General features: G+C 46.0%; 1 protein-coding gene and 1 long non-coding RNA gene across 2 annotated transcripts; one reads left to right on the top strand and one right to left on the bottom strand.

Moving 5' to 3' along the window:
* Positions 1–5,075: 5,075 nt before the first annotated feature.
* CHAC1 (ChaC glutathione specific gamma-glutamylcyclotransferase 1) lies at positions 5,076–8,405 on the bottom strand. Its single transcript, XM_039533412.1, has 3 exons — positions 8,082–8,405; positions 7,470–7,505; positions 5,076–6,594 (listed from the first exon to the last, which is right to left on the bottom strand). Exons 1-3 carry the CDS (start codon positions 8,283–8,285, stop codon positions 6,190–6,192), a joined length of 645 nt encoding a protein of 214 aa, XP_039389346.1. The 5' UTR covers positions 8,286–8,405; the 3' UTR covers positions 5,076–6,189.
* Positions 8,406–8,493: 88 nt separating this feature from the next.
* On the top strand, positions 8,494–40,145 carry LOC120404312. Its single transcript, XR_005597937.1, has 6 exons — positions 8,494–8,731; positions 19,401–19,481; positions 20,559–20,660; positions 36,359–36,555; positions 38,511–38,607; positions 40,022–40,145. It is a non-coding gene; the product is annotated as an uncharacterized LOC120404312 (long non-coding RNA).
* The last annotated feature ends 25,258 nt before the right edge of the window (positions 40,146–65,403 follow it).

The raw sequence follows: 65,403 nt of genomic DNA, 5'->3' as shown, positions 1-65,403 counted from the left end.
AATGATGGGCTTGAAGTTTGCTGGCATAGACCAGCTCTCGGTTTTTAGGTGTCATTCATCTGGAAATTAGATGATAGTCTAAGGTTGAAGAACCAGATTTTTTTTCTCTCTTTTGTCTCCTCTTAACCCTTTTCCTGTCCGAATCTGTTTCCCCCTTCATACTCTGGCCTCGTGGGAGCAGTACCATAGATGTGTGTATGGTGATTTATGTGTGAAGATGAAGAGGCAGATTAACTGGTTTCCTGAACCTTTATACGGATATAACTAACTATAAGTGGATATAAAATGCTTCTGTTCTGTTGTGGTGCAAGGCAACAGTGAATCAGGACCAAGTTCCCTCCAGTGAAGAGTTTATCATCTCATCAAAGTATGCTGAAAGGAGGATGGATCACGCAGGGATTAAAATCATACGAATTGTGCTGTATTAGTTAGACTTGACAAACACTTTGTAGAGTTTAATTTGTTTCTAACATAGATAGGAGAGGATTGTTAAGCAGTGGGAGGCAATCCACTAGAAGTGAGTTTGTAGGAGGGGGCTTGAAGGAGAGGAGAAAAGAGTCTAAGGATAACAGAGGAAGGAAGCTGTTCTAGGTATAATCATGCCTAGCTCTTGTATGGCACTTTTCAAAGCAGGTAAGTATTATCGCAGATGGAGAAACTGAGTCACAGAGGAGTGGCGTGAGGAGGCAGCCTATGGTAAAGAGGGAGGAAATGGCTAAGCAGATATTGCACAAATGGCACAGTCCCCTGTCTGACTCCAGCTAGCTATTTTCAGTTTGGTTCTTGAGATACAAACCACCCCAGCTGCCCTTTTTGGATACTGGGCATGTCACATTAGCCGGGGGATGTAGTGAGTGTTACAGGCCTCAGGCTCTCTTTACTCACAAAGTGGCACAGGTCAAAACTGGGACGCTGACCTTTTTTGATTAAGAAAATGACTAAATTGTGACGTCCTGTCAGAATCTTGTTAAACAGGAAAGCCCTACGGAAGTTCCCCTTCTTCCGGAACTTTTCATCACTCTGTCTGACATCGATAAGATACAGTAACAGACCGATGATGGGAGCTGTACAGCCTTCTCCACCCCACAGCTAGGATTGGAGGAAAACTACTTTTCCTTAAATTCTCCAGCCTCACCATAAACAGCTCATTGAAAAGTAAAGATTGTAGCTTGATGAACCTTCCTTAATTCCTCCCCTCTTTGAACGATAACAGCAGAAGGAGTATTACCCTCCAGAGTCTGTTGCCCTTGAACATCCACTGTCCATTTCCTAGCAACTAGACCAGGGGTAGGCAACCTATGGCACAAGTGCCAAAGGCGGCACACGAGCTGATTTTCAGCGGCACTCACACTGCCTGGGTCCTGGCCACCGGTTCGGGGGGCTCTGCATTTTAATTTAATTTTAAATGAAGCTTCTTAAACATTTTTAAAACCTTATTTACTTTACATACAACAATAGTTTAGTTATATATTATAGACTTATAGAAAGAGACCTTCTAAAAACGTTAATGTATGACTGGCACGCAAAACCTTAAATTAGAGTGAATAAATGAAGACTCGGCACACCACTCTGAAAGGTTGCCGACCCCTGAACTAGACTGTGGTCTACAGTCCCAGTTCTGGTTTGACTGGATGGAGACAAACTGTCCTCTCCCTTCTCCTTGCTCTACAATCATTAAATAGCAACACTGGTTGCCTATTGCATAGTCACTATCTCTGTCAGCCATAGCGTGTATAGTATCTTTACAGCCTTCAGTAGTTTGGCAGGGCTTAAGGCTATTTATGCTCTGTTTAGGAATAATTCACCTTGTCATCCTTTTTCCTTTGTGTTTTATTGCTAAAGGTGTTTCCTTGAAAACAAGGATGTGATTCTTAATACTTGCACTGCTTTCTGCGAAGGGACATTGGCAAGCTGGAAGGGTTTGACAGCTGGGAAAGAAACAGGAGCTTGCAGGTCAGTTTTGCAGCATGAGGAGTACTTAGTGTAGGAATGGTGGCAGGGGTCAGCAGCAGGAAGGGGCTCTGGTTGCTTGTGGGTGGAATTAGCAACTGGGAAGTTGAGTGAAGCTTAGGGGCTATGATACAAGATTAGACACTGGTTGGTACCTGAGGAGATATCCCATTTACACACATGAATGCTTATCTGCTGTGCTCAGACATGAGTGAGTATGATGTAGATCCTCAAAGATATTTAGGTGCCTAACTCTCCCTGATTTTGAAAAGATTGGTAATACAAGAGAGAACTTTTTGCCATTAGGCTGTATGTTTGAATCCAGCCCAGCAGTTCCCTAATGTTGTTCCTAAGAACTGTTTAAGGGGGCCTCATATTTGTCAGTGGACAAGTGTCCACACCAATGTTGGCATTATCAGCAGAGGAGCCAAGAGCTGAATGGCTGTGGAGCCTGATCTGTTTCCTTCTGATGAAAGATGGTTCTAATGCAGAACAGGCAGAAGAATTTATTTATGTATTGAAGAAGAAAACAGATGATGTAGTCATGTCATATATGATGAAACTTTCCTTTCCAGTAACAACTATGGAGGCTTTGAAACAGCAGCTTCTAAAATCAGACATTTTTAAATCAGCATGTCTGGATAACTTGCATGCAAGAGTTTAAAAACAAAAAACCAACCACCTGGCTGAGGAGCTCTCTCGACCAGTTATGTTGATTTTCAATCCGTGCTGGAACAGTGTGGAAGTTCCAGAAAGCTAATGTTGTGCCAGTACTCTAAAGGAGGAAAGAGGATGACCTGAGTAATTACAGTCCAGTCAGACTAGCATTGATCCTGGGGAAGACAATGGAATGCCTAATACAGGACTCAGTTTAATGAAGAATGTTAATTAATGCACATCAGCATGGTTTATGGAAAATAACCAACTTCATATTTTTTTGAGACTACACATTTGACTGAGAAAGGTGATAGTGTTGATGTGCTGTACTTAGACTTCTGTAAGGCATTTGACTTGGTACCACCTGACATTTTGATTTACAAAACTAGAATGATACAAAATTAATGTGGCACACACAATAAATGGTTTTAAACTGAGCTACCTGATTGGTCTCAAAACATAATTGTAAATGGGGAATCACTGAGCAGGCATGCTTCCAGTGCAGCCCTGCAGGTCTATGCCATCTAACATTTTTATCAATGACCAGGAAGAAAACAAGATCACCACTGATAAAGTTTGCAGATTACATAAAGATTTTGGGAGTGATAAATAATGAAGAGGGCAGATGATACCACTACAGAGCAATCCGGATCACTTAGTAAACTGGACACTAACAACTGCTATGCATTTTAATATGACCCACTATGAAGTTATGCATCTAGGAACATAGAATGCAGGCCATGCTTACAGACTAGGGTGGGGTATGGTGAGGGACTAACCTGGAAAGCAGTGACTCTGGTTTCATGGTAGATAATCAGTTGAACATGAGCTCCTACTGTGATGCTATAGCCAAAAGGGCTAATGTGATCCTTGAATGCCCAACAGGAATCTTGAGTAAGAGTAGAGAAGTGATTTTACCTCTGTTGCACTGATATGACTGCTGCTGGAATGATGTATCCAGTTCTGGTGCCCACAATCCAAGAATATTGTTGATAAATTGGAGAGGGCTCAGAAGTGCCAAGAGAATGATTAAAGGGATTGGAAGATGTGCCTTATAGCAATAAACAGATTGAACTCCTTGAGTCTGTTTTAACAAAGAAAAGATTAAGGGACTCTGGCCTGAGTGTGGCTGTCTACACAGCAATTTTATATCCTCATAGCCTCAATGCTGCGTCCCAGGCTGATGTGGGCCAGCTGCATGGATTTTGTTGCAATGAAGACATAACCACAGTGTCATGGCTAAATTACAAGGTGCAACAGATTGTTCACCATGAATAGCTAATGCATATTTCAAGAGACCCTGAATGTCAAGAGGCCAATTAACAGCCTTCCAGTCAGGGGTTAGTGTGTTATAGATTGCTATAAGCAGCCACACTGTCTCTTCTCAGTGTCTTTGGACAGCTCTGGAATCAGGGCAATTTATGATGATTATACATTAAATTGTTTCCAATGCTTCTATCTTCCCTCTGTGCCTGTATTTCTCCCTGGTACAAGCAAAACATTTTAGCTAGTAACATCTCTTGTTCAGCTGCTTCTTGGAAATGGTAGGGCAGCCTGTTTCTCCTTTCTGGGCATCCTCCCCAAGCTGGAGCTGCATTTCTGTGCCTGCCCTTTATCCTCAGGAGCTCTGCTTTGGAGTTCACAGCAACCAGCCCTTAAGATCAGCAGACTAGAGGTGGATGGGGAGAGAGAGTTATCTCCTTTTCCTTTGACAGGTGTGGTTCTTGTGCTAGTATTGCAGGGGGAAGCCACATCAGTACTACCAGACTGCACTTATTGCTTACACCATAGAGGATGGCAAGCACACTTTGAGATGAGACTTAAAAAAAAAAAAATAGGGATGGGAGTAGTAGGTGGTAGCCACCAGCTCTTAAATTAAGGTCTTGTCTACATTACTGGCTGGATCAAGGGGCAGCGATCAATCCAGCATGGGTCAATTTATTGTGTCTAGACTAGATGCGATAAATCGACTGCCAAGCACTCTCCCCATCTCTGGTACTCCACCAGGGTGAGAGCCACAGTCAACAAAGGAGCATTAGCTGTTGACTTACCGCAGTGTCTTCAGCGCGGTAAGTAGATTTAAGTACATCTACTTCAGCTAGACTATTCACATAGCTGAAGTTGCTTAACTTAGATCAATTCCCCCTAGGGTGACCAGTCCTGATATTTGGAGCTTTTTCTTATATAGGTTCCTATTACCCCCCCCCACACACACACACACCTCCTGTCCTGATTTTTCATACTTGCTATCTGGTCACCCTAAATTCCACACCTGCCCCATGTAGACTAGGCCTAAGTAAGGGGAGAACAGTGGAATTAGTGTGTGGGGCAGTGGGGGACTAGTGTTAGACTAATTGTTTTAGTGTAGTCACTCGCATGCAGGATATTCTCTTGGCGTGTGCCATTAGCTTTTAATCCTCCCCCACCCCCAAATGCATAAGCTTTGCTGCTTAAAAGAATCCATCAGGTTTGTTTTTCATTTTAGTGTCAGTTGGTTTATTACTGGGCACAATACAATTTCACTTTCTCATACACACAAGCCACAGTAACATGTCAGACAAACATTTCCTCTCCCCTATCATGGTTAAACTGTTTAAAAAACAAGACTAGTCCATGTTGTCAGAGCCTGTTCCTGAGAGGGATTCTACTACCATACCTTGCAATAGCAGCAGCTCTGTCACAAACACTATTTAACAGCAGGGAACTTGCTGGGTGAAGCTGATGAGTTTAGTGTTTACAGCTTCATCAGCTTCCTTCTCCCCACTCAACACTGTCCGGACAGCTTTTTCTCCATGTGTAAACTCAAGGTCTGGTAAGGGGCTCACACCTGCGTGCCACACCCTGCACTGCAGGGTATGAGCTGTTCTACTAGCAGACAGACATTTCCCCCTCTTAAGGAAATATGTATTACTACACATTACAATAAATACATCTTCAAGTTGCAAAAGTAAGTGCATTGGTTCTGTCCCTTTGAGACATATATAAGGAGGTAGGGCTCATAAGAACTTACAGGCAAATTAATTTTATATTGCACAGGAGACCCGGCATTATACTTTAAAATCCGGTCACTGTACTGGAGGTGGGAGAGGGAAGAAAGAGGAGGTCTCATTTGATACTAAGCATGCTCTTGTCCCCACCACTGTACAAGTGGCTTTGCCAGTCTGAGGTAGAGTGACCATTATATTGTGAAACACTGCAGTCAAGTCCAGCTCAACTGGTGTCCAAAATAAAAGTACACTGAAGAGGACAGCATCCTCTGTCTCTCTAAAAGAAGAGGAGTGAACACCATACTGTTCACATTTGACTGCCACAGAACCAAGCCTGACAGTGAAAACTCAGTCATGATCCTCACACCCAGCTCGGAGACCAGAAATGGCCACCATGGTTTCCACAGGTGGTGAGTGTGGTACCTCAAGTATGCTTGTAGCAGCTTCCCCGCCCCCAACTACTTGCTCACTGTCATGCTTATGTCTCTCCCACTCCAGTGTATTTTTTCCTTGCTTTCCTTCCCCCTCATGTCTTTGTTTGATATTTTCAAATGAAGACATCTCCCCTTTCAACCCTCTGAGATAGGAGTCTCATTCACACCTCCACTAAAGGCTCCTCAGCCTGGCATAGACAGGGCAGGATGGAAACAAGGGCCTCCTCAATGGAAAACAAGTGTTCGTCCTCCACCTGGGGACAAAAGTAGCGCATGAAGTCTGCCAGTCGCAGCAGATACTCTATGTTGTGTCCAGACCGACCACTTGAGACAATGATCTGGGCTGCAATGTCCTCTTCAGATGCTGGGCCAAGGTAGGTGGGGTTCTGGGGTGTAGCAATGTAAACTAGGGCCAGGATGGGTTCATCAGCCTCTTTATCCTGGGGGTGGAACTTCACTAGTTTGGTGTCATAGCCCCCCAGGACTGCTTCTCGCATGTTCAAGTACTGGAGCGATGCAGCAATCTGCTCTCCACAAACTTCATAGGCAACACCCCATGTGCATGCCTGAAATTACAAGTGAAGGTTATTTGCTAATGCAGATACAATGCAACAAATGCACCAGCATTTCCTATACAAAACCTTTTGTTTCAGGATGCATGGTCACCCTGTCTAGTTAAACAATGGGAACAAGGCCTGAAAAGACAATCAGGCATCTGAGAAGGGACGGCACAACTGATCCAAGGAAAGGGATGGAGGAAGATATGGTCTCCCTCTTCTGTTCTCCAAGGCAGCAAAGAATAGTTGCCTCTGTCTTTCAAAGTCACAAAGTGCAAAATTCAGCTCTTGGTGTATGCCATTGAAAGAAGAAAAACTGGCCCCAGAACACTTCTAGCAGCCTGGTATTCTTTGACAGGGCAAAAAGGCTCTCTACTGACTAGTTTATTCTGGAGGGGCAAGTCTAGTGTCCACTTTCATCTTGCAGGACAAGGGACCAAATTAATCCCTGGTGAAAAGCATCAAAGTGAGTGTGAGTGTATTGGTGATTAATCTGGCACAGCATGTCCCATTTCATTTAATTTGCCAGGTCTCTAGTTTTAACTCTGGCCTTCTTTGGCTGAATGGTCTAAAGCAGTGTCTGCAATTCCATCACTTCCAGCTGAGTCTGCTGACTAAAAAAATAACTCCAGCAAGGCCATCATGTTGATTTATACTAACCCACAAAACTGTATCCTACACTTGTTTTACCATTATTATGGGATACAGTTGCCAAGGGGTTACCACTGCCATGTAGTTAATGATGGAGATGTTGATTAGCTACTGAAATAGTCTAGTATCATTACTGTGGGAGTAATCCAACTAAAGCCACACAATAAACCTGAATAGCAGCAGCTATAGGTTTAATATATTCGTTAAAAGAGATGCTAGATGTAGATACTTACATCATAATCCTCCTGGAGCGTAACCACACGACCAGGCTACAGAGGGAGAGAAACATTTTAGAAACTAGACCAAGTACCAAGTTACCAGTACAGGCAAGCTAGGATGATACAGCCCTGCTGACACCCGCCGCAGCTCCAGGTACCACCATTACACTGCAAGTCACTGCAGGCCTATGAGACACCAGCAGCTGCAGGGCACCCAGCATCATAATGATGGCACCAGCTTCAGACAGGGTATGGGTTGTGCCAGGAGGCACAGCAGGGGGGGAAGGAGGCAGATTTTTTCCCCTAAGGTTATTAGATCTGGAGCTGAATTTACAAACAGCTGAATCCTGAGAAAGTCTGGGCAGGTGCCTTTATCAGTAAAAAGGGCCACGTACCACTTCCAGCAGAGGTATCTAGCCCACCCGGGCACTGACTGCTCCAAGGGCAGGTAGATGCCAAGGGGTGGCTTTGATTAGCCACTTCCGGACACCCCCATGCCCATGGCAAGGCGCCGGAGATTCACCCTCCGGGTTACCCACCTTCACCCCCCCACACACACCCGGGCCCGCACTCCCTCCTCGTGCCCCCCTCCCGCCCCCCAGCAGCCGGGGTCCGATCCCCTTTTACCATCTTCTCGTTGCCGCGGTGGAAGGTGTCTCCCTGCCAGAAGCGGCGGCTGTAGCCGCGGATGAAGCCCACCTGCCGGGAGCTGAACTCGAAGTCGGGTCTCCACACCAGGGAGCCGTAGCCGAAGATCCAGAGGGGCGTTTTCTGCTCCCCAGCATCCTCCTCCTGCGCCTGGCGCTCCGCGGGCGGCGGGTCCCGCTTCATCGCCCCGCTGCACCGGGCCCAGGGGGCGGGGGCCGCTGGCGGCGAGGCGGGTGCAGCGGCGCTGCAGGAGGCTCCCGAGGCTGCTGCGCGGGGGCAGCCCCAGCGCGGGGGCGGGGGCGGGGCGGCGGGGACTGGGCTACCGGGTACTGAGCGAAACGCCAGCAGCCCCAGCGCTTTAAACCCCAGCCCGGCGCAAGCTCCGCCCACCTGTCACAGTGCGGTGCGCTAGGAAGGGGCTCGTTGTCGTCGCCTCCAATCAGCGGCCCCGGCTCCGGTCCTCCGCCTCCATGCGGAACTGTGATTGGGAGGCAGAGCCTTCAGTCTCGGCAGAGCTCGCTCGCTGATTGGTCGAATGCTGACTGCTGTATCAATCCGGGATGATGCAACGGAACGGGGATCTTTCGCCGGGCCGTGCGTAGAGGAAAGCCGGCGGCGGATTGCATCAGGTAGCCAGGCCATGGCGAGAGGCGGGGGCGGGACGGATGTAGGGCAGTAGGAAAAAGGCGGGCTCGGGGAACGCTCATAGCTTGGAATGGTCCAAGCCTCAGAGCCAGTTCACTGCCTGTCTCTGGCCTTCACTCTCTAAAATGGGCACAACCATACTCCCCTGTGCCACAACCTACGCTAAATAGTGAGGTTACACTGATGGGGGAGATGTTGTAAGTATCTAGATCGTAGTAGGGGGAAGGGATAGACTACAGTAAAGATCTGGGGTTAAGACATAAAGAAGCAGGTTATCCAAATAAGTGGCTCAAACTTCCAAACTGTTAAATCATTTCATTACATCGTTTTATTACTGACACCTCCTCCTCTCCTATTGTTTGTCACCAACTTGATATGTTTTATCTCTGCCTAAACTGTACAGTTTCTAGGGCAAGGACTACATGTTTTATACAGCTCTTCTGGCACAGTGGAGCCCTGTTTCTGACTGGGGCTACAGGAAGATAAATGAATAACTGTCTGGGAGAGAAGTATCAGGGAGTAGCCGTGTTAGCCTGTGTCCACAAAAACAACAAGGAGTCCGGTGGCACCTTAAAGACTAACAGATTTATTTGGGCATAAGCTTTTGCGGTTAAAAAACCTGACTTCTTCAGATGCATGGAGTGAAAGTTACAGATGCAGGCATTATATAATGACACATGAAGAGACGGGAGTACCTCACAAGTGGAGAACCAGTGTTGACAGGGCCAATATACATGGCAGAGTGGCACTGCTGGTACATGATGGCATATATAACATTAGAAGACGTGCAGGTGAATGAGCCCTTGATAGTGTGGCTGATGTGGTTGGGTCCTCTGATGGTGTCGCTAGAGTAGATATGGGGACAGAGTAGGCAATGAGGTTTGATACAGGGATTGTCCAGGTAGTTTCCAGGAAGTGGATCTCTTGTGCGGAGATAGCTGGGAGTGCTGGTAGCGTCTGAGGAGAGAACCTCAGCCTGGACCAGTCCACACAAGAGATCCACTTCCTGGACCCTACAGTGCAAATAAGTGATGGTCACAAACACCGCCCTATACTGGAAACCTACTGACCGCTATACTTACCTACATGCCTCCAGCTTCCATCCAGGACACATCACACAATCCATTGTCTACAGCCAAGCCCTAAGATACAACTGAATTTGCTCCAATCCCTCAGACAGAGACAACACCTACAAGATCTTTATCAAGCATTCTTAAAACTACAATACCCACCTGGGGATGTGAGGAAACAGATTGACAGAGCGAGACAGTTACCCAGAAATCACCTACTACAGGACAGGCCCAACAAGGAAAACAACAGAACACCATTGGCCATCACGTACAGCCCCCAGCTAAAACTTCTCCAGCGCATTATCAACGATCTACAGCCTATCCTGGAAAACAATCCCTCACTCTCACAGACCTTGGGAGGCAGGCCAGTCCTCGCTTACAGACAATCCCCCAACCTGAAGCAAATATTCACTGGCAACTGCACACCACACCACAGAAACACCAACCCAGGAACCAATCCCTGTAGCAAACCTTGTTGCCTACTCTGTCCCTATATCTACCCTGGCAACACCATCGGAGGACCCAACCACATCAGCTACACCATCAAGGGCTCATTCACCTGCACGTCAACTAATGTTATATGTGCCAGCAATGCCACTCTGCCATGTACATTGGCCAAACTGGACAGTCCCTACGTAAAAGAATAAATGGACACAAATCGGATATCAGGAATGGTAACATACAAAAGCCAGTAGGTGAACACTTCGACCTCCCTGGACATTCTGTAACAGATTTAAAAGTCACTATTCTTGAACAAAAAAACTTCAGAAACAGACTTCAAAGAGAAACAGCAGAACTAAAATTCATTTGCAAATTTAACACCATTAATTTGGGCTTGCATAGGGACTGGGAGTGGCTGGCTCGTTACAAAAGCAGCTTTGCCTCTCCTGGAATTGACACCTCCTCATCTATTATTGGGAGTGGACTACATCCACCCTGATCTAATTGGCCCTGTCAACACTGGTTCTCTACTTGTGAGGTACTCCCTCCTCTTCATGTGTCAGTATAATAATGCCTGCATCTGTAACTTTCACTCCATGCATCTGAAGAAGTGAGATTTTTTACCCACAAAAGCTTATGCCCAAATAAATCTGTTAGTCTTTAAGGTGCCACTGGACTCCTTGCTGTTTTTACTGGGAGAGAAGGGCTAGGATGGAAGCAGTACTGGTTTAATGGAATAGGATGAGGGTAATAGTGGAGGGAGTGGCTAGGCTGGCGGAAGTGCTGGGCATAGGGGAATGAATGAGAGAGTGCCAGATGAATTAAATAATAATCAATGTTATTACAGTAGCATCTAGAGAGCACAACTGAGATTAAGATAGGATATTGTTAGATTAATGGGATAGGAATAGTCAGTATTGGATTAATTATATAGGAATAGTGTCCTAAGGGAATTGTTTGAAGTGCCAGGGTTTGCAACATTTTAAACTGAACTAGACCAAGCACAGGAACACACCCTGATGGAACAACCCTGCAATGATCTAAAAGCAATTTACATACTCTGTGTCTCTGATATCCAGCCACCTTGAATAAGCATATTAGCTGGATGATTCTGATAAACTGATCAGAAGTAAAATAATTAAAAATGCTGACAATGAAATTATCATGTTGATCTATAGGCCAGATTTCCCCGTGATGCTCTGGTAGTCATGCTAAGAAGAGAAAATGCTAGCCTGCTAGGAATACATATTTTCAGTGATGTACTGTATTAACAAACAAATACATATACTTATGTTAACAACATTTTGATTGACTTACCAAAAAGATACAAGTTAATAACAAATGTCCGTATATGAAAAAGAGGAAGGAATAAGACTGAAATTGTAAATGGGACTGGCAATAGGAAGGTCAATTTGTAAATCAAATTCAAAACTAGGATTAGACAAATTGTGCAAGCTAAACTGTCGTGTCTTCAGCCTGCAGGAATGGGTTTTCACAGATTGTGGTGATTCTCTCTTTCTGTTATGTGCTGTCTAATTAACTAATTATATTAATAAATCTAATCAAGCTTACTTATGCTCTTTAATTACTGAATAAATTCTAACCTTATTAAAACTGGTTGATTACAATTTAGCAACATTCAGTAGCTGAGGTATTAACAATCTATTTTTAAATGAATGGGAGCTCTTCAGATTGCTCTTAGAACTACTGAGGTTATGCCATAGATGAATGTGTTTCATTCTATAGCTACAGCCTCATGTAAATAGAAGATCACTTCAAATTCAGAAAGTTTCTGTGTAATCATATGACTTTGACATTTATCTAAAAGAAAGCACTAATTTTAGTGATATTAGTAGAGCCACTAAAGAAAATCTAGCTTTTTTCATCAGTAAATCTCACAACACCTTACAGAGGTGGTAAGCCTAATTATTCTCATTTTACAGACAGGAAAACTGCAGTACAGAGTAGTGATATGAATTGACTAAGGTTACCAAGCAGGCCAGTAGCCAAGTCAGGAATAGAACCCTGATCTTTCAAGTCCCTGTCCAGAGTTCTGTCTACTACAGGGACTTGTCTGGTGCCATGGTGCATTCTGATTTAATTTAAACCCTGGTCCAAAATACCATTTATTTTTCTCAATGATTTGTTTAGGAACGTTCATCATATTGTGACAATGCCATAGAATGTGTAACATTGCCTTAATGCCCATGCAAAATTCTTCAGACCTCCAGCAGGCACCTTCTTCACAGCTGTGTCGTGGTGAGTGCATGGCCCTCAGGTGAGTTCTGTGAGCAAAAGAGTTGCCCAAAGAATTTGTGATTGAGAATTTTGGTTCATCATTCTTCCACAAAACAAACAGTGACTTTTTCCCCACTTAGCTTTAAGGACGTGGAGTGACAACCTGGCAGAGGTCAACTCTCAGAAGGTGGGGCCTGTGTCACCTGTTTGCAAAATTAGATGTGGTGCCCATTCAGATAGTTGCAGATGAGCAAGGGATATGCAGGCAGGGGCTTTAATGTTTTGCTGTATGCTGTGTATAAATGGAAGGAATTTCTGCTACTGAGCAGGCTGTAGAAGAGATTGACTTTGCAGTGACACTGGTTTAAGCGACATCAGTGCTCCCCGAGAGAGCAAATCATCTTCTCAACTCCTGCCTGCATTGGGGCCTCAGTGAAATAGTCTTCTCACAATTGTCAGGTTTGTGTTGCCCCCATAATGGAGATTCTAGTATTAGTCAGGGATTGGAAAACCTAATTCACCCTATTGCAGCAATCTGAGTGCTTATACTGATGTTCTCCTCTTACGCTTACAGAAGCTGAGGGCCTGCAGTACAGCAGACCTATCCATCTGAGGACGTCTAGGCCTACCCTGTATGCTTTAAGCCCTGAGATAAATATCTCTATTCTAGCCTACTGAACATGTTCTTCACATCTGGAAAAGTGGAGATGGCAGTGTAATTGGAAAGTCCACTCTCCTAATCCTGAGCTGTACAGAGCACTGGCCATTCCAATGGGAGCTACAGGTGCTGATCAGGCCCAAAATGTGGGAAGGATCTCTTAATGGGAGCTGTATTTCTCACCAAGAAAAGAACAAGTAGAAGAGACAGACTAGTGTGAGCATGCATTTCTCTGTCCATATGCAGATGTTTTGCCATATTGGCAATATTTTGAGTTCCATGGTAAGTACAGATTGACAATTGGCAAAGTCTCAGTGGGCCCGAGTTGGGAGGAGATTGAAGAAATCAAGGTTTTGCTGTGATCTGCAGCAAGAACATGCTCCTTCTCTGTGCAGACAAAGTACTATTGGGGGGATTCCGCATCTGATGTTTCACAACAGCAGATGATCATTGTTGGCCAGATTGAGAGCCCCTTACTTGCAATGATAAGCAGTTGCTCACATGAGGAATCCTATTGTAACAATTTGTATAGGTAGCTGCTCATCAGTATACAGGGTTTACATTCTGGCCCTGTGCATTTCCCAACAGAGGTTGTGAGATGACAAGAGTCTATTGTCTTATTAAAGTGGAAGCAAGAAATGAACATTGGAATGTGGAGGGCAGGAGGCTGGAGCTGTCACTTAGCTCTCCTTGTTCTCCAGCCTGGTCACACACATGCAAGACTCTAACCCAGCAATGGATGATTAATTGCCGGACATAGCGAAGTCTAGGTGCTTAGTTAGAAGGGCTACAAACTGGAGAACAGGTTAGTTTTGCAGACAAGTCTTCCATTGTCCAGGGCCGGCTCCAGCTTTTTGCCGCCCCAAGCGGCGAAGAAAATTTTTTTTAATAACGAACAAACAAAAGATGATTGAGCAGCTGCTGAAGTGCCGACAACGAGTGAAGAGAGGGAGAGTGAAGGACCCACCACCGAACTGCCGCCAAAGACCCGGACGTGCCGCCCCAGCAACGGCGGAGTGCCACCCCTTTCTATTGGCCGCCCCAGGGACCTGCTTCCTTCGCTGGTGCCTGGAGCTGGCCCTGCCATTGTTAGACTATCTGGCACCAAAGTGCCCTTGCAGTTCTCGTCTCCATGCTGATGGGTGTATGAGTGTGGCAATGGAGGCACAAGAGAAAAAATGTTAATTTATTTGCAAAGTCTCCTGTCCCAGATTTTACCTGCCACAGTCTGTTTAACTTCAGCTGAGATCATTAACTGGCTGTGTTTAATCATTAAGCAGTTAATATTAACCTCTAAGTGAAGCAAAAGCCTCCAATATCAGCTGAGGTCAGGAGTAATGATCTTAAGTGAAGTAGAGGGAGTGTTAAAATCCAGTTTGGTGCTTGGAAACTATTATAAATTAGGGCATTACATAGGCCAACTGTACCAATACAGGCAAGTCATGCCTCAGTTTCCCATACAGGCCCCAGGGCTGATGAAGTTGCTCATCTTCGCCACCAGGGTTCAGACCAACAGTCACCGCCTCCCCACCTTGGAAAGGAATATTGTCCCTCCCAGAGTTCTTTGAAGCCCTGGCATAATTTTAATACAAGTAACAACATTCACCAGCCCACAAAGTAAGACAGGTTAAAATGAAGCAGATCTCCATCCCCACTCTAGGCTGCCTACCCAAGAGTCAGCCTCAGCACCTATTTCATTTCTCAGTTCCTTTTCCCCTTTCCAGGGCCCCACCCTTCAGGCCACGTACATCACTGTTAACAGGCCCTCTTCTTCAAGCCATGTACACCTATTCCAGTGGCTCCACACCTCGGCCACCTTCATGCTTGTTGCAACTTTTCTCCCCCACAGCCCTCAACTCAGGGCTTCTGCAGGCTGGCTCCCTGCAGTGTGCCACTCCCCAGACCCCCTTCACCAACACCTACAAATCTTACCTCTGCTGAGCATTGTCTCATGGAAACCTCTCTCCAGAATCAGTCTTCCTTTACTGGGCTCAGCCTATCCTGACTGAGCTGGGTCTTCCACTTTGCTTACCGGCCTCTGTCTGAGCTGTCAACACAGCATGTTCCCCAACTCTGGCTAGTTCTTAGCCAATGCAGAGAGTGTGCTGTGGGTATCTGCACCAGCAATTCTCAAGACTGCTCTCTCAAGTCTCACACAGCTCCCTGCCACTCCTTCCTACCACCCCCCCCAACACACACACACTTTTTTTTCTGGTGGAGCAGATTTGACTGGATAGTCTATTGTCACCACCAATTATACCTCTTAACTACATAGCAGTTTATATTCTCTCATTGTGCTTGGAGGAGAGATATGTGTGCAGGAATAAATCAAATGGGTGCCGAGGAGCCAATCTGGAAAAAGACTAGGAGATCTGGCCTCTTCTCTGTGCATGTGTAAATGGCAATGGCTATTAGTATTAGTGATACTAATGCTTATATGTTCCTACTGCAGGGAGAGCAGACCTCCAAGCTAAAGCACATGGATGTTATAGATGCCAAGATAAACAGACAGGTGCAAAGGGGAGATATGGGGACAATGATGTCATGAAGTGTTGAGGAGATGGATGCACATACAGGGATAAAGCAGAAGGGGATAAAGGAGATGGAAAACTGTAGAAATCTGGCAGTTTATTATTGCCAGTCAGACAGCTAATGGAAAGGAATGTCATTGATATGTTAACAGTGGAAGAATTAAAACACATCCAATCCCAGGCTCGCTGACATTTAAAAAGGAGAAAAAGACAATTGTAGATTTAGGTTTTGCAGCCTGAAACTGGTTTTCTCAGGCTATAGAGAAATAAAGACCTGGTTTATATTTAGCAGTAAACACATTGCTCCCTCCGGGCAAACATTCTGTGTGTTAGTCTCAGATGACTGATGCATAAGTACCAACACTGGCTAGGATTCAGTGCAGCTGTGAATCACTGCAGAGCAAGAGAACCACAAACAGGTCTGGTATGATGCACAGGAACAGACTGTAACAGAAATAGTTATCTTCAGCTCGAATTTCAGGTCTGTAAAAACACATCTCGACAAGCCATGGATGTGCATGGATTGGAAGATGTGTTCTTGTTATTAAGAAAGGGACTGTACTGTTCAGAAATCGCTGACAGTGAGATAGCACAGGGAGTCCTAGGACAGGAGGAACATTGGCCCATTTCCATCCACCCTGCTTGGCATTGCTTTCCCTTCTCTGCAGGGAAGAGAGGAGAGAATTTCAACACACATTTACTTCTCTCCCCTCCGGCTTCAGTGGCTACGCTCGGTTTGGAAGTGACTCACAGATTCATACAAATGTAGGGCTGGAAGGGACCTTGAGAGGTTCCACCAGTGCTTCATGCACTGGGCCAGAGCTGCAAGTGATATAAATTGGCATCGCTCTGTTGATTATGGTGGAGCTACATTGATTTCCACCAGCCAAGGAGCTGGCTCACTGTCTCTAGTGAGACTGATTTAATGCAATTCTTACGGCAGCAACAAATGCTCTTCAGACCTGAATATGGACAGGACAAAGACAAATTGCTATAAACCATCTGCATTTGGTTAGCTTAACAAACCAAGCGGGAAAGATATTGCCACAGCTTCTGAATAAAGGATTGGATGATATAAGATGAAGTGGGGTAGGGTGGGGCACAGCGGCTACATCCAAAGAGATTAGACGTGCATTGGGAATTTTGACTCAGGTGTACAGTCAAATACATTTGAATCAATGTTACTCTGTCCTGAGGGCGGGGAACAATAAAAAGAAAGGGCAAAGGTTCACTGATGACGTCCCAGTGTCTTTTTCTAAACCAACTGTAGCGACTGTAGTGCTAGTGTAACGTGCTGATTGACAGCTCTGGTGACCAATGCCCTAAGCAGTGAGGCAGGCTTCCCATGCTGTCCTGGGACTGTGGTTCCATCTTAATGATGCCTTGTGTGCTGTCGGCACTCTACAAATAATGAATAATTAATAACTTGGGGGATCCACCCGTAAGAGTGAGAGGGGAGTTTAGACTGCTGGCGCAGCCAACCCGGAGTCTGTTCACGGATACTGGTACCAGTTAGTGCCAGCTGAGTGTGTAGTTTTTGTGATATTGCGTGTCAATCCAAGACGTGACCTGAGACCAACTCTTGCACATAGATCATGTGACTTGCCTTCAGCTAGTAATTAATTTTAATCACTTCTAACCTAACCTGAAACTGACTGGTGATCTAATAATGAAAAACTCCATGTAATCTATTAGCAATCCCTTGTATGAAAGAGTCTCTGACATCTCAGTGTTTTATCTGGAAATCATCTAAAGAAACCAGTTCTCTTGGAGGTTGTTCACTTCTATACAAAAAAATGTCCCAATTGTTGTATGTTTTCCACAATTTTCTCCCCCCCCCCCCACACCCAGGAATCAATGCAGTTTCAGCACCGCTTCTATAGGCCATGGACTACTTGGACATGCCAGTGTTGCTCTGGTCACGTAGTGATAGTTACTCTGTCCTGAACTGTTATTTCTCAGTCAGCCAGACCACATCTGTGTCCTAGTGCTTACTGTATCCGACTGATCATCTCTTCCAGGCACTGACCCTGTCCTGGCACTCTCAGAGGCCTTATCTGTATGGGTTTGAGCAGTTCTTATCTGTATGGATTTGAGATCACAGGTTCTGTGAATGAAAAGGGGAACGTGTGCTTTATATTTTTTCACTCTACAGTTCCTGAGTGTAATTTCTTCATTATGAACTGAAGAACTGGTTGATTTTGAAGTGATTTGTCTTAGTTAAAGAAGGCCACATGTTGACTTATTAGAACGCTCCATTCCAGTAGCATCACTAAAACAAACTGGCCTGTATGGGCAATTAGGATAATAGGCCAGATCCTCAGCTGGTGTAAAGTGTCCTAGCTCCATTGACTTCAATGAAGATAAGTCAATTTACACCAGCTGAGGATCTGGTGCAACATGTCCACAATTACTTCTGCTCTTAGAGCCACAGAACATTTCTCATGACAGATATTAGATCTTCTAAGCCAAGGGATCTCAAACTTCATTGTATTGCAACCCCATTCTGACAATAAAAGTTACTACACGACCCCAGGACGGGGGACCGAAGCCTGAGCCAAAGCCTGAGCCCAACTCAATGCGGGGTGGGAGGGGATGTGTGGAAAAGCTGAAGCCCAAGGGCTTCAGCCCCAGACAGGGGGCCTGTAACCTGAGTTCCAACATGAAGGGCTGAAACCCTCAGGCTTCGGCCTTGGGCGGTGGGGCTCAGGCTTCGGCCCTAGGCCCCAGCAAGTCTAAGCTAGCCCTGGCGACCCCATTAAAATGGGTCATGACACTCTTTGGGGTCCTGACCCACAGTTTGAGAACTGCTGTTCTAAGCCATAAAGATATAGACTTAATTTCTACTGAGATTGAGACATACTGTCAGCGATCGGGAGGACATTAGAGTCAACCTAGTGGGCACAAGCTTAGACTACAGGAGCTTTTTATTAACGGTACAAATTGCAAAGCTCCATTAGAGAGAAAGAGAGTCAAGAGAATGTGAACTCTGTAATAAAAGAGAGAACTGAAATACTTCCTAAATCCACTGTCTACGACAAAGAAAACCAAAACTGATTTAGTAAGAGCCAGCATCTTCAAACATCATTATGGATGTGTCACAGGGTGAGATGGGCTTTTATAGCACTCATGTCCTAGCTTTGACCTATGCTTAGCAGTCCCCTCCGAGACCATGTGACTGTGAACCAGGAGCAAGGCCTTTGAAGGAAGCAAGTTAAAAGTCAGGTCCTACCTCTCAGTAATGAAGATAGCTCAAAGGGGATCTCCAGCCACCAGGTGTAAGGAAGTGTTGACTGATTTTTAATCTGGCCAAGAAATCAGCCTAGATTCTCCTCCGTATCCCACATCTGTCATCGGGTTGTTAGCCCCCAAGAAAACTTACAAGGTTAAGATAAACAGAAAATAACAGTTTTATCTATAACACAACAGTTAAAACTGTAATAAAGGGATAAATACTAAGGACTTCCTCTAACTATAGAGGCCAAAATATAAACCCAGTTGCGGCTGTAACAACCAGGGGCTTAAAGTCTTGACCCAAAACTATATAGAGGACAGGTGATCGGAGCCTAGATGTCTCTTTACCATGTCTTGCAGCTTGGTTACAGACGCCCACCGACACGATAGGACAGAGCACTAAACGCAGGCAGTGACAGCAGGCTCCTGAGGCTGGGACCTCCAGACAGGTAAGTTGACAACTCTGTTCTTCTCTTCATAGACCTTCCATCCTGTGCCGTCGTGTGTCCATGAGTGAACTGGAACCAAAGGGCAGCAGATGGATGGGTATCCTCGGATACAGGTATGTACTCTACCCCAGCAACCCTTACTGTGGTACCTGTCTGCCTCTCAGATGGGCAGCCCTGTGGGACTAGAGGCTGGACTTTTATACTGCCTTGTTCCTAGGCAGATTATTAGTCACATGACCTGCCTATTTTCTGCCTTTAGCAAAAAGGGCGCCAAAGGCTGGGGAAGAAGGGCACCAAACACGGATTCCCGACAACTACTAAGGGAAATCCAAGATGGCTATGTGGGGATAACGTAAAAATGGAAAAATAAAGAAAGTTCCCCTACAGAAGCACTGGCAATGAGCTTGAGCAAGTCCTGGGGAGGGTCAGCAACAGAGTCCCTGAGCGACAGCAACAGCAGACTGGGGAAGTTCTCTGGGTGTTGGGGTGGTTCCTTGTGGGGAATGAGCTGGGGATGGAGCCCATGAGTGGCTTGGCTAAAGAGACCTGAGGAAGGTCAAGGAGGAGATGAGCAACACAAGCAGTAGCCAAGGGGAAAGTGAAGCTGGAGTATTTGAGTAACGGGGACAGTTGCTTCCTGAGCCCAGCGTGGAGGGAGGGACTCAGCTCCCCCATACCGAGGGTCAATGTTGGGATATTGAAAATCTTTTTCCTGAGTGTCTGGCTCGAGAGTCTTGCCCGCATGCTTGGGGTTCAGCTGATCGCCATATTTGGGGTCGGGAAGGAATTTTCCTCCAGGGTAGATTGGCAGTGGCCCTGGAGGTTTTTCGCCTTCCTCCGCAGCATGGGGCAGGGGTCGCTTGCTGGAGGATTATCTGCTACTTGAAGTCTTTAAATCAGGATTTGGGGACTTCAACATCTGAGTCAAGGGAGAGAATTATTTCAGGAGTGGGTGGATCGGCTTTTGTGGCCTGCATCTTGCGGGAGGTCAGACTAGATGATCATAATGGTCCCTTCTGATCTTAAGTTCTATGATTCTATACCTAAGTTGTGCCACCTGGAGGGGTGAGCTGCAGCCAAGTGGCAAAGGCCTTATGACAGGGTGCAAGCTCAGTCCTCAGAGGGATAATGTAGCAAATGCTAGGAGTAAGGACCAGCAGCTAGACTGCTTACCTGCTCCATTACCCCAGGTAGTCTAATGAGTGCATCTGGGCCCCAGCTGAGCTGCCTGATTGGCCTAACCCTCCGATTGGCTGAGGGGATCAGCAGACTTACTCTGAAGACTGCAGCAGGTGAGTACTAGCTGCTCAAAGCATTTGTCCATGGTTATGGTACCTCCTGCCTTGCTGTGCTACAGGTAATCAGGTTCTGACCTCTAATGTCTGATTCCAGCTCTGACCTCTAAGTCTGGCTCTGACCCTGGATGCCTATTCCCAGTTACTGACTCCTGCTGCAACCACTGTGACTGCCCATGTCCCAGTCCCTGACAGTTAACTCTGACCTGTTAGAGGGAGCAGGGGAAATATAAAGGGCTGCCTGGGAGGCAGTAAGGGGAGGAAAACTGGGTGTGAGTAGAAGCATAGCTTACAGCTCTGCATAATTGTAGAGACTGTTGGTGGTAGTTGCTGCCTTTGTTTTGTTAGAGCTACTGCTTTTCTGTTGGCAGTCTGTCTACGTTCCCATACTGGTGGCCTGACTGTTTTATTTACTGCTGAGAGATCAGTGTGTCAGCCCACTGGCCTCTGCCAGAAAGTGAAATGGTCAAGACCCCAGAGCAGGCAAAGGACCTCCCCTATACCAAGGGGAGAAACTTTGTTGTGTAGGGTTGGACTTTTGACTACTCTGTAAGGGGAAGACTTTTTTACTTTGATCAGAGGGCCAAAGCACTAAATAATTGAGCCACCACAAGGAGACTGTAGACCAGGGGTCGGCAACCTTTCAGAAGTGGTGTGCCGAGTCTTCATTTATTCACTCTAATTTATGGTTTTGTGTGCCAGTAATACATTTTAATGTTTTTAAAAGGTCTCTTTCTATAAGTCTATAATATATAACTAAACTATTATATGTAAAGTAAATAAGGTTTCAAAATGTTTAAGAAGCTTCATTTAAAATTAAATTAAAATGCAGAGCCCCCCAGAGCAGTGGCCAAGATCTGGGCAGTGTGAGTGCCACTGAAAATCAGCTTGTGCCATAGGTTGCCTACCCCTGCTGTAGACCACTGCTGGGAAACTGAGGCACATAACCATCCAGACAGCAGAAGAAAGCTGCTCCTTCACAGGGTCCCTTTACCTGTACCTTACTACATCCTTCATTGTTTGAAAGAACTATCCCACATCTTGCCTGCTTTACATTTGACTGTGCTGGAAGGAACACAAGTGAGCGAGTAGCTGGCCGCAGTACCTAATGTGTTCAATATTTTGTCAGTTAACTCAAGTGTAACAAATTCTGCAGATAATCTGGGAAGATACAGGTTAAGGGTCAAGGGCTCCTAAGTGACTACAGATAGTTTAAAGTTCTGAATCCTATCAAATTGTTTTATGTAGCGTATATAAGGGAATTAGGATGTGACAGATGTGAGATGTTGGAAGTATGGAAATGTCAAAAGATTGTTATACTGAGGTGTGCCAGATGCTATCGTAGGCACTGCGATTATTCCTATACTTGTGTGTATATATAACACTTAGATATCTGTCTGCATTAGGGACTGTATTCTAGCTCCATGGGGAACGGTCACTGAGCTTCCACCAGGAACTAAAATCTGTGGGGTGTAATTAATGCAAATTCTGGGACAGGTAAACAACTCTGGGGAATCCCCCCATGCCCCCTGGAAATTGCCTGTACAGGCTCAGATTAGGTTCAAGAGGCCCAGCAAACAAAGAAAGGGCTCTTGGTATAAATGGTCAGCCTGAACTGGCAGGGGGACCCTCATTTGATCCTCAAACTGACATGAAATTGTAACCAAGAGGGTGAAACTCTTTGGGAAGGGCTTAAAGGATAGGTAACTTGCCAGGGTCTCCAAGTGGAACACAGGTGACATGTTTCTCTTTGGTGCCAGGATGCGCACACACCTGCTTTCTCTCTCATTCCTTAAAGAGGCTTTGGAATTTGTGCCTTCAGTGATAAGCTTCTGGGCTCTAAGCATGTGTTCACTGGGCTGACTCTTATGTCCTGACACTGAGTATGTCTATGTCTCAATAGATAAGAGATCAGGAGTTGTGATATCCCTTAGGGAGTTCATTTTCAAATACAAGTGAAAGCCCATTTCTTTATGGTTTAGAAGCTCTAATACCTGTAATGAGAGAGGTTCTGAGACATTAACAGCTGCAGTAATCACAGATGTATTGTCTGTGAGTCTCCAAGTTTGTTCTTGTGATATTGTTGAAGGGGAGCTTTGTTTTCAAGTAAGTCAACATGTGTCTTCCTTAAGTTAACCACTCCAAAATCAATTCTCTTTAGTTTATTATGAAGAAATGCCCCTCACAGGCAGTGTGGAATGAGGAAATAGGTAATAATTAGAGATATACTAATCTCCTAGAGCTGGAAGGGACCTTGAAAGGTCATTGAGTCCAGCCCCCTGCCTTCACTAGCAGGACCAATTTTTGCCCCAGATCCCTAAGTGGCCCCCTCAAGGATTGAGCTCACAACCCTGGGTTTATCAGGCCAATGTTCAAACCACTGAGCTATCCCTCCCCCATTTGTGCTCACGAATGCCTCAGCTGCAATGTCTTTAAAAGCACATCTGTTTTATTTCAATATAAACAGAACGAAGCACTTCTTGTCAGTGTCACGGGGTTGGCAGTGGATCTCGTTGCATCCTCTGTGTGATTCCCAGCCTGGTAAATAAAACTTCTATGAAACTTCAGTTGTATCCTCCATATGTTTTATCTCTGCACCAAACTCTCAATATGACCATGCGGATGTAGCATGTTCTGTAATGATCGTGCTGAAGGGTATTAAGACAGAAATGTAAGGATCATGCTGGCATGTCATAGTGTTCATTGGAAAATGGCAAACGGGCATGGGTTTGCATCAGACTGCAAAATGCTGGTACTGACATAGCCCAGGGCATGGTAGGGCAAGAACAATATGGGGCTGGTTCCAGATACTAAATCTGTTTGAGTCATTTTCTGCTTCTCTACAGGGAAAAGACTGCATCAAGTCAAACACACACTCGCACTCCTGCCCTTCCCTGGAAGATGGTGTGGGCTGGATATAGTGGGTTTGGAAGTGAAATTCTAGCAGTGTCACTATACTGTACCTTGTCTGAGTGAGAGACACCAAATAGGAAGGATTCTATCAGCCTGTGGTGGGGTGTTCACCCCCCACTTGCCCTGAAAGGGTTAATGCAGACTGAGAAGGGGGCTAATTAACCAGACAGGGCACAGCTGAGGAGAATCACATGACTAAGCAATCCCCTGACTGGGTGAGGGAGCTCAGCTGAGGAGGAACAAGCTGGGTTTATAAAGCCAGGAAACTGGAAGTAGAGGGGGCTGCTGGGGAAGTCTGCAGTTACTCTCTAGGAGGTAGGTAGGGGTGTGCGCGCGCGCGTGTGTGCACGCGGTCGGCCGGCAGTTAGTAGTTGGGAGGCTGGCAGACCAAGAGATGGGGAGTGCCAGATGACAAGGAAAGGGTTTAGGGAAAGGCAGTAAGGTCTAGGAGGGAGCAGACCTTGGCTGCTGAGTAGAGGGTCCCTGAGCCAAAACACGGAGTAGAGGGCAGGCCTGGGTTCAGCTGCTGAGGAAGTGGCACTATGAGGCAGTGACTGGGAAGATTGCTTTTGTATCGCGGATGGGAAAAACGTGTACAGTGAGTTGGCCAGAGGGCCAAGTTGCAAAGAGGTGGTAGCAGCTCATGGAGCAAGAGAGGCGCTGCAGACAGAGAGATGGCATGCAACTGTGGGAAGGGGTGTCAGCCTCCTGAAGCTAACCCCCAGAATGACTGGGAGGAGGTGCTGGCCCAGTGCTGAGTACAGCACCCTGTCACACAGCTGCACATTCTTTTCCCACCCAATCAAGAACTGAAGGACAAATACAGTTATTCAGATATGAATTCACCTTTTTAGCTTTAAAGATATGAACTGAAAAGACCTCAGGTAGGTTTTGGGTTGAATGATTGCAGGTGGAAGAAGGTAAAGCTATAGCTGTTGATGAATAAGGTGAAGATTATTTTCAGAGTGTTTCATAGCCTTGCGGATGGTTCATATGAAATGACAGCTGCAAAGTCTGTCTCCTCCCCTGCCTCTGATACAAGGAAACTTTTTCAGGGGACTGTCTATTGCCCCTCTGGTCAGGATAGTAGTTAACACCCTGGATTGGCAGCGCATTGCATAGTAGCTAGCTAACGGTCAGCAAAATGATACAGGTTAGTAGTGACTAAAAGTTACAATCTGATGGCTGTGAGGTGGCCTATGATAAATGAGTTTGATTTCAGCTCCCTGAGGCTCCTTGAAGGTGTGACTAACTACACAAAGTGCACAACAATGGCGAACCAGGCCCGCAGTAACTAGTACTACACGAAAAGGGCTTGTAAAGAATGCCTTTCTGAATTGCAACAGTGGCAGTTGTTCCCCCACCCCACATCTCAGATTTGAGGGGTGAATTGGGCTAATTGCATGTTAAAAGCACCTAGTGTGGATTTGCTTTGGGGTGTGTCCAAGAGATCCTTGGTTCATACGATACCTGTGGATTCCGTCATGTCCTGTGCAGCACTGACTCTGGGAAATTTCCCCCACCCTCCCCTGTGAAACTTTGGACATAGCTTGCAAAGGAAATGCTAGTTTTCTTTATGGACCATTCCTGTGTGTGCTGTGATAGCACATGTTCTGGAGGCTGATGGTTACTGAGTGGCTGTACCATTCACAATGGAATATCAGAGTCACAATCTGAACATGTGATATCCATACTATTACATAATGATCCTGCTGGCAGGTAATATCTGAGCAGATAAATCATCAGTGTGATATTCTCTGGTACCGATGACACATGTGGCCTCAGGATTACATCAGGCTAGCGAGTGCTGCCAATCAAACAGCCCAAGCAATTCTACTGGCCCAGGGCCAAGCATGAAGTCTGGCTGAGGCAACTTCTTGCTTGGTATTCCCTCCCCTCCCCCACATGTGGGAAAAGACAAGCTCATTGCAGCCTTATCTATGCTGGATGCTCCACTTCACACCTCTCAGCTGAAGTTTGCCTTGGAAACGCTTCAGTCAAGTGTGAAACCCAGCTTGGTACAGATTGTTCTGCTGAGCAAGGGCTCCCTCCTGCTGCCTGTGCCTGTTATAAAATACCACTCTGACTTTGACTTTAAAAAGAGATGTGAGCTGCTATCCTCTAAGCTCCAGGGGGAATGATTAATCTGGGCACATGTACAGCACCCTTCCTTCAAGATTTTTGCACACTAACTAAGCTTCACAACATCTGTGGGAGGCAATAGATGCTCATTATAGTCTTTTTAATGTGTGGGTTGTCTACACACTTTCTGGTGTAATACATTGGACTCTTTCCAGTAACGTGTCCAAACCCTGCAGTCCTTTCTCAGGGAAAGCTCCCAGTGGGCATGGCTACACTTGCAGATGTAGAGCACTTTGAGTTAAACTAGCCTTGGAGAGCGCAATAGGGAAAGCACTGCAGTCTGTCCACACTGACAGCTTCAAGCGCACTGGCATGGCCACATTTACGGCACTTGCAGTGGCATTGGGAGTGGTGCATTATGGGCAGCTATCCCACAGAGCATCTCTTCCCATTCTGGCGCTGTGGCTTGTGGGAAGCAGGTGAGGGGCATTCTGAGTCCCATCCCAACACCTCATGATGCATTGGTTCACATCCCAGCAATCCCTCTGCTTCCATCCACAATTAGCACCATCTTTCAATGTTTTTTGTACTGCGTGCTCTGTCTTCCTTTTCAGTCTGTGGGAATGGATCCCCAACTGCTGAGGAATATGCTGACGAGTCTCACCAGCACATCATGTTTGGCAATAGAGTTACTCCTTAAGATCCAAACTGATAGTGAGGACTCCAACGATATTGACTTGAGTAATGCATATGACATGAGATTGCTTGTGGCATTCCCGGGCATGCTCACCACCATGGAACGCTGCTTTTGGGCTCAGAAAACAAGCACTGAGTGGTGGGATCACATCATCATGCAAGTCTGGGATGACGAGCAGTGGCTGCAGAACTTTCAGCCCACCTAGTCTCCGAATACATTAATCGGAAGGGGTATTTCTCTATGGTTCTCCAGGTGCTTGTGGATCACCATGGGCATTTAATTGACATTAACGCAGGCTGACCCAGAAAGGTGCATGACGCATGCATCTTTGGGAATGCTGGCCTGGGACTTTTTTCCCAGACCAGAAGATCACCGTAGGTGAAGTCGAAATGCCCATTGTGATCCTTGGAGACCCTGCTTACCCTTTAATGCCATGGCTCATGAAACCCTACACAGGGAGCCTTGACAGCAGCAAGAAGTGGTTCAACAACAGGCTGAGCCAGTGTAGAATGACTGTGGAGTGTGCTTTTGGCTGTTTAAAGGGCCGCTGGCGCTCTCTGTATGGGAAGCTGGACCTGGCCAATGACAGCATCCCCACGGTTATATCCGTGTGCTGTACCCTCCATAACATTTGTGAAGGGAAGGGTGAAAGCTTCACTCAGGCATGGACCTCGGAGGTTCAATACCTGGAGGCTGAATTTGAACAGCCAGAGAGCAGGGCTATTAGAGGGGCCCAGTGTGGGGCTGCAAGGATTAGGGATGCCTTGAGGGAGGAATTTGAGGCTGAAAGCCACCAGTAATGTCTGGTGTCCTGCATGGGAGTGAAGTGCAGTGGTTCCAATATTAGTAGGAATCTGTTTTTTCTACGCTGATTTGCAGTGCCTGTTGCTTTCCTGGGCTAAGGTATCTTTTACTTTATGCAATAATAAAGAATGTTTTCAAAGCCAAAAAATCCATTTATTGAAAAGAATCACAACTGCTTGGGAAACAGAAAGGTCAAGGGAGTGGGGTGAGGAATGGTACAATCACAGATTTGCATATGTCCTGTTATCATACTCAGCCTTCCTGTCTGGAGTGCTGTGCAATGAGTGCTGCACTTCAGGATGGCTATACTGCATGGTGATGGGGGTTGAGTGCAGTGGGTAAGGGTCATAGTTTTCAGGGCTGGGTGGTGAAGCTACAGGTGTTGGAAGCAGCTGGTGGTGATAAGAACCCGGTGTGATGGGTTGAATCACAGAAACCCCCCTGGGAACTGCCACCTGATGTGCCAAGACTACTTCTACTCCTGCTTTCCCTGCCAGCTCGGGACTCCAGCACCCTGTCTTGTTGAGCCAGACACTCCTGTCTGCTCCAACACAGAACCAGGGTCTGAATCACATGCCCCAAAGCTACAGACTTAACCTGAAAGCAGCTTATAGAAATGTTCCTGTCTTTAACACTCAGATGCCCAACTCCCAAAGGGGTCCAAACCCCAAATAAATCTGTGTTACCCTATATAAAGCTTATACAGAGTAAACTCATAAATTGTTCATCCTCTATAACACTGGTTGGTCACCTGAGGGCAGGGCAGTAGAGTTCGAAGTGATGACCAAAGTGGCTAGAACAGGCATTGTGGAATGCTTCTGGAGGCCGATCAGAGTGCATTAACAGACCAGAGCATCCACACTGGTGCTGCGGCGCTCCAGCGGGAGCGCATCAAACATTATTCCACTCACCGAGGTGGAGTACCGGGAGCACTCTAGCCACAGAGTCCGGGTGCTCTACGTGGACACGTCGTGAGTTAGAGCACATTAAAGCAGCCCGGTGCTCTCTAAACTCGCAAATGTAGCCATGCCCAGTGAAGTCAATGGCAGATAGGAGTGCTTCCACCTCCCAGCGAGCCCCTTTCTGAAGGGGTCATGGTTCTCATCTATTTTTACACTGTAGGCTCACACAGCCCTCTGTCCTTGCTAAAAGGATTGTGGTCGCAGCAGGGAACTAGTTTGGAAGGCAGTGTGGAGGGTATTGGGGCTAGGGCTGGATGCAGAGGGCTGGAGGTGTGCTAGCTGGGGAATTCCTTGGTGGAGCCTTAACCCTAAAGTCTAGGACTAGTGCTGGAGGCTGAGGCTAAAGTATTTTGTTTCTGTTCTAAACGCATTTCTTTGACTGTGGAATGATGGTGACACCAGCTTGTGGGTTGGTTTTGTGGAATGTTATGACAAACCCAGTGTGGTGCACCTCCCACCCAAAAACAAACAAACACAGCTGAGATTTCACTAAAGCTGGGTCATGGAAGTCAAAGGTCTCTATTCAGAACATCACTTAAGCACCCACTGACAAACCACTGAAGCTGGACATAAGCATATGCTTAAAATCAAGCAATTGGTTAAAGCCAAAGTTTTTGAGAGTATTTAGGTGTTGCAGTTACTCAGCATTGCAATGCCTAAGGATTTGTCTACACTTAAAACTCTGCAGCAGCACCACGGTAGCGCTTCATTGAAGGCACTACCCACACTGACAGGAAGTGTCCTGTCAGCATAGGTAATCTCCCTCCTCGGCAAGCGGTAGTAACTAGGTTGATGGGAGAATTCTCCCACTGAACTAGCATGTCTTCCCTGGGGGATAGGATGGTTTAACTGCATCACTCAGGAGTGTGGATTTTTCACCCCACTGAGCAATGTAGATCTACAGTACAGATCTGTAGTGGAGACCAGGCCAACATCTCACTTTCAAAAGGGGCTTTGTCTCCTAATCCCTTTTTAAAAAGAGGAGTAGGCCAGGTCTACACTACAGACCTATATCAGTATAACTACATCATTCAGGGGTATGAAAATTCCCCCCGCTTCCGAGAGACAGCTATCCTGAGCTAACCCCCTGCGTAGACAGCGCTGTGTCAATGGGAGAGCTTCTCCTATTGACCTCACTACTGCCTTTCAGGGAGGTGGGTTAATTACACTGATGGGAGAAGCTCTCCCGTCAACGTAGTAGCATCTTCACCAAAGCATTACAGCAGTGCAGCTGCAGCACTGTAGGTGAAGACAGTCCTGTAAGCTCCTAAATCCATTAGACTTGCAACGCTGAGGACAGCAATGCCTAAATACCTCTATAAATCTGGGTCTCGTCCCTAGTCAGGAAAGCACTGAGTCCAGCATTAAAAACTACCTGTGACTTTAGACATTTTGGGCTAGATCCTCAGCTACAGTATAAACTACACAAGATGTAGCAGGGTAAGGGGGAGTAAAAGTCATGCAGCTCTAACCCACCTCTGCTTTTCCCCGCTTCTGGGACTGGTGGGGTGCACAGAGATTCACTGTGTTGCCCCAGGGGCTATTTCAGCAGCCACGAGTCACTGGGTAGTGCGGCCACTTCTGAAGCACAGAAAAACCTGCTGTTTGATGGGTGGGAGTAGATCTCAGGGGAGGCAGGGCTGATCTGTGGGTAAAGCAAAATCCTAGAGCTTGGGGAACCCTGGAGAGAGGCTCAGCTCTTGGAAAGTTCTGTGAGGCCTGGTCTACACTACGCATTTAAACCGGTTTTAGGAGCGTTAAACTGGTTTTAGGAGCGTTAAACCGATTTAATCCTGCACCTGTCCACACTAAGAGGCCCTTTATATTGATATAAAGGGCTCTTTAAACCGGTTTCTGTACTCCTCCCTAACGAGAGGAATAGCGCTAATATCGGTATTACCATATCGGATTAGGGTTAGTGTGGCCACAAATCGACGGTATTGGCCTCCGGGCGGTATCCCACAGTGCACCACTGACCGCTCTGGACAGCAATCTGAACTCGGATGCAGTGGCCAGGTAGACAGGAAAAGCCCCGCGAACTTTTGAATATCATTTCCTGTTTGCCCAGCGTGGAGCTCCAATCAGCACGGATGGCGATGCAGTCCGAAATCAAAATCCAAAAAGAGCTCCAGCATGGACCGTACGGATGTGATCGCTGTATGGGCAGGCAAATCTGTTGTATCAGAGCTCCGTTACAGAAGACGAAATTCCAAAGCATTTTTAAAAAATCTGCAGACAGAGGCCACAGCAGGGACTCAGCACACTGCTGCGTGACAAACGTAACGGAAAGCCAAAGAATCAAATGGATGCTCATGGAGGGAGGGAGGGGGGACTGAGGACTCAAGCTATCCCACAGTTCCTGCAGTCTCCGAAAAGCATTTGCATTCTTGGCTGAGCTCCCAATGCCTGTAGTGTCAAACACATTGTCCGCGGTGGTTCAGGGCATAGCTCATCAATTTACCCCCCTCACCCACCCCCAGAAGTAAAAGGGAAAAAATCCTCTCTTGACTCTTTTAAATGTCACCCTATGTTTACTGAATGCTGCTGATAGACGCAATGCTGCAGCAGTCAACTGCAGCATCCTCGCCTCCCGCTCCTTGGTGGCTGATGGTACAATATGGCTGATATCCATCATCATCATCATCAGCCTTGTGGCAGATCGTGCAGTGCAATAGGACTGGTATCCGTCCTCATCATCAGCCCGTGAGTGCTCCTGGCTGGCCTCCGGTGAGGTCGGCTGGGGGTGCCTGGGTAAAAAACTCCTGATCGTTCCCAGTAGATGGTACAGAACGGCTGGTAACCATCTTCATCATAGCAAAAGGGGGCTGAGCTCCATCAGCCCCCGCCCTTCATGTGTAAAGAAAAGAGTCTGTTCTGCCTGGACTATCATAGCAGCGGGATGCTGGGCTCCTCTCCCCCACACTGCTTAATGTCCTGTCTGGACGATCATAGCAGCTGGAGGCTGCCTTCCCCTCATTTTATCTAACAAGTCACTGTTTCTTATTCCTGCATTCTTTATTACTTCATCACACAAATGGGGGGACACTGCAATGGTAGCCCAGGAAGGCTGGGGGAGGAGGGAATCAATAGGTGGGGTTGTTGCAGGGGCACCCCCTGTGAATGGCATGCAGCTCATCATTTCTGCGGGATCTGACACAGAGCGGCTGTGCTCTCTGGTTCTCTGATACACTGGTTCTTTAATACACTTGCCCCATATTCTAGGCAGGACTGATTCTATTTTTAAATACCATAAAGGAGGGATTGACTCAGGGAGTCATTCCCATTTTTGTCTTTTGCACCCCCGGCCAATCTCAGCCAGGGGCACCTATGACAGCAGCAGGTGGTACAGCACAAAAGGACTGGTAACCATCATCTCATTGCCAATTTACAATGGCATGGTAGATAGTACAGAACAGCTGATAACCATCTCTGCTATCATGCAAAAGCAAATGAATGCTGCTGTGTAGCGCTGCTGAATCGCCTCTGTCAGCGGCATCTAGTACACATACAGTGACAAAAGGCAAAACAGGCTCCGTGGTTGCCATGCTAATGGCGTCTGCCAGGGCAATCCAGGGAAAAAGGGCGCGAAATGATTCTCTGCCATTGCTTTCCCAGAGGAAGGAGTGACTGATGACATTTACCCAGAACCACCCGCGACAATGATTTTTGCCCCATCAGGCATTTGGATCTCAACCCAGAATTCCAAGGGGCGGGGGAGACTGCGGGAACTATGGGATAGCTACGGAATAGCTACCCACAGTGCAACGCTCCAGAAATCGATGCTAGCCTCGGACCGTGGACGCACACCACCGAATTAATGTGCTTAGTGTGGCCGCGTGCACTCGATTTTATACAATCTGTTTTTACTAAACCGGTTTATGTAAAATCGGAATAATCCCGTAGTGTAGATGTACCCTGAGACTTGGAAGGGTTTGGGGGTGGGACTAGGGTGCTGTTTCCTCACCGGCTGTATCTGCCCCTGGAATGCTGCATGCACAGTGGGACCCGGGTGCCCGCCAGGCAGCCATGGCACACTCCCAGCCATGATGTGCACAAACACTAATTAAGATTGCTGCGTGTGTGGCCACACAGCAACAAACCTGGCAAATTACTGCTTCTGATCAGCACGTGGTAAAGTACTGGGAAAACCAGCCAAGCCAATCAAAAACTGGCCAGGTGGCAACTCTATCCCTGGGTGAAGGGACATCCTGGCTAGCCCCTTTTTCTCCTTCTGGTGTGCCCTCCCGCCCCCGCACACTAGCAGTAGGAGATTACATAGAGCCATTGCCCCAGCTCTATATCAAACAAATGTTCTTCTTACCCCTTAATTGGCTAGGTAAGCCAACTTTCCAACCTCTGTGTACTGCCAGAGTAGCACAAACCATCCAGAGCAGAGCTGGGAATTAGGCCCTTAGATTTTTTGTGAGGTGAGGGAATGGATAAGAGGACAGTGGGTAAGAGCAGGGGAGGTGTGACTTGGGAGGGGTAATAGACGAGGGTGGATAACTGAGCTGTGAGCTGTTGGGAATGGCTTGGCAATGGGAGAGTGGGCTGGGAAGGGATGGATGTGATGGTGGGTAGATGAATGCATGTAGGGGGAGATGTTTGAATAAATTTCAGGGCAAAAGAGAAACACTGGATGGTATGGACCAAGGTTGTGATGGACATGGTATAAGAACCTACTTAGATCTACCCATCTAACCCTAGGGCTTTATATAGCACTTATCACTGTTGTAACTAGAATGACCAGATGTCCCGATTTTATAGGGACAGTCCCGATATTTGGGGGTTTGTCTAATATAGGCACCTATTACCCGCCACCCCCGTCCCAATTTTTCACACTTGCTGTCTGGTCACCCTAGCTGCAACTATGCTGAGCAAAATGGTAGTTCTCTCTCTCTCTCTCTTTTCCTTCAGGTCAGAGTGACCTTGTGTATGTAGGATATATTTTAAATAAGCATTGATCCTGGGGAGGAGCATCAAAGAGGTGCATGTTTTATACCTTGTTCTCAAGACCATCAGGCTTGAGCCCCACTTGATCTCGTGTGGCCAGGAATCCTGCAGACAGAAATGCCTTGTTCCCAGAGATAGTCATAATTGAATTCATGGCAACCTTTCAGCCATTTTCCCATAAAGGAAACTATACCTTAGAACTGTTTGAGTGAGCTTTGGTTACAGATATACTATTGGAGGATGAATGTTATGAATGTTAATAACCAAGGGAATCAGAAACTGGACTGCTCATAATGGAAAACTGGTGTCGTGATGTGAACATGTAATATCCATGATATATTGCATAATGCTCATGCTGGAATGTACTGAGAGAAAGAGAAGTGTCATCATGTCATGGCAGTAATGACATATTAGTGACTCAATAAAGCACTAAAGGAGGTTGATATAATTAATGCCATTCAGCTTGGGTTTATGGAAAATAGAACCTGTCAAACCCATCTGACTTTTTTCGAGATGACAAGTTTGGTAGATAAGGTAATAGCGTTGTCATACTTAGACTTTTGTAAAGCATTTGATTTGGTACCACATGACACTTTGATTACAAAAAAACAGAACAATATAAATTAACATGGCACCCACTAAATGGATTAAAATCTGTCTAACTGATAGGTCTCAAAACGTAAATGTAACCAGGGAATCCTCACTGAATGGATGTATTTCTAGTGGGCTCCCCTAGCCAGGGATTGGTTCTTGGCCCCTTGACTATTTACAGTTTTTATCAACGACCTGGAAGAAAACATAAAAATCATCACTGATAAAGCTTGCAGGTGACACGGAAGTTCGGGGAATGAGAAACAATGAACACAGATCATATTGATATAGAGCAACCTGGATTGCTTGGTAAACGGGACACAAGCAAATGATATAAGTTCTAATATGACTAATATAAAGTTATACATCTAGGAACAAAGAATGTAGACAATACTTACAGGCTGGGGGACTCTGTCCTGTGAAGCAGGGACTCTGAAAAAGACTTGGGGGATATGGTAGATAATCAGTTGAACATGAACTCCCAGTGCGATACTATAGCCAAAAGAGCTAATGCCATCCTTGGATGCATAAAGGGGAATCTCAACTAGGAGCAGAGAGCAGACCTCTTTACTTGGCACAGGTGGGACCGCTGCTGGAATAGCGTATCCAGATACAGAAGGATGTTGATAAATCGGAGAGGGTTCAGAGAAGAGTCATGAGACTGATTAAAGGATTACAGAACATGCCTTCTAGTGATAGACTCATGGAGCCCAATCTGTTCAGCTTAACAAAAAGAAGTTTAAGGGGTGATTTGGTTACAGTCTAAAATGTATGTACCTGGGGAACAAATGTTTGATAATGGGTTCTTCAGTCTATTGGAGAAAAGCATAACACAGTCCAATGGCTGGAAGTTGAAACTTGACAAATTCAGACTGGAAATAAGGTGTACATTTTTAACAGTGAGGATAATTAATCATTGGAACAAGTTACTGAGGTTTGTGGTGGATTCTTAATCATTGGCAATTTTTAACTCAAGCTTGGGTGTCTGTCTTTTTTAAATGATGTGCTCTAGGAATTGTTTTGGAGAAGTTCTCTGGCCTGTGTTATACAGAAAGTCATCCTAGATGGTCACAATGGTCCATTCTGGCCTTAGAACCTATGAGCCTATGAAACATGGCCACAGAATTGCATCAGGCTGCAGAGCAGTGGCAGTAAGACTGCCCCGGGAGTCACAGGGCAAAAGAAACTAGACCAGTTCCAGCCACTCAAGCAGGCTCAGCCAGCTTGCTGGTTGGTGTATCTTGCCTTACAGGAAAAGATCAGATCAAGTCAAATATGAGCTCAATTCCTCACCCTTCCTGCAGGGTATGATAGGTGCTTGATACCAAGGGTGCTGGAACAATTTTTATAGTGGGGATGCTGATGATGGAAAGCATGTATTTGGTATTTGTTATTACTACTTCAAGCTCGGGTTGCGGCAGAACCCCTAGTTTCAGCACCGCTGCCTGATACATTGGACTGGGAAGTGAAATGCCACGTATCCTGTATCTAGACTAACAAGGAAGGATTATTGCAGCAGTCACAAATGCTTGCAAGCCAAGAAACAATTCTCGGACAGATCTATGTCTCACAATCAAAAATGAACAAGCAGGAAAGATTCTGTGTAGGTTTCTGAATTAAGTGTTGCGAAGATGGGGATATGATGCTGGCAGACCAGGTGCCAGCTCATGCCAAGGCCTCTAGGCCTAACGGAACACTGAAAAATGCATAGCTGGAAACCAGTCTGGCTCACCTGTGTGTTAGCATTGGGAAAATAGGTATTAGACTTATAAAAATGTGTTTAGACTTTGATATGCTTGTGAGTGTCGTCAGATGCTCCTGGTGTGGTGCTCTACTCTGTCCAATGTTGATATCAATCGGTTGCGTGCGTGTGTTCCCTCCGTGTGCTGTCCCAGCTCTGCGTAGATAGCTGACACAGCAGACCCCGAGAGAACCCCCAATGACCACAGACTCTAGTAAGGTACGAAGGCAGGTCGGCCAGGTTTATTGTCAAACGAAGCACAGTAATAGTTCCCTCTAGACTTTACTCTGCAGGACATACTACAAATATGTGCCCCCTGGCAATGGACTCAGCTCAGTCAGTGGCGGGACTTTCCATTGCCCCCTAGGTTGGACCAAGACACCGTCCCAGGGATGCATTCTTAAACACAGGCACAAACCAGTTACACATCACTCCTGACGTATTGAGGTGCAACCCCTTTACGTAGCAAGGTGCAACCCCTTTACGTAGCAAGGTGCCGCCTCTCACCTTGTACATGTTGGTTCGAACAAAACAACTCTATCCATCATATTACCCTTTTGGCCCTGTTGTTGGGATGGGTCAGCCTGTTCCTTGTTATCTGTGTGGAATGTTCCAGTATCAGAGTGTCCTGGTACCGTGTTTACACTTCTGGTATCCAATACACTATATAGGTATGTGTTTATGCAACATCAGCCCTTTCCTTGCCAACTTCTGTGAGCAGGGCCTGCCTGTGGCTCACAGCTTAACTTTGCTTTATGTTAGCAAAGTCTTGACCATTACTTTAGTTCAGGCCTTAGGCCTCATACTGGGCCTCTGATACTAAGGGTTTATGTTTCAGAGCCTCATCTTCCCACAGTGAGTTGCTGCCTGCATTCATGTCACTTATATTATCTGTATCCCATGTTATAAGGTAGTATTTAACTGTTTGCGCTGAAACTGTAACCCCCCACAGACAGGAGAGAAGCATTACCAAGTGAAAATACTAGTTTTCCACAAGAAATGTCATCTGCCGAACAAAAGAAGGCCCACAGACACTAGACAAGCCATTGTGGAGTATCAGAGGAGAAAAGACTTTGAGTGTTCTCCCTACACCCATGAAGAAGAGACATGCAGGGAGACTTGTCCCATCAGTTTGAATTCTGGAGGAAGGTAATAAAAATCCCCGACAAGAAGAAACTGGGTCTCTATGCTGTTTGAACTGAGGGGTGAAGATTTATAAGCAAGAGTTCCCCTGTGCTTGGCCTGGGTTAACCCTAAAGGACACACACAGCTTGCATACTACAGCAGCTTGTATTACCATTTGGGAACCTAAGACTAACTCATGTGTGTATGTTTACCAGCTTTAACCTTGTAAATAACTCATTTCTTTTTCTTAATTAATAAATCTCTACTTAACTTATTATGGGATTGGCTACAAGCATTGTCTTTGGCATAGGATCTGAGGTGCAGTTGACCTGAGGTAAGTGACTGGTCCTTTGGGAGTGGGAGTAATCTGAATATCGTTGTAACTTTTGGTGTAATGGACCATTTATCACAAAGGCAGGCTTGCCTGGGTGGCAAGATAGAGGAGTACCGAAGAGGACTGCCTATGACTCCATGTCAAGGCTGTTTATAGTGCTTGAGGAGTTCACACTTGTTGCTTAGTTGGTGAAATCTAAGTATAGACCACACAACCAGTTTGGGGTTTGTGCCCTGGTTTGTAACAGTTTGCCCTGAGACTGGTACTCACGTTCGTGAACCACTCCAGACAGCTTGACTGGGGAAACCAGCTCAGTGCCCTTTGATGTAAGTAGCTGAACCATTAATTTTAAGTATCCCACATACCTTGGGCACTAGGTGGGTCAAGGAACTATCAACCCCCTACAGGCTAAAGTAAATGCTATCTAAAATTGGCCTGTCCCTAAGTCAAAGAAGCAAGTCCAATCCTTCTTGGGCTTGGCTGGGTATTACCAATGATTTGTACCACAACACAGCCAAATTGCCATCCCACTGACCGACCTAGCCAGGAAAAAACAACCAAATGCAGTTCAGTGGACTGAGAAGTGTCAGAAAGCCTTTAACCAGTTTAAGGCAGCCCTTACGTATGACCCTGTACTAAGAGCCCCGGACTTAGACCAACCTTTCGTTGTAAAGAGAAAAGCTGTAACCTTGGGAGTTTAATACAAGCCCGGAGTGGCCAGTATTAATTTTTAGAATCCTTGTGGGCCCCCACCTTCTGCACTTGAAGTGCCAGAGTCGGGAATTAGCCTTGACAACATCCCTGAGAAATAGGTGAGTGTTATTCCCATTTTAAAGATGGGGAAACAGAGGTTGAGTGACATGCCCAAAGGCTACAGTGGGAATTAGTGTCAGAGCTGCAGTTAAAATGGTTGAGTTCTTCCCTTTCAGACCCTTGCTCCAGCCACTAGGCCACACCTCTCTTGACCTCTGTGCAGCCCTCACTCTGGGAAGTAAAACTTCCATGAAACTTCAGCCATTTTTCCATGAAGGAAATTGTTTTTATTTTGAACAGTGTTGAATGTATTGTGGCTACTAATGTACTGGATGATGACTGTTATGAAGGATGTGAAAAGCCGAGGGAATCAGAAGAAACTATACTGTTCCCAGTGGAGTCAGATGAGTGCAATACTCTGAGTTATATGTGATATATACAATATTTAATACATTGACTGAGAAATGGATGTGTAGCACCTGAATGGAAAGATCATGGTAGCTTGTCATATTGCTCATTTGAAAAATAGTACTATTGACGCAATGTCAATAGGTTTACATCAGGCTGTAGTGCACCGGCAATGAGACAGCCTGAGAAGTCCTAAGGAAAAGGAATGTTGGTCTGGTTCCAGCCACTCAATCTGGCTGTGTCAGAGCCCTGCTTGGCATTTCCTTCCCTCTTTTCTAGAGGAAAGACAAGATAATTAAAACACAAAATCAACTCCTTGTCCTCTGCTGGGATTCCACTGGTGCAGATGTACTGGGTTCTCTACAGTTCTACTGAAGAGCAATTATGTTTGCAGCACACACACAAAGAAGTGTCACTTAACTGCCATCAGGAATGAAAAGGTCTCTCATCTAATTAAGCACATCACTTTCTTTGCACCTTTCAGTAGGTGAGTGTATCCCAAGATGAGGACATTCTAAACTACCTGAGCCTGACAGAGGTGGGACATGAGTTGGTACTAGGACTTCCCGGCCAGAGTGAGGGTGAGTGGTTTAAAAAAGATCAAAGGGGGCTCACCTGATCTCTCTCTGATTAGCATCTCTGCCCCTTTTGTCACTTGGCCCCATGTCCAGAATAGCTTCCTTGATTCTATGAGCCAGGCATCCTTACCTGCCTCCTTCCTATCCATCCTCAAGCCTCTCTTCTCCTTCAGCTACTGACCTGGAATATGTATTGTTAGAAAGAAAAGAACAACTAATATGATGTGTTCATACCAGAAGCTTATGTCAGGGTCCTTCACTGTTGCAAACCTCATTTACTTTACCTGTCCCATCCTTGTCACCAAATGTGCTGTGTCTACACTAAATTGTAAGCCTCTTAGGCCTGGTCTACACTAAGGGCAGGGGTCGAACTAGGGTACGCAAGTTCAGCTATGCGAATAGCGTAGCTGAACTCGAAGTACCCTAGTTCATCTTACTTACCCGTCCAGACGCGACGGGTCGAACTCCGCGGCTCCAAGGTCGGCTCCGCCACCGCCGTTCACGGTGGTGGAGTTCCGGAGTCGACCGGAGCACGCGGGGAGTTCGAACTATCGCGTCTTGATTAGACGCGATAGTTCGAACTCGGAGAAGTCGAACTCACCGCGTCGACCCGCGCGGTGAGTATGGACCTGCCCTTAGAGAAGGGATCTGTCTTTTAGTTACGCTGTAAAGCATCGTCCACAGTTAAGGAATTGTATAAATAACCACTCAAAACAGGCGGCCAGATTCTGCCACCCTTCCTTATATTCAATAGTAAGCTTATTCCATGAGTAGTCTCATTGATTTTAATGAGACATCATGCAGAGTAAAGTGCTAATCAATATGAGTGAGGGGTAGTAGAATTTGTCTGGAATAATAATCCCAAGCTCTTACACAGCACTTCTCATCGCTAGAGGTCAATGCTTTTACAAAGGAGGTCAGTATCATTATCCACATTTTACAGATGGGGAACCTAAAGTACAGAAGTGAAGTGACTTCCCCAAGCAGCAAAGCTGGGACTAGAACCCAAGTCTCCTAAGACCCAGTCTAGTTTTCTATCCACTAAACTACATTGCTTCCCAGTATATGTGACTACTAATTCATAAAACATAAGCTACTTGGGATGGGAACTGTATATGTGTCTGTACAGTACCCAGCACCATGGGGCCTTGATCTTGATTGGGATCACAGGATGCTATTACAATATAACAATACAATTCTTCATTATGAGCTGAAGGGTAAATTCATCCTGGGCTTATTCAAGAGACTCTCCTTGGCTTACTTCACAGGGCTGAACAGGGGATTCCATCCTGTCCTCTGGGGAGCCCCCACTCTGGAAAATAATCATTGGTAAAAATGTAGCCTCCTTTCTCCGTAAAGGAGACAGTGGACCAGATTTTCAGGCATGGCTGCATATATGTTTCTCCCACTTACACAGCCCCTGTGAATGACTGTGCACATAATACTCATCTATGAGGCAGCTGCGTATACAAATGTGCATCTTGCGTGAGACTCTCGGGTCATGTTTGGAAAAGTTGATCCTCTGGACAATTCTATTGCACACGGTATGGATTTGGCCCTACTTGATTTCTATGAATTATTTTTCAACTTCTTGTGTACTCAACTGTCCTAGTTTGGTCCTGTTGGCATTCCCTCCACATCTCTCACCACTGGGTCCACAACTTTCTGGCAAAGGTAGCATGTACCAGCTCAGTCAGTCTGTGCTGGAGAGCAGAAGAAGGAAGAACCGGCTCAATCGCTCTGTGCTGCAGGGAGGATCTCTGGCAATAAGTCAGGAAAACATGAGTAGGATTAGTTATTTGTGCAATTACTAGATGGCTGCAAACACACCCTGTGAGCAAAACAGAGCGTGGAATCTGAAGATAGAGATGTGCTTCCTTGGCTGTAGCATTTTTTTTAATCCTATGTGAAGTAAGTGCTGGTATTCTAGTTCTACAAATGGAAAATCTGAGGTACAGAAATGGGGAGCGACTTAGCTAGAGTCACACAGAGAGACCATACAGAGCCAGGAATGGGGAGAGGGAGGGGAAGGTACCTGGCTGCATTCACTTACACTGGTGTGATAAGGAGGAACTCCATCGAAGCTACTGGAGTTACACTAGTGTGAGAGACCAGAATAGAGACCCAGGTCTCTTGACCCCCTGCCCTTTGCTCTAACCATTAGCCCATGCTTCCTGTGTACTGTATATCCAGTTTTGGGTGTGTGCCACACAGGGATCCTGTGCAGTGAGGACTGTTACATGTTTTGTACATACGAAGGAGGAGAGTAAGAGAGAGACATGAGAGCTGTGTATAAAATACAGCAGAGTTTATTTAAAATAAATCTGGGACACCTATTTCGGCAGTTTCATAACAAAACTAGGGCCAGTCTATTGAAATGAAAGGCAGCAACATTAGCAGATCAAAGGAAATGATTCCTTATGCTGTCATAGCAAGTCTATGGAAATCATTGCCATAGCATTTCACTAGGACAAATAGCTTAGCAGGATTAAAAAGAATTAGATGGTTATATGACTATGAATAACTAGGTCATAAAAAACCTGCAGCAGCAGTGAGTACCAAGAACCTCAGCCATCATGCTTCTGGGCCTAGGCTGATCTCCTGTGAGGATCAGGAAGGAAATTTTCCCCTTGTATATTGCTATTAGACAGGTGTACCATGGACCTGTGTGGAATTCCTCTAAAGCATCAGGTATCTTTATATACCATTAAGCAACATGCACACAAGTTCCCCCTATGGGGATTGCTCTCCACCACCCAATTTGTGGACACTAATGGAGTCAGATGTGTAATTCCAGTCCTGTGTTTAAACATGGTGAACTTTCATTTATGCAACTTTTATAAAGCCCTGCACTGCCCACACCTCATCCCTTGTGGGGCAGGGTTTGCAAGGAAAGCACTGATACATCAAGCTAGCTACTATGAAGGAGAGAACCGTGTGTGGATGGACTGGGGTGGAGTAGGCTGGAGGCTAGTTCCTGAGTCTGTAGGCGGGATCTCAGAGGGCAGAGACCGGCAGCACAGCTGGCCCTGGGGGTTCTCATTTGATTTTGAGCTGAGGGTGAAGGTGGGAGAAATGAGACAGGGTGCTACATAGTCGAAAGGCAATAGATGCCTTTGGCTTCCTTTTTGGTGGTTGTAGTTGATAACACAAAGTTTGGTAGTGCCTCTCACTTAGTGCCACACCTGAGCAGGACACAATCCCTAAATAGACAACAGTACCACAACAGAAAACTTCTTCCCAACAGAGCTGTACTTCTCATGACAACCCTGGCAGACTGGGTTATAGATTTTCCCATATCTGATAGGCTCTGAGAAAACAAATCCTTCTGCTCAGCTGCGGGTCTGAGGCAGTAAATCTCTCCAGCTCTAGCAGACTCTGGGGGAGTTAAATTCCACTTAAAATACACCACGCAGCTGTCCACTCAATGACAGGATACAGCTCCGGCAACTGCAGCAAAGGCACTGCATTTAGAATGACTACATGTACCCCCTAAGTGCACAATATAGTGTGTCCCAATGACCACATACAGACAATGAGACAATTATATTCCCAAAGACAACCAATACTAAACTGGCAGAGCCAGTCGCTATCCTGGCTAGTTTGCAATGTAAATGGACAAGTCAGCCAAATGGTGAGAGAACAGATGTACTATTATTTCATTTGTAGAGGAGGAGCAAGGAGATTAAGTGACTTGCCCATCACACTGTAATGGGGCTAGGATTTGAACCCAGCTTCCCTGAGCCCCAGCCCCATGCCTTAATGGCCAGACAATTTTAGGGCTCCTGTAGTGATATACATAGGGCTCCACGTGACCTAAGACCAGCCATGGCTCGTGAGTTCCATGACTCCTGAACCACCAAGATCACTGTTGGCTTTTAATGCTCTTCTTGCAGATGCAGACTATGGAACATTTTACAGATTCATTTATAGAAGACCAACAAAAGTAGAAGTGAGCCTGCAGGGGCAGAAGTAGAGTCTACTTAGCTTGCCAGTTAGACTTCCAACCCACAACATTCTCTTCCAAGATTGTTACAACGCCCCTTTGAAATTACCATGTTTAATGCCCTATTGAAACCCACTGCATTTCATGTGTCGCTCAGTTTATTTAAAAAAACCAAACCCTCCAGTTAGCTTCACGTGACCTATTGTTTTTATTAACCCATTTTTATGAACACAAGATCTAAGACTGGATGGGGCCTGAAGAGGTCATCTAGTTCCACCCTCCGCCTCCCATGATGACGCAGGATTAAGTAAATCTAGACCATCCCTGACAAGTATTTATCTAACCTGTTCTTAAAAACTTCCAACAGATATGCCACCACCTCCTTAGGTAACCTGTTTCAATACTTAGCTATCCTTATAGTTAGAAAGTCTACTAATATCTATTCCAAATATTCCTTGCTGCAAATTAAGATGATTAGTTCTTCCTACCTTTGGTGGCCAGGGAGAGCAATTGATCACCTATTCTCTTTGTAACAGCGCTAACTTATTTGAAGACTGCTATCCAGTGCCCCCTCTGCCTTCTCTTCTGTAGACTAAAGATGCACAATACTTTCAACCTTTCCTTGTGGATCATTCTTTCTAAACCTCTTATCATTTTTGTTCTCATCTGGACTCTCCAATTTGTTCACAACTTTCTTAAAGTGTGGTGCCCAAAACTAGATACAGTACCCCAGCTGAGGCTTCACCAATGCCGTGTCTTACATAGGACACTCCTGTTACATTCCAGAAGGATGTTTGCCTTTTTGGAAACAGGCTTTTACTGTTGACTCATATTCAATTTGTGATCCACTAGAACCCTCAGATCTTTTTCTGCAGTACTGCTGCCTAGCCGATTATTCCCCATTTTATATTTGTGCATTTGAGTTTTCCTTCCTAAGTGTAATACTTTGCACTTGTACTTACTAAATTTCATCTTGTTGATGTCAGACCAGTTCTTCAGTTTACCAAGATGCTTATAAACCCTCACAGCTTGGTGCTATCTGAAAATTTTATAAGCATATTCACTACTCCTTCATCCATTGGTTAGTGAAAATATTGAGTGATGCTGGACCCAGGACAAACCCTTGTGGGATCCCACTGGATATGTCCTTCCAGTTTAACAGTGAACCATTGGTACCTACTCTTTTAAAATGGTCTTTCAGCCAGTTATTCACCCACCCAACTTATAGTCATTTCATCTAGACCAGGGGTTGGCATCTTTTCAGAAGTGGTGTGCCGAGTCTTCATTTATTCACTCTAAATTAAAGTTTCGTGTGCCAGTAATACATTTTAACAATTTTTAGAAGGTCTCTTTCTATAAGTCTATAATATATAACTAAACTATTGTTGTATGTAAAGGAAATAAAGTTTTTAAAATGTTTAAGAAGCTTCATTTAAAATTAAATTAAAATGCAGAGCCCCCCCAGACGGTGGCCAGGACCCGGGCAGTGTGTGTGCCACTGAAAATCAGCTCGCGTGCCGCCTTCGGCACCCGTGCCATAGGTTGCCTACCCCTGGTCTAGACCGTACTTCCCTAGTTTGCTTATGAGAATGTTGCTGTGATGTTCTGAGGATCACCTAGAGCAGTGCTGCCTTCCCTGTAACGTGGGGTGTTTTAATGCTGTGCTGCTATGGCTCAGAGCACTCACACCAGTAGCCAGCTCACAACCCCAGCTTTCACCAGCCTAGTTATTCTTTCCACAAACACCCCTTCCACTCCTGTGTATCCCTGAATCCATCCACCCTGAGTACTTAAGCACCAGGTACTTGGACTTTTTCTCCCTCTGGTTTGTCACCCCACCACCACCCCTGAGGGTATGAAACCAGCCCCCTCCGCCCCGGTATCAGTTCACTTTTGCACACACGCGCCGCATAGTTTGCACACCAGAGATGTGCTTGGGGTAAAAATAAACAAAGAGTTTGTTTAACAGAAAACCCACCGATTCAAAGCTGAAATAGTAACGGAAAGCAAATGCAGGCAAGTTACACAGAAAATAAACATAAAGAAGCAAACTCAGGCTTTACTCTTTCACATTAGATAAACTCACTCTTTTCTAATCCAAGTCACCCATGGCCTCTGAACAGATGCCCAGCATACCGCCCACTATAGAGGCGATCCAGCATTTCACAGACACACCTGCCAAGTGACTCTCTCTTTGGTTCTGGATGAAGACCTCAGTTTCAAGCCTCCTTTTTAAAAGGGCTCTGCCCCCCTGCCCCCTTTCCCTCTCCTACATGGTAACTCAGGATTATTCAGGGTAGGGGAATTCTAGATGGGATGTCTCCGGGTATGTCTACACTGCAATAAAAAACCTGCAGCAGCAGTGAGTCTCAGAGCCTGAGTCAACTGACTAGGGCTCATGGAGCTTGGGCTGTGGGGCTAAAAATAGCAGTGTAGATATTTGGGCTTGGGCTGGAGCCCTGGGCTCTGAGGCCTTCCCCTCTTGCTGAGTTTCAGAGCTCGGGCATCTGCCCAAGCGGGAATGTCTACACTGCAATTTTTAGCCCCACAAGCCCGAGTCAGTTGACCCGGGCTCTGAGACTTGCTGCCTTGGATCTTTAACTGTGGTGTAGATGTATCCTGTAGGTCTTCCTGTTAACCCTAATGGGCTATTCTTTGTCTTTCCTGGGTTGTACAACGCTAGGTGTTTGGAGCTAGTCACGTCTGGTTGGGAAGGCAGCCACTCCCTTCTTGATTGGAGGTGAAACTTTTTATGAACACAGAAACTCATGACTATAGCCTGTATATGTTACTCATAATTAAAGCTACATTTTAGTCATGGGTATTTTTAGTAAAAGTCATGGCCAGGTCGCAGGCAGTAAACACAAATTCACAGCCCCTGACCTGTCCATGATTTGTACTATACCCCTAACTAAAACTTGGGCCGGGGTGATCTGGGAGGGGCAGTCAGGGAGCACCCCATGTTCTCGGGGGTGGAGGACCGGCAGTGGCCATGCGGTCCGGGTTGGCGGGGCTGGCAGGCTCCTTACCCGGCTCCATGTGTCCCTGCAGCTCCTGGGGGACAGAAGGCCAGGGGGTCTCTGTGCCTCCACCACGAGCTCTGCACCCCCACCACAAGCTCTGGCTGCTCAGTTCCCATTGATTGGGAACTGCAGCCAATGGGAGCTGTGGGGGTGGTGCCTCCAGGCAGGCAAGGGCAGCGCACAGAGCCCCTTGTCCCATCCGCCTAGTTGCTAGAGGGACATGTCAGCTGCTTTTGGGGAGCTCCCCACAAGGTAAGTGCTGCCCCGTACCCCAGCCCCCTCTCACACCCAAAATGCCCCAGCAGCGGCCAGTGCAACTGGCCCAGGGACTGCCTGATCTGCTTGGGCAGCCCTGGAGCCAGCTGCACCAGCTGCTGCAGAAGTCATGATTTCCGTGATCATTGTGACAGACAGGGAGCCTTATTTATAATGATTACTCAGTTTAGAACATTACAAGCTTTCATAAAAGACCCACACAATATCATTGTATACAATCCATTGATTCAACAGCATATTCTTTGGTGTTCAGGCCCCCTTTTATTCCCTTGGTGGTTCTGGATCCTGATTGTTTATGCAACTGTGACAGGGATCCTGGAGGCCCCCGCCTGCTTCACTCTAATTGCTGCTCTCTGTGCAGGCCTAGGAAGGAACCTCTCTTGTGCCCTGGCAGTAACTGCAGAGGAAGCAATATCTCTTGTGGCACCCTATGGCAGCCCCAGTACAGGGCTGAAGTGCTGCAGAAGGTATGACACTGGTTCTCCCACAGGTGAATTTCTCCCTTTGATAATCATCTTTATTTTAGATACAGTCCAAGATGCTTACTGAGCTTCTTATTCCCTATGCATTATCCCAAGCCCAGATTTAAGAGTTGGTTAGACTGTGGGCTGCTGGAGCCTTACGTTTGCAGAGACAGTAGAGGTGTTGTTGTTTTTGTGACTACCTCTGCAGTCCTGAGTCTGTGGATCAGCAATACCAACCCCAACCATTCAAAAATCATGAGTCTGGGGAAAATCACAAGATTTTTTTTAAAATACATTTTGGTTATTTTGATTTGCCTTCTGGTTTTTGAGCTCTAGGGGGGGTCACATTTCCATGGTTTTCTTCTGCAACCATGAGGGCAAGAAATGTTCTGTTTCCTAGATGAAGTTGAGCTTCTTATGTATTTACCTGACTCCAGGAGCTTGGGCTTTAAGGAAAACACCAAGTATTATAAGACTCATGAGAGTTGGCACCACTGTTGAATGTGCTTCCCCTTGGCTTTAGGAGGATGACAAAATTAGTTCTTTTAAAATCAGATTTAAAGTAGGAATGGGTAAGGGCTGAGGGGCTTGCAGATATTTCCCACTGGTTTTGGAATTTGTAAGAAAAGACACCAAATGCAAAGTGGAGATCTCCAAAAATGTGGGTTCCATGAAAAGACTATTGGGAAAGTAACAGATTACATCATCTCTGCTACCATTCTGGATTTATGAACTTTGACTCACCTGTTAATGTATTTATCTGCTTTAACCTCTCAATAACTCATTTCTTTTCTTAGCTAATAAATCTTTAGTTAGTTTACTAAATAATTGGCTGTCAGCATTGTCTTTGGTATGAGATCCAAAGTACCAATTGATCTGGCGTAAGTGACTGGTCCTTTGGGATTGGGAGTAACCTGATGCGGTGTGATTTTTTTGGTCTATGTGACAATTGTCACTAACTCCAGTTTGTCTGGGTGGCAGGATAGGCTGGAGCGCCTAAGGGAGCTGTCTGTGACTCCATGGTAAGACTGGTATGGTGATTCAAGAGTGCGCAATTGTTACTGGCTTGGTGAAATCTAATTATAGGGGACACCACCAGTTTGAGGTGTCTGCCCTGTTTTCTGACCATCTGACCTGACATTGGCAAGGTCCGACCTGAGTTGTGAGCCACTCTAGAGAGTATGACAAAGTTCATCAACCATTCTTCCTGAAATTTAAAAAGAGTTGATTAGTGAGCCCAGCCCAACCTCATAATTAGCTCTTTGAAGGGAAGCCTGTGCTACATGTTAAGGACAGAAGCTAAGCAGTGAGTGTATGATAGAGTCAACAATGTACTAAAACAAATGTCTTATTTTAAACTTGGGAGTAGTCTCACTGAAGTTAATGAAACTACTCATTTGTTTAAAATGATCCCTGTGCTTAAATACCTTTCTGAATCAGGGCCATAAACTGTGTTTATGTGTTTATTGTTTTTTGGATTTTTCTCTCAGGAGATATCTTTCTCTCTTTTGCTCTCACTTCAATTTTTTGCTGTATTTTTTCCACTGGATTTTCTCCCCACCCTGTTTGCTCCTGTTTTGTCCTCTCACCTAAGCAGAACATGAACAATGTTTGAGTCATGCTGTCAAGCCCACATCATTCAAGTGGGATGGACATTAAATGAGATGAGTTTACCTGTCATTAGTAGAGCTGGTCAAAATTGGGTATTCCATTAGAAACTTTGAAAGAGAAAATAGGATTTTTTGGTTTAAAAAAAAAATCAAAACTATTTGAGAAAAGCACTTTCCACAAAAATGTTAGTTTTGTCGATACCTCAGTTTTCCATCAAAACATTTTTTTTGGCTAGCCCTGCTCACTAATTTCAACTCTGCATTGAGGAAGCCCTTCAGCATGGTGCATTGATTGGATTAAAAACGTTGGCCACAGAAAAATAAAGATATTTAAAAACCAGTGTGCCTGAACTTGAGCTCCTAGATTTACACCAAATGGCCTGATTTTCAAAGATGCTGAGCATCCAGCCTTTGACTTCCAGTGAGATTTGTGAGTGCTGAGTATCACAGTCAGGGCCGGCTCCAGGCACCAGCCAAGCAAGCTCGTGGTGGGGACGGCAGATTCTACAGGGTGGCATTCTGCCCAATCCTAGGGCAGCATGGCAGGTTTTGGTTTTTTTCTTGGTTCCCAGATCCGGCCGCCCTGTAGGGGGTGGAGGAGGGGAGCGCCCTGCAGCAAACTTGGCAGGGCAGCCCGTGTCCTTCCCTCCCAGCCGACCGGAGCGACGCAGAGCCCTCCCGGCAGGCGGCGCAGCAGTCGGGGCCACGGGTGAGCGCCCCGCTGAAGCCCTGGCTGCCCCACTTCTCTCTCTCCCCCCCATTAGACCGGGTGCGCACTCTGCAGCACAGGGAGTCCCCCTGCACCCTGGCTCTGGCCGCCCTGTAGGGTTTTTTTGTTTTGTTTTTTTCCCTGCTTTGCCGGCTGTGCTGTTCCCCGCCCCCTCCCTCCCCCCGCTTTGTCACTCCAGCCGCGCCGTTTTTCTGTTTCCCCCCCTGCTTTGCCGCTCCGGCCATGCCACAGGTTTTTTTTTCTTTTTCCTTTTTTCCCCCCTGCTTTGCCGCTCTGACCGCCCCCCCTCCTTTTTTTTTTTTTTTGCTTGGGGCGGCAAAAAAGCCAGAGCCGGCCCTCGTGACAGTTCAGCGCAACTGCACCTGTTTTCCTCCTCTGTGGCCCAGCAAGGGCACCCATGCATAGGCTTCCAGCTCCCCAGTCATCATCTTTCTTGGGCAGAGACCAGACTCTCTCTCCCAACCCCCAGTTTGTGAACCCCTGCTTTAGAGGATATAAACAGTATAATTAGCCCCAGTGAGGTTACCACACAGCCCTTTCTAAGCAAGCACATGTATTCTTAAGGGGAAAGCCTTACAAGAGAAAACATTAAAAACAATAAGAGGACCCACACGCATGTTAATAAGCTTACCGAAGATCAGCCCCACAATCTCCACAAGGGTTCTGGTTGGTATCCGTCTTTCCACCCCTTCGCCTTGGACAGAAGGGCCTGTCGGTTTGCTGGATCAGAACAAATACCTTGAGACAGTTTAAACTCACGCTATTTATCCTAAAGTCCTTTCTTTGTCTGCTGGTCTCTGGAGAATCCAGTTTGAGCCATTATACATAGGTTTCTCCAGGTGGTGCGGCCTCTTGGGAGCTGTTACAACTTGAGTGAATTTGCCTAACTACCCCTCACTGTTCTTAGTTCTTGGAGGGCTGTGGTTCCCCTCCCCCACAGAATTACATACCATCCCTGGCCCACAGGCATATAGAATCTTCATACAGTAAGATTTAACTTAATTCAATAAAGTTTGTCCAGGATCGTGCAGGGAATTGCCATATCTGTCACACTGAGAACTTCTGGAAATCAGGCTACTTATATGTAGCTACTTAAATATGGCTTAGGACCCTAAATTAAGACACCCAGGTATGAAAACTATGCTCTCTCTCTCTCTCTCTGTGTTAGCTGCCTAGAACATTGATGATGGCTGTCTAATAAATAGATTAGTAACACAAATTATTATTTTTGCTCATACAGTCCAAGCTGCATTGGGTGCAGAAGAGTCAGTTCAGAGAATTTGGCCCAATATCGTCTCCCCTCCCTTTATGTATAATGCTTATTAACTAATTGTGAAGATGGGTCCTCAAAGGTGTAATCCCACAGTCCTTGTGAACCCAGACATGCCAGCTATCAAGAATTAACCGCAAGAGATCCAGTTTCTAAGTACAGTTAAGCCTGCCCAAGGATCTCATGATAGAACTCTCAAAAGTCTAGATTTTTTTTCCAGCTGACATTTGAGAGTTCTATCCTGAGATCATGCCAGGCTTAATTTTACTTAGAAATTGCTGTCAGTTCTGGGCAGCTGGGCCTCCCGCTGTCAGGTAAGCTTCTCTGCCTCTTCCCACCTCACCCCACGGTCCTGGCTCAGCCCTCCATCCCTCATCTCTTCCCACTGTCCTGGGATGCACACTGTTTTGGGGAGCCACTTCAATGCATCTTCTCTGCTGTGGCTGTACATTGCCTCCCCCAGCAGCTGCTTGGAGAAGTACTGCCCTGATTGCTCAGTTTCCACAAGCACCTCCTTCTCATTTCCCCAGGGTTTTCTTTCCTGTGCTGGGCACTACTGCTGCTTCTGACCAGGAGCAAGGCAGAGTTAAGGTTCCATCATCTTCCTCTGCATCCCCCCAATCCTGAGTGAGGGTTTCCTGCAGGAGAGCAGCAGGATATGAGGCAATAGTAGGGCCACAAAAGGTCTGGGGCATTCATTTACTTTTGGGGCGGGAGGTAAAGTTTTGTGCAGCTCCATGCATGATGTTCCTCTTTGCATTATTGTGAGAGCTCTTCAGCAGGAGCCAAAATCCTCTTCTTTTCAATAAATATGCAAGAGTAGGGAGTACTGTTCTAGTCATGCATACACTGGGAGAAGGCAAGGGCAGATCAAAAACAGAAGGCGGACTAAAAAAAAATCATGATTTAAACTTTTATAAGAATCTCATGATTTTTAGGCCAATCTCCTGATTTTTTGGGGTCTGACTCATGATTTTTGAACTGTTGGGTTGGCAGTACTGTGAATCTCACTTCCATTAAAGTCAGCAAAAAGTTGTGGTGTGCTTGGAACACAGGGTCTGGCCCATGATTTGTACGTGTTCTGGGACGGTGGAAAAAAACACACCGAAGAAGTTTTTCTCTGTAGAATGGACTGAATATGGCTGATTGGAAGGCATTGGGGAAGTTGCATAAGAGCAGCTCATCCAGCTGAAAGTAGATGCTTAGAGCACTCTTAGTTCTCCTCAAGGCAATTAGCTAGGAATGCCCAAAGCTGGGTATGTGCTAGCATTTCATATGTGTTCTAGTGGCGCCCTCTATTGGTGCATGTTTGCAGAGGAAACTCACTTTACCACAAACCCTGATGGGGCTGCCAGTTTCACTGTGTCTATGGTGTGTGCTCTTGTTGTAACGTGGAATCAGAATCAATAGGAAATCAGAATGTGTGCTGCGGCTCTACCAAGCTGTGCACCAAATAAACCTTTTTAATATAAAATTGTTTTGAGTAAACAAATAATGCTTATATGCAAATAAACAAATATAATACATTGATATAAAATAATGAACAAAGGCAGCACAATTATACTATTTATTAGTAGTAGTAGCAAAGTCTAAGTCTTTTTTTCTTGTTAACATCTGGGCTGCGATTTCTCAGCCAGATGTTGATCATTTGGGATGGCTGGGAATTCAGAAGTATCCATGCTCCCTGTATGCTGGACTTTTCAGAAACTGTGAACTTCAAACTGCTGCTTGGTATGGGTCTGTTGGCATGGCAGCATGGACACTAGCAATCTCACGGGAGTCTGTGTTTGCTGGCTGTGCTTATCAAGAAGTTAATTCCTTACTGAATGTTTATTTTGGTTGAAAAAATATATGGGACACTTTTTTTTTAGCCCCTAACACAGCTTTAAGCTGGAAGGAAAACTCTACTGTTGCATCCCCAGATGGAGTCCTGAGAATCTGCACCTCTTTTTACTTTACCTTAAACCCATTTCCCTTACATCAGGGTAAGACAGATTTTTGGAGCATGGTTGGGTAGGGTCATTAGCGCTCCAAGGTCTGGCTGTCAAGGGGGGGAAAATGCATTTTTAGACACTGAGGTTGCAAACTGGGATCAGCTTCCCTTGCACTAAGTTCCCTTCTCTCTCCTCCTTCAAATTCCTCTTGCAAGACCTGATCTTGCAAACACTAATGTGCATGAGTAACTTTTTGCATGCAAAAACGAGGAGTCCTTGTGGCACGTTAGAGACTAACAAATTTATTTGGGCATAAGCTTTCATAGGATATAACCACTTCATCAGATGCATGCAAGAGATCCCAGTAGGGTTAGTCAGATGTGTGAAATTACTCACATGCATGTTTGTAGAATCAGGGTGTAAAGGCCACTTTTTTTGCAAAGTGTTAGTGCTTGAATCCTCAATGCCTCTGCACCTCCTCACCCCGGAGGTAGTGTTTTTTGAGTTTATTTGTCAGAGTGAGATGGTTAACTCTTTAATAAGGAGCTTGTCTTCTTGTGAGTTGTGCACAATGCTGTGGTGCTGTGCACACAGAGAAATATACAACTAATAATTAATAATTGATAATAAATCATTTGAAGCTTAAGATCCACTAAGCCCTAAATAAAATGATTGTCATTCAGTGTTGGTTTGATTCTCTAGGGCTGTAGTTGGCTGAGTAGTGGTGGTGCCGGGCATTCTAGCAGTGGAAAGGTTAATTGGTAGAGCAGTGTTCTGTCAGGGCCTCCGGTTACAGTGATATTTATTATGGTATTTTTGTTTAAAACGAAAGGGGGGCGATGGGAAGTTGGTTAATGCTTGAGAAAAACAGTTGGCAGGGTTATAATCAGACAGGAAACAGGAAATGATGTCATTAGGTAACAAACAGGAAGCAACGATTATAACACAATGAGATCTCCTTGCTTTGGGCTGAAACTTAAGGAAAATTCTCTCCCACCATGAATTAAGGAGGAGGGAACAATTGTGTCTCAAAGTACTTCAACTCTAGTGTTTTATTTCCCCAGATACTATTTACCCTGAACTATTATTTAAACAATAAGATGACAGTAAATAATTTGCACTTCTCTAGCATCTTTCACCAGAGAATCTGAAAGAACTTTACAAATATTAAACCACCAATCCTCAAAATTCCCCTCTGAAGTAGATAACTATTATTACTTCAATTTTACAGGTGGAGAAACGGACAGAGAGTGATTAAAGGAGATTTTTTTCAAAGGCACAAATGGGAATTAGGCACCCAGCTCCAACTATCTTTCAATGGAAGTTGAGCATCTAATTCCGTTAGGCCCATTTGAAAATACAACTCCTGAGTGACTTATCCCAATTAACAGAGCAAGTCAACTGCAGAACTGAGAGTAGATCATCGAACTGCCATAATATAACCACTAGGCAATTCTTCTTCTCAGGAACTTGTAAGGAGAAGGCGTATGATGGCATTCTGAGTCATGTTAACCATCTAGGGCCTGGTCTACACTAGGACTTTAATTCGAATTTATCAGCGTTAATTCGAACTAACCGCTCAACCGTCCACACCAGGAAGCCATTTAATTCGAACTAGAGGGCTCTTCTCCACCCGGCAGGTGGAGTAACGCGGTGTGGATGCTAATCGAACTTAGCAGCCGGGAGCTATCCCACAGTGCACCACTCTGTTGACGCTCTGGACAGCAGTCCGAGCTTGGATTCTCTGGCCAGCCACACAGGAAATGACCTTTGAATTCATTTTCCTGTCTGGGCGGTTTGAATCTGACGTTCTGGTTGCACATCGGGCGAGCTCCGCAGCACCTGCAACGATGCAGAGCTCTCCAGCAGAGGAGTCCGGCAATCCCAGACTAGAAAGAGGTCCCCAGCATGGACTGACGGAAGTCCAGGATCTGATCGCTGTGTGGGGCGAGGAGTCTGTGCTCTCGAGCTGCGCTCCAACAAGAGACCTTCGAGAAGGTCTCTAAAGCCATGAAAGACAAAGGATACAGCCGGGATGCGATGCAGTGCCGCGTGAAAGTGAAGGACCTAAGACAAGGGTATCAAAAGTCAGAGCAGCCCAGCCCCAGACATGCCGCTTCTACGAGGCACTGCATGCCATTCTAGGTGGGTCTGCCACCAGTGCCCCACCAGTGACGGTGGACTCCGAGGACGGAATAGTGTGACAGTTCCCCTCCCTGTTCGCCGATGGGGAAGATGAGGAAGGGTCTTTAGAGGACGGCGCAGGCGACATCGAATCCACTCCCGCTTTCCCTGACAGCCAGGATCTCTTCATCACCCTCACAGAGATCCCAACCAGGACTCGGAATCAGGGAAGGATCAGGCGTAAGTGCTACAAACAGGGAAACATTTATTTTTTAAGAAACAGGGATTTATATAAAAAATAGAAATACTATATAAACATTTTTAAATATGAAACTAAACAAACAGCAGGTCTACACAAACAGCAATGGAGCAATAGTCCTCTGGGAGCAGCTGGAAAAGCCTCAGCAAGAGGTTTCTTGGGAGAGGTGCTTTATTGGGTGCTCCGTTGAAGCACACTCTTCCGCGCCATGCCATCCTCAGGTAGAGGGGGACCATCGCCTCTACGAGCATGGCAGCGTAGGGTCCTGGTCTGTGCAGGGCTTCTATTAACATCCGCTCTCTCTGTGTGCGCCTGACACGCCTCAGGGTGATGTCGTTGTGGAAGTGCTGCATCTAATTAGTGGAATTAGTGTACTGTTACTATTGTGCATGGTAGACTTTTACTTTGCATAAGAATGACAACAGAGTTTTACTTTGCATAAGAATGACCTCGCTTAACAGAGTTTTACTTTGCATAAGAATGACCTCGCTTAACAGCCACTTGTGGCAGGCCTCAGAGGAAAAGCATACAGGGTCTTTCCGTTCACTGGCGGGAGATGCCGCATAACGCTCATCTTTTCTGCTTTGCACATTGCCTCCAGCAGGAGAGCACAGCTAAGCACTAACTGATAAGCACTCTGTACTGTAAGGCTTACCAGGACTTTGTGCAAGAGGGATGCAGCTGTCTCTCCGCTTGTGCGCTCTCCAGTGCAATGGCGCAATGAGCGTATTCGAAATCTCGGACTAGTTCTGAGATCTCCTGAGACTTGGTTCCCTCTTTGGTCTTGTTCACTGAAACTGACTAGACTGTGTTTACTGTTGGCAAACATGTATGTGTTCAAGGAAATCACCTACTTTTTCACATCACACAGCGGCTCCTTCCCGGACTGCCCGCCATCCGCAGAGGCTGGCTCGGATTAGACAGAAAGAAAAAGACAAGGGACGACATGTTCCAGGAACTGATGGCCAGCTCCAGAGCGGAGGCGGCAGAGCAGAGACAGTCGAGGAGAGCCTGTGTCAGCAGCATCGCACACACCTGGAACGGGAGGATAGGTGGCGGCAGGAAGACCAGCAGGCGACTCAAACGCTGCTTGGTCTAATGAGGAGCAAACGGACACGCTCGGCGCCTTGTAGATGTTCTGCAAGACCGCAGTCAGGAGGAGAGAGCCCCCTGCAGTGCATCTGCAACCGCCCTCCAACGCCAAGAAGTCCTGTCCCCCTCACCCAAAGTGACAAGACGGTAGGGGCCGTGAGAACTGTCCCTGCACCGCAGCACACCGATAATGTTAGAGACAACTGTCGCTGTAAATTGGTACAAGCTCTTTCTTTACAGCGTCAACCAGTCCCTACTCCAAGTTCAAACCCCCCACTGTGTATTACATTATTATAAGCGTTTTGGGGTTACTGACTGGTTCCGTCCCGTTGCTGGTGGCAGACGACGTTCTGTTGTTCTGTGGGGTAATTGTAATGTCACTGCATAGCCCACAGTGCCATGCTACAGACTTGGCTGCAGGGTCAACTGCAGGGCACACACAGACTGCAGTCACTAGGCACCAGGGACAGTCTGTGTGGTGTATGCTGCCCGGTCTTTCCTTGAGGTGTATGCTTGTGCAGGGTCCTGGTGCCTGACATCCCGAATGTAAAGGCAGGCTTCCTTCACATGCATTTGGACCGTAGTCACGATCCTCCCGGTGCCCCGAGCCCCAAAAATAGACCTCATCCAGGGGCAGATACTCACCCTTCCCCACACCCTCACCCTTCCAACGCCCAAACCCACAGCCGTCATGGTAACCCCTATCCAAGGACGGCACCTTCCTGCAAACCCACCCATCAGTGCACACCTTAACCAGCACAGAATGCTTCCATGTTTCAACGAATAAACAGAAATGAAAAGTCAACGAAAGATTTATTATTAATTACTAAAACATGTCCTTAGTTTTAAAACGTCCTTGGGAAGTGGGGAAAACTTGGTTTATGATCAGGCTCTCTTAAAATCTAGTGGACAGTCACAGGTTACCCTGCTCTGCGAGAAACTTGCTTTCAAAGCCTCCCTGATGCGCTGGGATATTCTCTCAGCACGGGTGTCTGGCTGATCGTAAACAGCAGCCAGGCGATTTGCCTCAACCTCCTTGCTCTCACAGAGATTGTGGAGCACACAGCAAGCAGCAATAACTACGGGGATATTCTTTCGCTGATGTCAGTCAGTAAGGTCCGCCATCTCCCTCCACCACCATTCTGCACTTGCTCAGCCGGTAGTTGAAGAGTTCCTTTTCAGTGTCCAAGGCGCCTGTATAGGGCTTCATGAGCCAGGGCATTAGCGGGTAGGCCGGGTCCCGAGGATCACTGTAGGCATCTGCACATCCCCAACCGTTATTTTGTGGTCCGGGAAGAAAGTGCCTGCCTGGAGGCGTCTAAACAGACCAGAGTTCCTGAACACACGGCGCCATGAACCTTGCCCGCCCACCCGACGTTGATGTTGGTAAAACGTCCCCTATGGTCCACCACAGCTTGCAGCACCATTGAAAAGTAGCCCTTTCGGTTAATGTACTCGCTGGCCTGGTGGGCTGGTGCCAGGATAGGGATGTGAGTCCCATCTATAGCCCCACCGCAGTTTGGGAATCCAAGCCATCTATGATGGCCTGGACATTTCCGACAGTCACTACCTTTGAGAGCAGTTGCTCAACGATTGCGTGGGCTACTTGAATGACAGCAATCCCACGCCAAAGTGGTTCGCTACTGACCGGTAGCTGTCTGGCGTGGCAAGTTTCCAGAGGGCTATGGCCACTCGCTTCTGCACAGTCAGGGCTGCTCGCATCCTTGTGTCCTGGCGCTTCAGGGCAGGGGACAGCAAGTCACACAGTTCAAGGAAAGTGTCACGCATCCTGAAGTTTCGCAGCCACTCTGTGTCATCCCAGACCTGCAGCACTATGCGGTCCCACCAGTCTGTGCTTGTTTCCCGGGCCCAGAATCGCCGTTCCACACCATGAACTTGACCCATTGCCACCATGATCTCCACTGCCCGGCGTACCCTGCTTTGTGAGAGGTCTGCGCCCCTCTCCTCAGGAGCCTCCTCGCCCGGTTTCTCAGCATCTGACTGTGGAAGAGGTGGGCGATAACGTGCGAGGAGTTGACAACGCCATAAGTGCAGCGATGATCGCAGCGGGCTCCATGCTCGCAGTGCTGCGCTGTAACCGACCAGAGAAGGCGCGAACAGATTTCCGCGCTTTCAAGGAAGAGAGGGAGGCGGGATTGACGGTTCAATGACGACACATTTTTCCCCAGCATGCATTGGGGTGAAATCCCACAATTCCAATGGGCAGCGGGAGTGCGGGAACTGTGGGATAGCTTCCCACAGTGCACCGCTCAAAAAGTAAGCTGGCCCCGTGAATGTGGACTCAGAAGTTCGAATTTGTGTATTTAGTATGGATACACAAATTCGACTTATTAAGGTCGAATCCACAAATTCGACTTAAGTAGATTCGAAATAGTCCTGTAGTGTAGACAAGCCCTAGGTGAAAGAGGAGCAGGGCCACGCTGAGTCTCCTGCCCAACGTTCCATGACCAGGAGTACAAGAGCTTATATAGCTCTTCCTGGTAAAAGTGCACCCTCTGTCTAGCATGCTGCTCTGTATTATTGTTGTTTATTCTTTACATAAGGGCATAAGTGTACACAGTGCTTCAGAGAACTTGAAAAAAGACAGTTCCCACCTGAAAGTGCTCATGAAAAAACTCAAGCAAATAGAATTGCCAGTCTGAAGATCAGTTTAGCAAGGTTCAATGAAAGGAGTAGGTCTGAAGGAAGCAAGAGAGGCTGTGTGGTACCTGAGAGGTGGAGGCTGCTCCAAGCCTAGGCCACTGCTTGAAAGAAGCTAAGAGTGGGAGGGGACAATTAGAGAAGAGGATGTGGTGGAACACGGGGAGCGAGAGGGATGAGATGAAAGGAAAGATTAGAACTGGGGCGATACTTTCAAAATTATCACAAATATTTGTTTGGATTTATAAAGAAATTTGCTTTGGCCCCTCTTGTGTTCACTTTCTGTGAATCTTCCAACTAGCATATGAGTTTATTGGCAGGAACGTTTGCAAACGGAGTATGCAGTGATGTTGTAGCTGTGTCTGTCCCAGGATATTAGAGAGACAAGGGGGGTGAGGTAATATCTTTTATTGGAGCAACTTCTGTTGGTGAGAGAGACAAGCTTTTGAACTACACAGTGCGCTTCTTCAGGGCTGGGAAATGTACGCCAAGCGTCACTGCTAAATACAAGGTCAAACAGTTTAGCATAAGTAGCGCACATTTTAAGGGACCATTAAGGTGAAGTGGCCAGTTAACACCCTTGTAATCATAGGACAAAGAGAGGGGGTTAGTGGGTTACAGATTGTTGTAATAAGCCATCAATCCACTGTCTTTATTAAGACTGTGATTTTTAGTGTCTAGCAAAGTTATGAATTTAAGCTTCCAGGTTTGTCTTCTGAAAGTGTTGTGTAAGTTTCCTTTGAGGATGAGGACTGATAGCTCAGATATACAGTGATCACTTTGTGAAAAGTGTTCAACTACAGGTGATATGGTGATTTTGTCTTGTATAATTGTTCTGTTTGAGTTTATTCGAGAGCTTAGTGATTGTGTGGTTTCACTCATATAATTATTGTTGGGGCATTTAGTGCACTGGATGGGGTACACCACATGTTGTGATAACCATGTGTAGGACTCATAGATCTTTGAATTTTGTCCAAACCATGGGAACAGCCAGGGGTAGTAGGATGGCTCCCCAATATGCCGACCTCTTCATGGGCCACCTTAAAGAAGAATTTCTGGACAAATGCACCATGAAACCAATGATATACCTGAGATACATCAATGATATTTTCATCCTCTGTACAGATGACTTAAACTTCCTCATGGATTTCCACCACAACTTCAACAACCACCCCAAACACACCAAGTAATCTGTTAGCTACAGCTAGGAACTCGGATACCATAGAATATGCCCAAAGGAGAAATTCTGTGATGTACACCGAAACACATTCAAAACTGCCCTCACCAGACAAGGACACTCCACCAGAGAAGTAGATTGCAGCATGGAATGGACCACCCAAATACCTGGAAAGAACATGCTTCAAAACAGAAACAAAACCTCCTCTGACTACACACCCCTAGTTGTCACATGCCACCCCACATTGGAACCCACACATGGTATAATCAAACCACTAAAACCCATACTCAATAGAGACTGCATCCTGAAAGAAATCTTTCTGGAACTTCCTTTTCTGGCTTTCAAACAACAACCCAGGCACTCCAAGCTCATCACCAGAGGCAAGCTCCTCACAGACCAGGACACACCAACCAGGGGCGGCTCTAGAGTTTTTACCACCCCAAGCATGGCAGGCAGGCTGCCTTCGGCGGTTTGCCTGCGGAGGGTCCGCTGGTCCCGCGGCTTTGGCGGACCTCCCACAGGCGTGCCTGCAGGAGGTCTGCCGAAGCCGCGGGACCAGCGGACCCTCCGCAGGCACGCCTGCTGGAGGTCCACCGAAGCCGCTGGACCAGCGGACCCTCCGCAGGCAAGCCGCCAAAGGCAGCCTGCCTGCCACCCTTGCGGCACCGGCAGAGCGCCCCCTGCGGTTTGCCGCCCCAAGCACGCGCTTGGCGTGCTGGGGCCTAGAGCTGCCCCTGACACCAACTCAAAGCGGCACCAGACTCTGCCAGAACAACAGATGCAAAACCTGCAGACCTATCTCCTCTGCTACAATGATCATCACCCGCCCCCGCCACAGTTCACTTTTCAAGACCCATCACATGGTATATCTCATCTACTGCACTAAATACCACACTAACAACTATGTGGGTGAAACCAGACAATCACTATGCTCTGGAATAAACTCATGCAGGAAAATGATACAAGACAAAAACACCACATTGCTTGTGGGTGAACACTTTTTTCACAAAGTGATCACTCTATATCTGACTTCTCAGTTCTCTTCCTCAAAGGAAACCTGCACAATGCTTTCAAAAGACGAGCCTGGGAGCTTAAATTAATGACTCTGCTAGATACTAAAAATAATGGACTGAACAGATACATTGGATTTATGGTTCATTACAACAATCTGTGAGCCACTAACTCCCCCCCCCAACCCCCGACCTTAGTTCTATGACTACATGGGTTTTAATGGGCCACTTCACCTTGTATGGCCCCTTGGAATATGTGCTAACTACAGTACTTATGCTAACCTATCCGTTCGACCTTGTATTTACTTCTGACACTCTTAGGCCATGTCTACACTACAGAGCTAAGTTAACTTAAGTTATGTCGACTATCATAAACCACTTTAATTACATCACTTGTGCATGTTAACACAACACTCCTTGGGGAGGGCAGGGAACACAGTTCTGTATGGGCTGCAAAGGGAGATGAACATGGATGTGTTCCGACTGCAGTGCAATCAAGGGCCTGAGCATCTCTGCTTGGTCCTCCATGAGCTTTACCATCCGCTCTTGCCCCAGTCTCCTCTCCTGGCTCTCCATTTTTAGTTTTTCATTTATTGTCTCTCTCCATGCTCTGTGCTCGCTAACTGCATGATCAGACGATTGCAGCACTTCTCGAAATATGTCCTCCTTACTCCTTGTTTGCCTCTTTATCTGATGGTGGTGCTTCATTTCCTGGGCACCCAGTGTGCCTTCATCAGTCAGATTCCACTAATAGCGGTTGGAGCTGTTGAGGAGAATAATCATGTGCACATATTGTTTTCAGAAGGAAAAATTGCGTTATCTCAGTATAGCACTGAGGATTTGCTACTTCTGAGTAATGCAGCAATTCCAGAATAAAAGTCCATCCCACTCCCCATTAAAGTGACAGGAGTTTCCCAATTGTTTTCAGTGGGAATAAAATCAGGATCTAGCTCTTACAACTTTCTTTCCGTTCCTTCACATACAGGAGAAAGCTTTTGTGGGAGAGGAAAACCAATCTAAAATGTGTTGGACAGAACCATTTGGAGTTAAAAAAAAAAAAATCTTGCCAGCTAAATTGAAAGCAGGTATCAGTTGACAATTAGCATGGCCTTGGTTCCATTGTGCTGTAGTTTGGGGCTCAGTTTAGGACTGGCATGAAGTCATCAGGCTATTGGGAGAATAGGCTAAATCAGTTCTGATCTGTTAAAGCTCTTAAAACTGCAGTGAGCAGGTGCAGGAGGTAATTAAGTGCTGTCAGGTCTGGTGCATGTGGTCAGATAAAGTTGACCAGAGATTCTCTCTGTGTCTCGGTTATATTTTCTCAATGTGTGGGTAACTGTACTTGCCTCCAGTCTCCTGCTTTTTCCTCTTTCACCAGGAGTGATGCTGACATATTATTTAGGCCCAATCAGAGGTGCAGAGAGGAAAGTGGGATTGAGATACAAGAGTCAGGATTTATTTTCAAGCGCTATTTTTTTTTTTTGCAGCGATATTTCTAGTTTGTTTGGATTCCTCTTGCCAACAGGTAAAATTCAGTCCTGTGCAGACAGTCTATACAAGGCCTAAATGCCATGTAAATCTTCAAAATAAAGCTTAATAGGTGCATAGCCTTGGTGCTGGCCCTCTGCTAATAAGTGAATTTCACCTTGCCAGAATAACTTGAATGATCCTCCTAAACACAGCAGCTCTGTGTCCTTCTCATTCATCACATTTCCCAAGAGCTGTCTGGCAAAGAAGTAGGGAGGTCTGAGCTTTCCACCTCGAGTAAAACCCCTCCCCAGGGTTGACCGTGGCTGTCAGAGAATAAGGGGGCTAGGAAGGAAGGGACATTCTGATCACCTTAACCAAGTTGGGTGTGTGGCATTAATTCTACAGCACCGTAAACATACAGGGTGCTTTCCAAAACTAATGAGGCAAGGTCCCTGCCCTGCAGTGCTTACAGGGCAACAGCATAGGTGGGGAAAGGAAGGGACAATATTAGGAGGATTAATAGAAGTGGTTTTATGGATGTGAAGGAGGGTGGTGCCTAGACAAAAGGTGGGATGCTGCCCCGAGCCTGGGGAACAACATCAGCGGGGCCACAAAGCTGATCAGAGGCGGTGCTCAGTACTCCAGGCAGCAACCTGCCCTCAGGGTCTCTGGACCTTTTGAACACTTTTCGTTAGCTGTTGGTAAATGAAACTGAATCTGAGCCAGGGAGGAAGGGGAAAAATCTTTATTTACAATTGTGTCCATTTTACTTTTGACACTCTGGACAAGTTATAAAAATTCAGGCTGTGAATACAGAGAACATGGCAAAGGGCCACTGTGTTATGTCACATCACATCTGGCATTTAGATTCTGAGCAAACTACATTGGGAGTGTCTTATCTTTTATGTAAAACTAATACGTATTTATTAATCAGACCAGATAAGGATAGGAATCTGACAAGCCAATGAACATATATGCTTTGCTAGCTTTCAGTATAACCCTTATGGTGTGGGTATCATTAGTCACCTTCCATGTCTCCCTTAACAACCAAGCAAACAAAAATACATTAAGTAATAATAATAGCATTTGAAAAGTGATTATTTTTTACAGTGCTATGTTCATTTGTTAGATTGTGGCAGTTGCTCGATAGTCATCCTTCTCTCTCACAATAGCACTTTGAGGCACAAGGTTACATTTTATTACTTCCATACATTGCATCCCATAGAAGCTTCTTCTCCAAAAATCCCCTTTATCCACTTTTAGGTACATCCTGCAACATGCATCATTTTTGTGTGTCCCCCCTCCTTGACACATTAAGTAAATTCATGACCTGCATTCCAGTTGAATAAATGCAGTGCTGCTGCATATTGTAGCACCATTAGCACTGTCGTAGTTAGCGATATATCCTAGCCTTTGTTTCCCTTACATACCAACTATTTTCAGAGGTAAGGCCAGATCCTGAAACTGGATCCATTCAGGCAGATTCCTACACTGTGTGGAGCCCCAATGAAGTCAATTGGCCTGACAATGGCAAAATGTTCTTTTTCGTACCAAAAGGACTCTACTATATGTTTGTTTTTAAAATATATTGTTTTCTCTGTATACGTGAAGTCTTTTAAACTAGAAGCTGACAAGTTTAAATATAGGCCTTGGGACAAATCCGCAACTCCACCGTAGTTGATGATCCTGGAGTAATACCCATAGTCCATAGGGCTATTAAATTTAGTTTGAAAAATATACATGTTTGTTTAATAAAGTTACACCATAGGCAAACCTAAAACTAGTTACATCGCTGCACCTATGGTACTGGTGCGTCTTCTGTGCTCCTGAGAATATTTTATATTCATATAGAGCCGTGGTTCTCAAACTGTGGGTCGGGACGTCAAAGTGGGTCACAACCCCGTTTTCATGGGGGCACCAGGGCTGGTGTTAGACTTGCTAGGGCCCAGAGCCAAAGCTGAAGCCTGGGGCCCAGGGTCACTGCCAAAAGCTTGAGCCCCTGTGCCGGTAGCCGAAGCCTGAGGGCTTTAGCCCTGAGTGGTAGGGCTCATGTTACAGGCCCCCTGCCTGGGGCTGAAGCCCTTGGACTTTGGCTTTAGTTCCTCCCTCCCCCCAAGATGGCAGGGCTCAGGCAAGCTCAGGCTTTGGTCCCTCATCCTGAGGTCATATAGTAATTTTTGTTATCAGCATGGGGTCACGGCCCAATGAAGTTTGAGAACCCCTGGTATAGTGCTTTCATCCTGAAACATCTCAAAGTGCCTCAACACTACATGCAATACAACTATGCTGCAGCCATATCTTAGTGACTGGAGTAAACAGCCTGGGCACAGTACTCTCTACGCAAGGTTGTGGTAGGGGTGGGGAATTTTTGGCCAAAGACATCAGGTTAAATCCTGGTCATATTGTGTATTCAGTCCACACGTTTTCAATTTATTTGGTAATGTCTCTGGGATGTGTACATGTGCATGGATTCATGTGTATTTTTTTCCTTCTTGTCCATTGTGGATGCATGCACCACACTTGTCTTACCTGTGTAGGATCTGTGAGCGACTCTGGGACATGTACATACAATTTTCCTTTTGAGTTGATGCATGTCTTTTTCATCTTTCCTGTGTGGGTATGCCCAAAAGCATGTGCTGTGCCTATTTTACCACTTGGAGCTACATAATCTGTTCCATGGGTTTTAATGGCTTCAGCTCCCTCCAGCCTACAGATATTATTTCCTGTTTCATTTTGAGCAAGCAAAACTAGGTCTTGTTGGTCTTTGCATTGCTGCTTGCCTGGTACTGTAGGAAGAGCTCTCTGGCTATTTTCCTGTTTGATTTTGTGTGTGTTTTGTTTTAAGCAGGACAGAGTGCATGTGTGTATGTAATCCGTGTGTTCAATTAAGAGAGGCATCTGTTGGGTTTATTTCACATTGCCAAGGAAGGGCTGCAAGCCGAGAGCATCTGCTCAGCTTTTTGTCAATGGCTTGTTTTTCATAATTTGCTCTACAAGGTGAATGTTTGTTTGGGGATAGGAAAGAGCTTTTTATTTCTGTTTTCCATCTTGAATGTTTTTAAGTGGTAGCCAAGGAAATTGATTAGTATTTAAAAGCTACTTCTGCTCTTAAGTTCCTTGCTTAGTAAGAGACCCAAATCAAACCACTCAATAATAGCATTGCTATACATTAAGGGTCTTTCTGTATTTGTTTTATCAAGAGTTACTTGCAGTGGTTTAATAATGGTAAAAATTTTGTGATAATGGACATTGTAGTTTAAAAACATACATATATATTTTAAAGTTTTTAAACAGTCATTTGGAATAAAATTTAACATGCTTTTTGGCACTTGTAACTAAGAGAGGAACAACTTTTTCCTGTTCCTGTTGTTACAAATTGTTTATGCACGTAGTATAGATGCACTACTGCCAAACTTGTATGCTGCAGTAAGAGATTCAGTGGCCTACATGTAAATAATATGCATGTTCAAAGGTCTTTAACCATGTCAGCATTATCTCACACGAGTTCCCTCCACTGCTTGCTGAAGCTTCCTCTGAGCGGGCCTTGGGGTATCAGGATATCCTAAGAGGATAGTGATGCTGTTGGAGCAGAAGGATCTGGGAAATACACTACCTGGAAGCAGAGGCCCACCATACAGCTCCCAAGAGATCTGTGATGTTGTTGGGAGAAGGGGGCATGAAACTCTGCAGGGGATGGACAAACCTACTCCCAATTAAACTTGCAGGAATAAATTCTATAAGTCCAAACTTGTG

This window comes from Mauremys reevesii, linkage group 4 (assembly GCF_016161935.1).
Source record: "Mauremys reevesii isolate NIE-2019 linkage group 4, ASM1616193v1, whole genome shotgun sequence".
Taxonomy (NCBI): Eukaryota; Metazoa; Chordata; order Testudines; family Geoemydidae; genus Mauremys; species Mauremys reevesii.
The sequence above is the reverse complement of the archived record's forward strand: the minus strand, read 5'-3'. Positions and strand labels throughout refer to the sequence as shown.

Bases quoted from the DNA above. Each gene is read 5' to 3' on its own strand.
- CHAC1 (XM_039533412.1), bottom strand. From the start codon at position 8,285: ATGAAGCGGGACCCGCCGCCCGCGGAGCGCCAGGCGCAGGAGGAGGAT. The intron at 7,506-8,081 runs GTAAAAGGGGAT...CTCCCTCTGTAG, and splicing joins ACCGCGGCAACGAGAAGATG to CCTGGTCGTGTGGTTACGCT. The intron at 6,595-7,469 runs GTAAGTATCTAC...TTGTAATTTCAG, and splicing joins CGCTCCAGGAGGATTATGAT to GCATGCACATGGGGTGTTGC.